General features: G+C 54.0%; 2 protein-coding genes across 3 annotated transcripts; one reads left to right on the top strand and one right to left on the bottom strand.

Moving 5' to 3' along the window:
* Window positions 1-16,279: 16,279 nt before the first annotated feature.
* Window positions 16,280-53,495, top strand: RMDN2 (regulator of microtubule dynamics 2). 2 transcript variants are annotated; one of them, XR_008791949.1, is made up of 12 exons: window positions 16,280-16,455; window positions 19,784-20,235; window positions 30,282-30,456; window positions 30,831-30,933; window positions 32,668-32,728; window positions 40,712-40,787; window positions 41,541-41,618; window positions 43,225-43,323; window positions 43,793-43,846; window positions 43,932-44,012; window positions 47,585-47,743; window positions 53,477-53,495. XR_008791949.1 is itself a non-coding variant. In XM_056110672.1 (11 exons), exons 2-11 carry the CDS (start codon window positions 19,799-19,801, stop codon window positions 47,639-47,641), a joined length of 1,221 nt encoding a protein of 406 aa, XP_055966647.1. In that variant the 5' UTR covers window positions 16,280-16,455; window positions 19,784-19,798; the 3' UTR covers window positions 47,642-48,202. The 2 variants fall into 2 exon arrangements, 1 of the variants encoding a protein (XP_055966647.1); XM_056110672.1 differs by lacking the exon at window positions 53,477-53,495 and having other exon boundaries at window positions 47,585-48,202.
* A 626-nt stretch (window positions 53,496-54,121) lies between these two features.
* On the bottom strand, window positions 54,122-59,882 carry LOC130020117 (cytochrome P450 1B1). Its single transcript, XM_056110764.1, has 3 exons — window positions 59,777-59,882; window positions 58,407-59,432; window positions 54,122-54,773 (listed from the first exon to the last, which is right to left on the bottom strand). Exons 1-3 carry the CDS (start codon window positions 59,785-59,787, stop codon window positions 54,173-54,175), a joined length of 1,638 nt encoding a protein of 545 aa, XP_055966739.1. The 5' UTR covers window positions 59,788-59,882; the 3' UTR covers window positions 54,122-54,172.
* Between the last annotated feature and the right edge of the window lie 10,331 nt (window positions 59,883-70,213).

Genomic DNA, 70,213 nt, shown 5'->3' with positions numbered 1-70,213 from the left:
CTCTCCCTCTGCCACATCTTTGTTCTACACCCTCCTATGTGGTGGTCCCGACACATTCTTAGGTCAAAAATTTTTTAGGTTCAAGCCTTGGATTTCCTCTTCCCTGTCATCAGCCTCATGGTGTCTTCTGATATCTTTTGGGTCCAGGGTCTTCAGGTCTCCAGGGTAGCACATAAGCACCTTTGTCTCAATATTCCCTTTGTCGGTGACTGTCTGGTCACAGGCGCATAGTCTCCCATCCGGGTCAGTGCCCTTACTTCTACCCAGGTGCTCCCAGCCCGGGGACTGCAGCAAGAGGACCCAGACTGCCAGCCCCTTGGTGGGTCCTAAACCCGCGTCAGGGGAATTGGTCCCAGTGAATCCTCTCAGACCGGAGCTGCCCAGAGCAGATGGCCACTGATGAGGACTTAATCTAGAGTCCATGAGAGTCTCTGATGACCACAGAAAGCTGGGTCCGATTGGGAGGAGATCAGAGGCACCCAAAGCTGCTACAGTCAAGGTCACAGGCTGTGCTTAGTGTTGGGGCAAGGACAGGTAGGGGAGAAGGAAGCTATCTCTGGAACGTTCTACAGCTGCCCACTGGGAGAGTGAGATAATGGACCAAGGAGAAGCTCAGCAAGGTGAGGGCAAGTGGGAAGACCCGCAGCCCGTCCCAAACCCGAAGCCCAGGGACCAGCATGTGAAATGTGGTGCGGAGGGGGGTGCTGGGGCCGGGGGAGGCAGACCCTCGTGATCCCAAGGAGACCCCCACGCTTTCCCAGAGCCCAGGCGCTGCCTCTGCTTCCTTCTTTAGAGATTCTGCTTCTGAGGAGACAGCCCTCGTTCCTGAGGGGGACGTGCTTCCCGGGTAAAAATAGCAGCGAGCACATGAGTGTGGCATTGTTGTTCGCAGATCGCAGGAGAAAGCCTCTCATCAAGGCGTGTCTGTGCCTTCGCACAACCCGGGCCTCCCTGCCGCCTCGGTCCTTAACCAGCTCCTGTTTACTTCCCAGCTTCTCTGCATCTGTTCATGCGCCCGGCACGCAAGGCCAGTTTCACTCACACCTGCATGAAGGCTGCAGGCAGGATCAAATCGCAAAGGAAGACCCTAGCACAGCCTCTGTGTGCCCTCAGCCTGAAGCCAAGACAAACTGGTGTCAGCCCCGCAGAAGGCCCGTAGTTGCTCAAGCTGACCTGCCCGACAGATAGGGTTAGTGCCACCCTCCTGGTTATCCATCCTGCCCTCAGTGGCCAAACCGAAAGCCTTGGCTGCAACAAAATCAGTTTCGTGCCGTGCTGCTGTGAAGCCTGTGTGTGACAGACCAGGCTGGGAGAACAGAGGAGGAGAACCCAGCCTGGGTGCGGCACAGAGGGATGGGGTGGGGGGTCTGTGAGCCAGGGACAGGCCGTGCGCGAGTGTCCGACACTCCTCGACTCGCTGCTTCTCCGATCTCCGCAGCCATTCCTGTCCGTGGGCTTGCACGATCCTCCTCACCAGCTTGCTTCCTCCTTCCTCCTGCCGCGGGCCCACCCCCACGCAGCTCAGACCTGAATTTCTGCCAACGGTCCCTGCCCACTGGTCCTGCCTGGGCACCGTTTCCCCTGGTCCTCTGAGGGAAATGTAGGGCAAAGCCCCGCAATCAAGATTCTTTTGAGTCAAACGCACCTGGTCAACCGAGGCCAGTGCGGTCCAGTTGTGAGCATATGAGAAAGTCAAACGCATCACAGGGCTCTGAGGAGGGCACATTCCTTGCAGAGCGGAGCTGAGGGCATGGGGCAGAGGGCAGGGGCAGGGGCATGGGGCAGAGGGCACGGGGCAGAGGGCAGAGCTCAGACCCACCTCCCAGTCCCTGGGCTTCTGGAGCAGAATCCAGGAGGGAGGAGCTTGCCCAGTTCTTGTCTGTCTGGAAATGGAGAGGCAGGGATGGACTTCCAGACATAGGACCCCGGGAAGTCTCTGGGAAACTGAGTCTCGTGTTTCCTGAGCATTCCCTCCTAAGGCACAGGAAACAACCCTTGCATTCTTCTGATTCAAGACAAGCCGGAACAGGAGCGTGTGTACGAAGACAAATGCCTTGTCAGTGCTTTCCCTTGCGATCGGGAGCTCTCGGGCAGGACTTGGCAGCCGGTCTCTGCCCTGGAGTGACTGACACGCTTCTCTCTTTGGGAAAGAGCGTTCCTGCTCATCTGAGGCCAGGGGAAGGCCCAAAGCTGCAGGAGAGTCCCGGCAAACTCACAGGCAAGAGGTGGGTAATCCCTCGGAACCGCCGCCCTTCTTCTCGGTGTGCGTCCCTCTCCTTGTACCCTCAGCCCCACCCTCCATGGCCTTAGTATGACTTTCAGACCGGCAGGTGCTTCGGACTGGCCAAGCCAAGGAGGAGGGCCGCAGGGAGAAGCTGGCCCAGCCTGAGACCAGGAAGGAAAGTGTCGCGCAGTGCCCGGAGCTCACATCCTGCCAACAGGTCAGGACTGTCCTCCCAGCAGAAACGTGCGTTGGCTGCGTTTAGTGAGTGAGAAGAGGAGCTTCTGAGTGCCCATTGCTGACCAGCACTGCCCACGCGTCAGCTGGCTTCCGTCCATTCACAGTCGGACCAGGAAGGTCCTTCCCATGCAGCCGAGGCCGAGCGCAGCTGTGGCCTCTTCGTCCTGACAGAGGGGCCTGCTCACTCCCCACGACCACTTGGAAGTTCTCATCTTTGGAAGCCCAGAACGGGTCTCGCAGGATCAAACTCTGAGTGGACCGAGCTGCGTTCCTTTCTGGAAGCTCCAGGAACCTTCCAGACTCTGCAGAGCCACCCGCACCTCTGCATTCAGAGGGGCTCTGCTCCTTTCTGGAAGTTTCCAAACTCCGTGGTTCTGCTCTTCCTTTCCCCTTCAGAGGCAGCGTGAGGACTTCTGCCCTCTCCTGGCGCCCCAAAGCATCGCGGTCCAGCTGCCCCAGCCAGCCCCAACCTCGGCCCTCTGGCTCCCTCAGACCCCCCATGCCCCACACTCCACCCCTGAGCAGCTCTGGGCGATTTGTCCTGATTCGGGCCATGCCCAGGAAACCTTGAAGGCAGTTCACCATTCAGCTCCCTCAAATTCTGGGTGCGGGAAGCGCTCCAGCACCCCCATGGCCTGACAGCTCTGAGTCCTGACCCCCAGAGGGTGTCCCTGCACCCCGTCCGGCCGTCTCCATGCCCTGTCTCGTGTGCTCGTATGCATGTAGTCACCCGGGACATCGTGCTCTCGTCTTGTCTTGTCAGACGGGGGTCCTGGGAGCAGGCAGGGGCTGCTGTCTGCTGAGCCTCTCAGCCACAGCTCGTGGCTTCTGCGAAGTAGGGCCAGGACAGCGGAGATGGCGGGCCACCAGACTCAGGTGTGGGCTGGGGTGGACACGGCTAAAAGGCACAGACTGAAGGGGTCAGTAGCCCCCAGCCCAGCCTGTGGCCCCAGCCTTCATGAGATCACAGTATTCCAGTTCCATCGGTGCAAGGGTCTGCCTCTTGGTGCAAACAGCGCTTTGTTTGATCCGTTCCCACCAATCTTTCCCAAGACAGCTCGGCATTGGTGCAGGCTGCTCCGGGCACGTGCTTGCTTGTCTCTCTTCTCGGAGCATTTGTTCCGGGGGCAGCGGAGTCTGTGCAGGCAGCACAGCACCCCGGAAGCCCGTCAGCACCGGCACCCCCGGGAGCAGCGGCAGGTGCGGCACTTGGAACAGCAAGCCCCACGAAGGGTTGGTCATCTTCCCTGGGTTTCTAGAGGCACGGGTGGCCACCGCGTCCCCTGTGCCCGTGCTCCCATTGACCCTTCTTGTCCTCCTCCCTCTTAAGTCTTTTCTCTCGCTTTCAAAGAGGAGCATATGCAGGAACACGGTGTGCTGGGGCGGTGGGAGAATGTTGGGGTGACAGGGGAAGGGACCCTGTGGGCCAGGGTTCGAATAAGGCCCCAGGGCCCAGGGACAGAGAGGGCGGCCAGGGCCCAAGCACCCAGCCTGAGCAGAGACACACGTGTGACTCAGCGCGAGGCCAGAAGCAGGGTCTGGCTCCGGGCCCGGAGCACCCAGGGCTCGAGGGTCCCTGAGGGACCAGCCCAGGGCCAGGGGAGCCAGCAGGATGGGCACAGGAAGGGACCCACCACCCTCCCAGGGCCCTGCTTCAGTGCCCACCGCTGCCCCCCGGGGGAGACGGCGCCAACCCTGCCAGTTCTGTGGCTCCTGGGGGAGTTCTGAAACCTCAGCCCCTCACGTCCCTCCCCTTCCCCGCAGAGAAGCCCAAGTGTCATGTGGGTCGAGTCCGTTGAACATCCTGTGGCCAGGTTTGGCGGGGGAGGGGGGGGGCGGCCTGCTGGTGGCATCTACGGCTCTGCTGAGGATCAGCAGCACCACCTGCTGTCCACAGTGAAATGCCACACTACGACAAAAGGGAACTGGGGAGTGGTCACACACTCACACTCACACATATACACACTCATACACACATACACACTCACACTCTCACATATCCACACACTCACACCCACACACTCATACTCATGTACACTCACTCTCATACACATCCATACATTCACACACACTCTCTCTCACAAACTATCACACATATCCACACACTCACATCCATACTCACACTCACACACATTCACACACACACACCCGCACACATTCACAGTCACACTCACACGCACTACGACAAGGGCACTACGACAAGGCGGGAACTAGGGCATGGTCACACACACTCAACACACATTCATCACGGTCACGGTCACGGTCCTCCCGTTGTTCATCGATTTGCTCGAGCGGGCCCAGTACCGTCTCCATCATGAGACTTGTTACTGTGTTTGGCATATCGAATATGTCACGGGGAGCTTGCCAGGCTCGGCCGTGCGGGCGAGATACTCTCGGTAGCTTGCCGGGCTCTCCGAGAGGGGTGGAGGAATCAAACTCGGGTCGGCCATATTGTCCACTTGTAAGGCAAATGCCCTACCGCTGTGCTATCGCTCCAGCCCTATCAAGTACGTCACGGGGAGCTTGCCAGGCTCTGCCGTGCGGGTGAGATACTCTCGGTAGCTTGCTGGGCTCTCCGAGAAAGGCGGAGGAATCAAACTCGGGTCGGCCATGTTGGCTGCGTGCAAGGCAAACGCCCTACCGCTGTGCTTTCACTCCAGCCCACACACATTCATACTCTCACACATATCCACACTCATACACACAACATATACACACTCATACTCTCACACATATCCACACACCCACACACTCACTCACACACACTCACACTCACATCCACATTTACTCTCACACACATCCATACACTCACACACACTCTCGCAAACTATCACACATATCCACACACTCACATCCACACTCATGCTCACACACATCCACACACTCACTCACACACACTCACACCCCCACACCCCCACACACTCACACTCACACACACTACAAGGCGGGAACTAGGACATGGTCACACACACTCAACACACATTCACACTCACACATATCCACACTCATGCACACAACATATACACACTCACACTCACACATATCCACATACACCCACACACTCACACACACGTACACATTTACTCTCACACACATCCATACACACACACACTCTCACAAACTGTCACACATATCCACACACTCACATCTACACTCACACTCACACACATCCACACACTCACACCCACACACACTCACACACCCACACCCCCACACACTCACACTCACATGCACTATGGCAAGGCGGGAACTAGGGCGTGGTCACACACACTCAACACACATTCACACTCTCACACATATCCACACTCATCCACACAACATATACACACTCACACTCTCACACATATCCACACACACCCACACACTCACACTCACATACACTCACACTCACGTACACATTTATTCTCACACACATCCATACACTCATACACACTCTCACAAACTGTCACACATATGCACACACTCACATTCACACTCACGCTCACACACATCCACACACACACTCACACCCCCACACATTCACACTCACACACACTCACACTCTCACACACTCCATACACTCACATCCACATACTCACATTCTCACAAACTCTCACACATATCCACACACACCCACACACACTCTAACACACTCACACACACTCATACACATTCACACATACACTCACACACAACAGACTCTCACACACTCACACTCACACACACTCACACAAATGATGACGTTTCGAATCCCGCAGTGCCTGCTTTAGATTCGTGTGCAGTTTTCGTTCAGGCTCTGACGTCCTGAAGTGCCTGATCTGACCCGATGAAGGTAAAACACCATCACTCAAGTCAGACTTAAAGGACGAGTTCGCAGTAGGAGGACGGTGGGGTGCGTCTGCCAGGAGCACCCGCAGGCGGTTAACCATGCGGCTTCCTTGGTGCCTTACATCTGTAAAGTATGAAAGGTCGTGAGGTGGTTCCGTTGGTTCGACGGCCTGGAGCCGCTGTTTTCAGCCGTGGCTGTGGCTGTATTGTGCCCGCCCCGCTGTGCTGGAAAGGGAGGAATCTGAGATTGGGGTCTCACCGCCTGCTCCTCAGTCAGGTGAGGGGGTGTGTGAGGGGTGGAGGGAAGATGTTGTAGACAGGGGAAGGACTGTGGGTGACCCTGCCCCTGGGGGAAGGATAAGCTCCAAGGGAGGAGCTGCTGACGGGGCCACCGAAGCCTGCGCTGTAGATATGGGGCCCGCATGGGACCCCAGGAAGTTCCTGGCTCCCCAGGGGCGAGGACTCAGGGCATAGCTGGCTGGGGCTCGGGGGCGGGGAGGGGGGTGTGTGGAAGGAGACCGGCTAGGAAGTCCTTCCTGGAAGCGCTCTTGAGGTCTGATCAGCCCTCACCTCTAAGCCGGACTCAGTCTGTCCAGGCATCCCAGGCCGCTCTGCGCATGGGCACGGCGGCCGGCAGAGAGTGGGGCAGGGGCGCAGCCGCTCACTCAGCTCCAAGCCAGAAGAACAGCACAGCGCTGAGGAGGAAGCACGGTGGGCCTTGCGTGAGACTGACCCAGCCCCACCAGGACTGAGCCCTGAGCTGCACTGCCAATGGCCCCCAAACAGAACAAAACCAAACATTTTTTTCCTAAAAACTACGCCCCAGATTGTGAAGGGGCCATATCACGGCCCCTGGGCTGGGGCCCGCTGCTCCCATTCCAACTGCGGCTCGTCTCTGGGCGACTCCCAATGGAAGGCGTTTCCCCCAGGATTCCTGCCACCTGGAGTGTGAGAGAATGTTCCAGAACACGGGCCAGCCACATGGCCACAGTCCTAGGTCACCAGTGAAACTCGGCCCTGTGAGCACCCTTGGGCACAGCCTGCCACATCCGAGAAAGACCTGCCCGTGGAGAAGTGGGGCCCGTGTTGCCAGCTGGGGTGTGTCACCCCAAACGTGCCATCCCTGAAAGCTGCAGATACAGCAGCTTGTGGGGCCACAGGGGCTCAGCAGGGTGACTGAGGGTCTGGATGTGGGGTGGGGGTCCCCTGGACCCCCCATCTAACACAGGGTGCTAACAGGAGAGCGATGATTGTGCCATCCGGGAGCTGGGGCAGCAGGAGGGGCCTTCACACATACCTCAGGGCCTTTAAAACTCAAACATTCCCAGCAGGTAGGGCATTTGCCTTGCTTGTACCCAGCCCAGTTCAAACCCCGGCACCCCATATGGTCCCCCAAGCCTGCCAGGAGTGACCCCTGAGTACAGAGGCAGGAGTCAGCCCTGAGCACTGCCAAGTGTGGCCCCAACAGTAAAATAAATAAAAATCCCAATGTTGAATTACTATATTAAAGTTAAAGGCCCTCCCGTTGATCGTCGATTTGTTCGAGTGGGCCCAGTAACGTCTCCATTGGAGACTTTGTTGTTACTGTGTCTGGTATATTGAATACTCTCCGTAGCTTGCCGGGCTCTCCGAGAGGGGCGGAGGAATCGAACTCGGGTCGGCCATGTTGGCCGCTTGTAAGGCGAACGCCCTACCACTGTGCTATCACTCCAGCCCTAATAGAATACATTTGGGGGCTCCCAAGCATTGCTCCATCGGTCTCCTGGGGGCCCCTGGCAACTCTCGGCCAAGCCTGCTGTGGGTTCAGAGCCAGGGCCTGAGCGAGCGGCGCTGGCCAGACTGGGCCGGGCACTGGGGATCTCCGCCACCCCAAGTGTCCAGCAGTGCTTGAGGCCAGGGTCACGTGGTGTCAGAACAGAACCTGATCAGCCCTGCCGGCACACACCCTAATCACTGCACTACCTCTGCCTCGTAATGACAATATTTCTAAGTGTGACAAACAAACGAGGCTTGTTAAAACCCAGCCGCACTGTCATCTGTGCTGGACACTCTAGTGACTCTCAGCCTGGTCACTGGGAAATCCCTAATTGCATTTGCAGCTCCCCTGGGAACCCGTTTGCCTCAGTGTCATCCCCAGAGCAAGGTTCGAGAATCCTTCCTGCAGCGTCCCCGAGCGGAAGCTCGAGACAGGGTGGGGTGGGTCCTTCCAGGAAATCCAGGGACCTCCAAGACATGCAGGTCCCATGGAACCCTGGGGGGAGTTTCCCGTCTGTGGGGCAGCTTTGCCGGCATCAGGGCCCCCAGAGCTGTGGGAAGGACGATCTCTCCATGCAGTGCCCCCCACTGCGTGACCCCACACACCCCTTTCACTGCCCACCGGGCCCTTTTGTTACTGGGGGGCTCCGAGGCAGTGTTCGGGAGGACGGGATCCCTCTGTGACTCTCAGCTGAGCAGGTCTTAGTCCAGGGGTCACTCAGCCTGAGGATACCCTGGAGATAGGCACCGTGGGGCGCTCAGGGGTCCCGCGTGCAAGCACATATCTTAACCCCCCGCACTACCTCTTGGTCCCTCTCATTTTGAGGAAACGAAACTTCTTTCCCTCAAATATTAAATTGTTTTTATTCAGTATATCTGTTGTGTTGAAAAAAGTGAAACTGCGCGTCTCATATTCACATAGGGGGTCTCCAGCACAAAACGGTCCCTTCCCGTCATGATGGGCCCCTGACCACATAAAGGGCTTTAATCAGCCCTGGAGGTCTTACCCGCTCTGTAGCCTCACCAAACATGGAACAGTCTGGAACAGAAAGGCAGCGCTGATCCTTCACCAGGGCAGACAGTCCTCCACGTCCTCTCTTCCTCCTCCACCTCTTCCTCCTCCCCTCTCCCTCTTCCACCTCCCTCTTTCTCTCCCTCCTCCCCCTCCTCCCCCTCCTCCCCCTTATCCTCCCTCCCTCTGCCCTCCCTCCCCTCCAGGTGGCCAGGTGGAGGCAGGACCCACGGGGATCCGATTCCAGGTCACTCTTTGAGTTCTGACCACGAGCCAAGCACACCTGTGTGGAGAATGTGAGAGGCGGGGGCTTTGGCATCTGGCGCAGGGCTGGGCTGAGTCGGGCTGATCTCCCCAGCAAGGGGACGGAGTTCACCACCCCCCAGCCCAGAGCTGCCTCACGTGGCCCTCTTTGCACAAAACACAAGACAGTACTGGATGCACCGTCTCTAAGAGGGCCTGGGCAGGGGGGCAAAGTCTCTGAATGGGGGATGCTCCTGGATGGAGATGAAAATTCCCCCTCTCCACCTCAGAACCCAGAGTCTGAAGGTTTGGGGTGGCTGAACCCTGGAGGCGACGAACCAGCCAGATGACTGCCTGCCCGGCAACGCGGCATCTTTCCTGTCCCATGTAGCCCTCCGCCCCAGAAAGCAAGGACACACGCTTTCTAGATACTCCAGCCACTGCCAGTGGTCTCAGGCTAGGAAAGTTGGAAGGGCAGAGGCAGCTACAAGCCGGAGTGAGGGCTCCGAAGGTTTAAAATGCCGGAAACTTCCCTTCTCCTCTCTCAGCTTTGCTACGTTTCACGGGTGGTGCCAGTCCCTCCTCTGTAGGCTGACCTGCCAGGCATTAGCCAATTCAGGGTGATTTTCGTCACGTAACGTAGAAGGCAACTGAGCTCGGTTAACAGCATATCAACTCAGGAGGCTTAACCTGTAACAGCATCTTAGTAATCTCTTCTACAAGGGCTCAATGGCTCCACGGTGAGATACAACAATCTTCACTTTCTTCTAAGGAAACAATTTTTCATCGGTCTGTTAGCAAATTATAACAAGCAATGTAAAATAAATTATTGAGGACCTGCTGTGGGGGCAAGCTCAGGGGGTGGTCGGGAAATAATGGTGGTGGGAAGGTGTCATGGTGGTGGGATTGATGTTGGAATATCGAATGTCTGTAATAAACTAATGACTTAGTAATGTTATTATACAAAACATGGTGATTTTTGTTTTGGGCTTTATTTGGGGGGCCACGCTTGGTGGTCCTTAGGGTTTATTCCTGGCTCTGCACTCAAGGATCACTCTGGGAGCCATATGGGCTGCCAGGATCAAACCAGGATTGGCCATGAACAAGGCAAGAGTCCCACCCATCTCACTGTCTCTCCAGCCCCCACCTGCCTCGCTGTCTCTCCGGCCCCCACCCACCTCACCGTCTCTCCAGCTACCACCTGCCTCACTGTCTCTCCAGCCCCAATGAAAGGCTTTTAGGCCTTACACAGGCATGTCACATATGGACCCCCCCAGGAGGTTGCTGGCGTTGGTTCAGGTCAGAACTGGGGGGCCACCATACTGGGGGCCACATTAGTCCGTAGAGACCCCAGACCACTTCAACACTATGAGTCAACAATAATTTCTGGCTTCCCAGCACTTGTGAATGATACTTAACACTATTCTGTGTCTGTTAAATATGAAAGAACATTTTCTAACTTTCTGAAAGCTGGGCAGAGAGCACTCAGGGGCTGGCGGATGCCCGACGTGCCGAGAACCCAGTCAATTCCCCAGTCCCAGAATCTCTTGATCCCCCTGAGCACAGAGATTGGAACAGTCCTGGCACTGCCAGAAGTGGCCAGAAAAAAAAAAAAAACAAGAAATTCTAGAAATCTCAGTCACTAGATAGTCTCATTCTGATAAGAAAGTCGTTTGAGAAACAGAGTTGGCTATCAGCCAAACTTAGGGCTCCAGGTGACCTCCAAGCAGACAATGAGATAGAAAATGAGGGGCTGGAGTCATGGGACAGCAGGCAGGGCATGGGACGCGCACAGGGTGACCCTGCTTCTACCCCTGGCACTACACACTCTTCCCTGGGATCCACCAGGAGTGAGCCCTGAGCACAGAGCCAGGAGACAGTCCTGAGCACATACTGGTGTGACTCAAAAACAGGAAGAAAGAAAGAAAGAAAGAAAGAAAGAAAGAAAGAAAGAAAGAAAGAAAGAAAGAGGGAAGGAGGGAGGGAGGGAGGGAGGAAGGAAGGAAGGAAGGAAGGAAGGAAGGAAGGAAGGAAGGAGAAAAAAAGAAAGTGAGAAAGAGAAAGATCGAGGGAGGAAGGGAGGGAGAGAGTAAGATGGAGGGAGGGAGGGAGGGAGGGAGGGAGGGAGGGAGGGAGGGAGGGAGGGAGGGAGGGGAAAGGATGAGCAAGAATCCACCGACTGCAGCGCAGAGGTAGGGGGCAGCCAGGCATGGGGCGCATGGGAAGCCCCGTCTCCCACCACACCTTCCCTGGGCAAATGCCAGTATCTGTGGGGAGCAATAAAACGGGGTCACCAGCCTGTGCCAAAGGGCCACACTTTCTTGGGAGGAGCAAAGAAGTCAGCTGCACAGCTATTGGGGTTCATCCCTCAAGCCCTTTAGTGACTTGAGATTTCAAAATGGACAAAGGCCAGTGCTAAGGACCCGCGGGCCATTAAGAGCACTCACCTCAAAGATGACGGACCCTGGACCCTGGGTGATGGACCTGAGATGACCAGGCAGAGGCATGGGGGAGGGGCAGTGAAGAGGTGGGCTGGGAGGGAGCAAGCAACAGAGGGAAGGTCCTGGACACTGGAGGGAGGAGGGGGCGGGAGCTGCACCCCCGAGACCATCAGCCTTGATGCGATTGCGACCGTGGTACTTAACTGTGCACCCCAAACTTAGAAGCGAGAGTGTTCATCCCCTCAGAGTCGGGAGCGTGCAGAGTGGCGGGGCTGCTATGGGGGTTAATTTAGCTCATGTGCAGGGAGAGCCATGGGGGAGGGGGGTTCCTGGTGAGGCCAAAATTCTCCTAAAAGTGTCACGGACTGGCTCTCAGCTTCCCCAAGCGTCCCCCTCTGAATGTGAGTCCACGTGTATCTGGAGCTGAAATACTAGAAAGTCCTGTTGGGGCCTCAGAGCAAGTGACCGGAACCAGGAAGTAGCGGAGGGGGAGCACAGGCGGTGTCTCTGTCCTGGCGCCAGTGCAAATCCGGAGACTGTGCCCAGGGAACAGAGTCTGGAGAGCCGCAAACCCATGGATAAAGAACTGAGCCCAGCACTCACTCACCACTGAGTCCCAAATCAACTGCTTTAGCCTCGAGTCCACAGACTTAACCCCCCTCTGTGATGTTTACTGCTCGGCCTGGGTGGATGGTGTGAGTTTTATCTGCCCAGGAACATCCAGCTTGCAGAACTCTCGCAAGCAACTGTGGCCTTGGCAGCGCAGGGCCAGGCCTGCCATCAGGGTGGCCCTGAGTGGGAGGAGGGAGTGCTCTTTGTTCACTAACTGAGTTTCACTTTACAGCAAGGCCAGGCAAGAGGCAGCGGAGCAGGAACACGCTTGCACCAGCCTCCCTTCATCCCCCAGGAAACCTCTTTGCTGCCTGGCCAGAACTGCGAAAAGCCCCAGGAATCACCCAGCAGGTTGGTACCCACTGGAATCTCTGAGCACTCCCACCTTCCCAGGCATGCTTCTTGGGGAATGAAATGGGATGTTTCCACCCAAACTGAAAGTCTCAGCCAAGACTAGGGCGTTGGCAGGAGGGGGTTCTCATCCCTCTGATCACCCCCTCTGATGTCACGTCCAACTGCGGGGTTGTGTGGCCTCCGTTTTGCGGCTCACTTTTTTGAGCCTTCTTGGGGTGTGTGGGGGGTCATTCTTTCTGATTCATTCAGTGCAAGGGTATTGGGTTAACTGTTTTAGTATATTTAAGTGATTTGTGACTTGCTACAAGAATCGGCCTTTAAGAGACAGTTTATATGTTGATCCTTAAGACCCTTTTCAAAGAAAGAGTTTTTCCTTTGGAAAGTAATAGTGGGGAGTTAATTTTCTGTGCTCTGGGGAACAGTTTAAAAAGAAAGCCAGGGGCTGGAGTGATAGCACAGTGGGTAGGGCATTTGCCTTGCACGCGGCTAACCCAGGTTCGATTCCCAGCATCCCATATGGTCCCCTGAGCACCGCCAGGAGTAATTCCTGAGTGCAGAACCAGGAGTAACCCCTGAGCATCGCCGGGTGTGACCCAAAAAGCAAAAAATAAAATAAAATAAAAATAAAATTTTAAAAAAATGAAAGACAGTTTAAAAAGAAAAGAAAGAGAGTGAGTTGGCTCCAGAACCCTCTTCTCCCTCCTTGCCCCAGCAGTCCCTCACCTAATCTGATGGTGCTCAATCTACCAGGGCTTAGAGAGAGCCAGGCCTTCCCACACTCAGAGCTCCGTCTGAGAGAGGAACGGTGAAGGCAGAACCCCAAAGAGCCAGGCTGGGTGCGGACAGAGACAGCATGGGAGCCAGCCCGACCGGTCATGGGGAGACGGTGGAGGAGAATCCCCAAGAGGGGTTCCTGGCCAGGGATGAGTCTGTCCTCTCCCAGCCTCTGTTTCCCTCCTATGCCGGTATCGGCCTCACTGGCCTGCGGGAGAGAGACATCTCTCCTAAGGAGCAGAGCGCCTGCCCACATGGGCCGTGGGGCCTTCCGGGCTGCTCTTGTGTTGGCTCTTTTTTATTTATCTTGGGGCCACATCCGGCGATGCTCAGGGCTTATTCCTGGCTCTGCAGTCAGGAATCACACCTGGCGGTACCTTAGGGACCATCTGGGGTGCCAGGATCGAACGCAGGTCAGCCACGTGCCAAGCAAGAGCCCTTTCCATTGGACTAGGGCTCCAGCCCCTGTGACTGCTCAGGTTGCCGCCACAGCCCTGGGACTCTTTGTCCCGCCTGTCTCCAGATCTCTGCTTGCGCTGACTCCTCCTCTGTCCTTGTTGTTCGCCCAGTGGCCTCGGTCTGTCCTTGCCCTCTTTCTTTTAGGGGTGTCCTTGGTGTGAAGGCAGCTACGCAGCCTGGAAAAGTAGGCGGGATCTCTGAGGCAGGAGCTGGGTGCTCAGGGTGGGTGGCAACATTCAGAACTTGCCTGCACAAATGAAGGACTTCAGGTTGCAAATGAGAGAGTCTGGCAAGCAAAAAGGGAACAGAATGGGAGCTGGGGGAGAGAAAGTACAGCAGGGAGGGCTCTTGCCTTACACAAGGCTGGCCTAGGTTAGATCCCTGGCATCCCCAGGGGTTCCCCCGAACTTTGCCAGAAGTGATCCCCAAGTACAGAGCCAAGCATAAGTCCTGAGCACTGCCAGGTATGGCCCCCAAGCCAAAAATATTAAAGGAGGTGATAATGGAATGTATGAATAATGCCAGACCATTCCCAAATCCAAACTTTGAAACCCAGGTCAAATTTCTAGAATAGAAAGTACGTCCCCTTTCAAGTATGAAAAAGACTCTGGCCTGCCTAATAAGTAAGTTCCTCACCAAGCAAGTTGACAGGGGATGGAAGGAAGAGTCTGGAAATCATTTCACAGGGAGTTGTGAGAATGAGATCAAAGAGTATTGCTAAAGAGGGCTGACACTCTGTTCCATTTCCTCTCAGACATATGACCGCTTAGCCTAGACCCAAGGCAGAGCATGCGAAGTACAAACCCTTGATGCTTCTCAGAAGACAACTATGTCAGGGACCGGCAAGTCTCCAGAGCCTTTCTCTCTAGTGCACATGCCTTCCACTTGTCTTGTCACCCTTCGCCCCAAGGGAACACTGCTGAGACATGGCAAAAGCCACTTTGCCACTAGGCCACTAACCACTGACCCAGCAGGAACAATACTCTCAAAGAAAATGAAAACAGGAATATGCAGAGAACTCCTTCAGGGAAGCAGAAATTGGCATGAGTTGGGGGTGACGGTTTTCCAGACAAAGAAAAGCAGAGCCAAGAAGGACCCCAAAATGTGTGGCTTATGGAAAGGTGACAGGCATCTGGGGCTGTAGCAAAGGCTGGAGGGGCAAAGTGGGGAGTGGACCCAGTCTTCGAGCGCAGATATGGTGGACTGGGCACTGTGATGGGCAGGAGACCTGGTGGGTGGTGTCACATTCTGTCCCTCAAATTCCATAGGCTGCTTCCCCATCAGAGAGAAAATTCTGTATACTCACTCTCCCCCAAAGTCACTTTGTCTGCCCTCAAGATCTAGCTGCCTGCAAAAGGGATTTAAGAATTTGCCTTATATTGGCACCTAGGGGTCAATCCCCAGCACCTCGGAGTTCTGTCAATATAATCCCTGAGTGGGAAACTTGAGATTTGCCCTGATTTCCCCCAGATGTTCCTTTTACAGGAGCAGGCTTTGGGCATGGAGAGGGGAAGACTTTGGTTACAGTCACCGCCTCCTCCCGCCACCCCAACACACACACACACACACACACACACACACACACACACACACACACACACACACACACACCACACACCCCTGGTGTAATGGCACCTAGGTATGGTTTGGTTTTTGAACCCACCAACTCATAAGGGCTCCCACTGTCTGGGAGGGTGGGGCCAACCATGCCGGTATAACCCACCAGAGGACAGATCTGGGGCCAGGGAGGGAAGAAAGAAGCATCTGTGTCTGACGGTGCTCCCTGACTCATTAAAAAAATTTCTCAGGGTGCTGGGGTGCGGCAGGAAGGACCCAGGGGGCTCTGAATCTCCCCACGCCAGAAAATCCAGCAAGTTCTGCAGGACCGGACAGTTTGTCCCATTAGCAAAGCACTGCTTGACCAAAGCTGGTGTCCAAGCACAGTGCCTGGGTCAACAAAGCCACAGTGTACGAGTGTCAAGTCTCTGCAAGGTGTCACACCTGCAGAGCATCATGTCTCTGCAAAGCACTGTGTCGTGGGGGGAAGGGGCGACCCTCAAAGGCTACTGAGCGCGTGCGGAACCGGGTGGGTAATGGCCAGTGGCCCTGGAGGCCCGGGAACGGCGGCGTCCCCGGCGCAGGGGGGTGATGGGCAGGGGGCTGGGCCTCGGGTCACAGGTTCCCGACTTCGCTGCGGAAAGGGCCTGGGGTCTTCGTAAGGGCGAGGGTCGCGGGGGTGAAGTGGGAGGGCGAGGGTGGGGGCGCCCGAGCTTCACCCCGCGCCGCGGCGACCTGCCCGGAAGTCCCGTACGCTGGCCTGGGGGGGGAGCACTTCCGGAGGCGATGTGCTTCCGGGTCAGCGCCCGCCTAGCGTCGCCCGCCCCCCGCGCGACACTCAGGGCCCCGCCGGGTGACAGCGAGGAGGGGCTGATGCCCGGGTCCCTCGGGAACGCCTGCGACCCCCGCCGCGCGCGCCTCCTGGGTCCGGGCTGCGGCGGTGCCGGACGGGCGCGGAGCTGTGCGCGACCCCGATCGCCGTGAGTCCCCGCGGGAGCGACCGGGCGGCGCCGGGACCGCGGCTCAGGGGGACCGAGTCACCTGAGGCGGAGCGGGGGACAGCGGCTCTTGGGGAACCGAGTCACCCGAGGGAGTCACCTGAGGCGGAGCTGGGACAGCGGCTCTTGGGGAACCGAGTCACCTGAGGGAGTCACCTGACAGCGGCTCTGGGGAACTGAGTCACCTGAGGGAATCGCCTGAGGCGGAGCCGGGGACAGACAGTGGCTCGGGGGACCGAGTCACTTGAGGCAGAGCCGGGGACAGTGGCTCAGGGACACAGAGTCTCCTGAGGCGGCGCCGAGGACAGCGGCTCAGGGGAACCGAGTCACCTGAGGCGGCAGCTTCTCACAGGCAGTCACCTGAGGCGGCGCCTGGGATTGCAGCTCACAGGCATGAAGTCACCTGAGGCGGCGCGACCGTGTGTCACAGGCATTTTGAGGGTTTCTCCTTCCCCTGGATTCTTGGTTCTTATCTTCAGCCCGAACCTTTGGTCCCGTTTTGCACCTTGATTTTTCATTGTCCTTCAGCCGAAGCCGCCTGTCTAGTTTCCCTCCCAAGACTTGTTTTTATTCGTTTATTCAGGTAGATATCTGGGCCCACCCTGCAGGGGCTCAGGACTTTCCCCCAGCTGGGTACCCAAAGGGGTCTGGGATCAAACTGTCTGGAAGGCAGGTGCCCTGCCTCCTGTATTGTCACTGGGGACCCACAAACTGCAACTTGGACCAAAGGGACACGAGCCCTTGGTCATCATGTTATGTGCACCATTAACTTGAGAATTGTGTTTAATAGACACATCTTTAAAAAAACTACACAGCAGGAGACCCAGATTTGATACCCGGTACCCCTTTATAGTCCCCTGATTCCCACCAGGAGTGATCCCTGAACACAGAGCCAGGAGTAATCCCAGTGCACAGCCAGATATGGCTCAAACACCAAAAACAAACAAAAATTATCTTTGCATGGGTCAACAAAAGGGTCATTTCTCTGTCTTTCAGTACCATTTCCCCCTACAGATCTTTCTTGATGCCACCCATGTGGTGGTGCTTCTGGCAGTGCCATGGGGGCAGGGGGTTGTGGTGCTAGGGATTGAACCCAGGGCCTCGTGGGTGTGTCCAGCCACATGAATGACCTCCCTGGCCACCTGGCCCCTTTGTCTTTTATTCCCCCTTTTCGGATTTCTCTCAGCCTCAATGGCACTCTTAAGTGACCCATGTCTATCTCCTCCACTTCTTTGTGCCTTTTGGCAGCTGGTGTGGTAACTCCCAGTTTAGTGACCTCACTGGGGTCCATGGCAGCATCTTGGCTGTGTCACTGAACTCATCATCATCTGAGACCTCCCCAGCCTTTCTTCTGCCCCTTATCCTGGGGGCTGTGCTTGCTGGCAGTTTGTTCTGCATGTTTCCCATTTTGCCTGGCTGAGGTGTTTTACAAAGAGCCCTGGAGATGGGGACAAGACACTTCCTGTCCCCACACATGTCTGCCTGCATCCCTAATTCCATGTATAGCTCTCCACTGGCTACTGATGACTCCTGAGCCTCTCTATCTTCCAGCCTGTCTTATTTCAGTTTGTAGCCATTTCCCTAGAAGCCTCAGCAGGCGTTTCCTGGCACTCTTTAAAGCTCTCACTTTCTCATTCTCCTGCAAGAATGGTTTTTCCGGTGCGACTGAGTCATCCTGCCCGTGTGCCCTCCCTGCACCCCTCTCCTGTTCACTGGCATCTCTGAGATTCCTTCTTCCACCCTGCTTATACCCATCAACACTGTCCCTGCTTTAGCTCGTCATATACATGTTCAGCCCACTGCCCAGCTGCCCTGTGACTGGGACATTCATGTCTGTACCCTGAGACTGCTGGGGGTGCAGGGCTGCCCCCGCAGGCTTGCACATTTCATCTGTGGGCTTCATCCAGATGGTGCTTAGTCTCATGCTATATCTAGTGTTGAGAACCCCAAGATCATGGATATCAGAGCTGTGACTAATGAGGTCTCAGCCATAGTTCCCAGCACAGGGGAAGGGAGAAGATACCTTCCGCAGTCTTACAAGGCTCTGCCTCCAAAATGCTCAGCCCCCTAAGGGTCCCGCTCCCAAGATTATAAGCTCCAGAGTTAGGGTCCCCATGAGAGTTGGGGGGCAGGGGGTAGAGAGAAGAGGGTCTGTGTCACATCTCTGGGTTGGCTGCCCCCACCCCGGGCATTTTTCCTTCCTTATTCCCACGCAGTCATTCTTTCAGCTATTTCATTTTCTCAGCTCTGTTAGAAGGCACTGTCTCCCACATCTTGTGTTGTCTTACATACTTCCAGGCCTTCCAGTGACAAGCATGTTTCTGGCCAGTTCTGTGGCCTTGCCTCGAGTGCACCCCTCCCCGTTCTGCATCTGGCTGTGTGTTATTGGTGGTCCGCAGTGGGGACAGCATGTTGGGGGTCTGGATTTCTTTCCCTGGTTGTTGTACTGACAGGGCTAGGTTACTTCAGGGTTTCTTTGACCCTCTGGAGGCCTCAGGGGGGAGGGCGAACAAATCAATATTCTCTCCCTTTGGGGTCCATTGAGCCCCATTGCCCCACTGAGGCTTCCACTCATAGCCCCTGGTCCTCACTCACCCAAAGTTCTACTCTGGTTCTCAGCATCTTTAGAGACAGTCCCCTGTGACCCCAGTCATCGTCCTTTGCTGGGAAATGGCCTTTTGGGGCTACCAGCAGGCTTTCTCCACCCCACCCCCCAGCCCCTGCTCCACTCCAGTATTTGGCCATGCTTAGGGCTGGGTCTGGATTCTCAGCTCCAGGCTCCCAACTCCACCCCACCCAGCCCAGACACAGCAAGGACTGATGTAAAGTTGTAGATGGCCCTTCTGCCTCTGTCATGCCCTTAAAGCTAAGTGGCCAAACTGCTAAAGCCCCTTTGAGCTCCGTCCTGTGGACAGTGAATCTAATTCAAGCTGATTATTTACATGAGGCATGGGTAAGAAGTAACAATGACCACTGTGCCCTGCACACTAGTGATCACCAGCCAGCCAACTGACATCCTTATTTGTCATCAACAGGATGATGAGACTCTGCCCAGGACCACCTGACCCAAAGCCTCCCAGGTTGTTTTTTTTTTTTTCCCAAAAGTAGGGGTTCTGGTGCTCAGGGCTTACTCTTGGTTCTCTGCTCAGGGGACACTCGAGGGTGCCAGGGTTCCAACTGGGGTCTGCCACTTAGCCTTAGCCTTAGATTCTCTTTCTGGTCCTAAGTATTGATTTTAAAAAGTCGCTATTATTATTTTGATTTTGGGTAAAGACAGCAACAACATTGCTCTGTATTCTTTGAATTTTAGGAGTAACCCCAAGAAATGCCACGTTCCACGAGCAATGAACTGATCCTTGGGCTCTTGGTGGGGACAGCCGGCATCAGCCTCTTCTTGTGGTACTACCGGGGCCGCAGACCTCGGGCCTCAGCCGAGCCACCTGTTTGTCTTCCTCCGGGTCCCACACTCTGGCACCACAAACTTCGCGGAGACCCCGAAGGCATGGGCATCTTTCAAGGCCAGCAACTAAACATACTGGACAAACTGGATGAACTGGTGACCCATCTGGAGGCCCTCCGAGAGGAGGTCCGGGCCTTGAAGGAGACCCTCCCAAAACTGGAGGATTACATACAAGGGGAACTGGGTGGGAAGACAGCACTACCCAGGGCCAGCCCCCAGCACAGAGCCCGGAAAAGGCGGCCAGTCCCTGGGCAGCGTCCAGCCACCAGCAACAGCTCAGAGGATGCAGAAAGTGAAGGAGGGTAAGTGTTTGCCAACTTCATCTGCTGGTTGACTCATCGTGTACTGTGTTGGTGCTGGTGTATGGACCAGCCAGTCCTGTACCAGGTTGGATCTTGGTGGACCAGGGTTCCAATCCACTTATCTGTACACTTGATTCCTGATGGCAGGAGGGATGCTAGCTGCAGGGGTGGGGAGGTTGAAGGACACCACTTCCTAGGGCTTCGCTCTGCATTTCTGCAGTTCTACCACTAACCAGATGAGACCTGGCATGACCTTTTCAGCTCATGTGACAGTCAGAGCTGGGGTCTGGTAGTGGACAGTACGTGAGGCAACACAGTCTGTGTTGATGATGGGCATCTAAGTGACCCCAGTGAAAGGTAGCACTGCATGTGTGCTGAGGGAGAGAGTGGCTGCCAGAATGAGTCTCCGTTGACCAACAGAGACCAGTCTACTTGGACTCTGGCAGGTGATACTCAGCAGAGCTGTATTGGTGTGGACGTGTGACGCTGGTCACCCAGCCCTGTGGCCCATGCCCATATGTGTGAGAGGTAGCCCATGCGATTAAGGAAGTGTGTTTCCCATTTCTTTTCACTGTGACGCATTTGAATTATCAGGGGGCTCCCGAGCCGGGCAGCACAGGCCTGAGATTTGAAGATGTGTCCATGACTCAGAGTTATCCTCACGTGCATGGCCCCTGAGCGGCACAAGTATTTCTCTTTTAGGGGAGTAATAACAAAATTGTGCCTTACTGTTTTTGAGAGGAACTGGCTTCTGGAAGTCTCACAGTGCCTCAGCCAACCCCGGGTCTGTTTATGTACAGAGAGGTCTTCGGTCTTGTCTAAGCAGGTGATTCTGCAATCTGAAACCTGCCATGTCTCCCGCCTGCAGTGGTCTCCTCCCTCCTGAATCTTCTCAGATCAGCATGAATTTCTAGAACCTTCTCTTGATGCTAGCTTCCTTCATCCAATAGTTTTTATACCCAGTGTTCAGGATTGACTTGCCCAGGGCCCTGGCATGTGTGGCCAGAACCTGCCTGACCCTTTCAGCTCATTTCTTTTGTGCAGCTCTTACTGTCTTCGGCCACTTTTAAAATCAGATCATTCCTCTGCATCGTGTTGAGGTTCGAGGGCTCTTTGTGCTGTTTCTGCTCACAGTCCTTTCTCAGCTATATCTTTGGCAAATACTTCCTCGCAGTGTGTGGCTTCTTACTATCCCCAGAGTATCTTCCATGGTACAGGTACTTCATTCTTTCCTGCACGGGTTTTTGCTCAAACCTTTGTAGTAAAGGAAAGTCATGGCCATACCCAGGCCTAGCTCCGTTTCTGTCACTCTGCATCCTAGGACAAGGCTTTCAAGGGCCACATTTTGCCTTTGCATCTGATCTCTGAGTTTATATGGGGCCCAGGGCTGGTACAGGGGCTATTTCTCTGTGTGCTGCAGAAAAGCTGAGGAGGGGGCATACACCTTAGAGCAGATCTCACAGCTCTATGTGTGTCTTGCTGTAAAGGCAGAGGCTCCCCCACCCTCCTGTGAGCAGCACCATGGACTCCTGGTCTCTGAAATCAGGGTCGAGGACACAAACATCCCCATCATCAATTGCCTGTGTGCCAGTGAGTGATCCCATCTTACCTCTGACCGAAAAGTCTGGGTCTTCTGTCATATCCACAGACCAGTGTAGGCCAGTCACTTATAAGCCAGTCTGCAGGGTAGACTGAAATTACAAACAACAGCCATATGATGAGTCAAGAGCTCATCCTCTGCAGCAAAACAGAAGGGCTTCCTCCAGGGGCCAGAGCAGGAGCAGAGAAGCTGGTGATGCAGAGCTTTGGGGGTTTCATGCCTTCAGTATTTCCCCACCCGGCTCACACACACTCACCATACAGACAGTGAGCCACTGTGTTCTGGAGTGGGAGAAGACAGTTCCTTTCCCAATAATTATGTTGGTCTTGCCTTTGATAAACAGTGGCAGGGCCAGTCCCCATATTCTGGGCACGTGATCACACATGAAAACATTTCAGGCCCAGAGATAGTACAGGGTTTAGGCATTTACCTTCCATGTGGCAGACCCATGCTCCATCCCATCATTGCATGTGTGTCCCGAGTACCAGCAGAAGTGACCCCTGAGTTTAGAGCGAGTAATACGCCCTGAGCACCACCAGGTGTGGTTCCCAAACCAAAAACTACAACCAAAGAAGGCATTCCTCTCTGCCCAGGTAGAAGAGGTTGGTTTCATTTGGGGGAGAAAAGACGCTTGCTACTTGGGCTTTTGGATTTTTTTCTTCAGAATTATTTCAGTTTATTTCTTTCAAAGAATGCAGGGAAGTGGTCTTCTTTACTATTTCATTGACCTGAGCCAGTCACATGAAGGGCCCAACCTCACAATTGGTCAGTGTAGTCTTCCAGCTGTCTATAAGGAGGTAAACCAGAATTTTGTTACAGATGAATATTTACTTTTCATTCCTCTTCTGAATTAGGATTAGGCTGAATTAAGATTGGAGCCTATTATTTTAGCAATTATGAATTCTGACATAATAATCATTACTGATTAAATATCTTTACTTCTGTAGGGGCATTCAGGAATGCTCCGTGGCTATTTTTGATGATTCTCTGTGGACCATGCAGTACAAAGCATTAAGCCTGGAGTGCTCACATGCAAAACATTCAAACATTTACTCCAGCCTTTTGATCCATCTCCATATATCCCTAAAAGTATGCCTTATATAAACAAAATAATGTATCTCAAAACGATATAATATAAACTGACAGTTCCAAATACCAAGATGATTATAGTAGAAACATACATAATCCTAAAATGTTTCAAATACTCTTTCAGATATGACTTTATAAACACTGATATGTGCTACATTTTCTTTTGATAGAATTTGAAGCAAAGAATGATTAATTTGGTCAAAATCACATTTGTTAAGAAACTTTGGTATTTGGAGCTACTTGGGTGTTACAGAAATCGTTATACTGTATCTTCAGTGCTTAGGGGTTACTCCTGGCTCTGCACTCAGGAATTACTCCTGGCTATGTTTGGGGGACCATATGGGATGCCAAGGATCGAACCCAGGTTGTCCTCCCTTCCTTTGAACATACAGCCCACAGCCCCAGGAATCACAGCTCTTCTGACAGCCTTGCCATTCACAGTCACTGGATTCTAGAATCTTCTTTCATTCTGGTGTGTTACTGCACTGTGAGCATTCAGTCTTCTGGGCTGTTCACCAGCACAGGGCTACAAGACTTAAGGGCAATGACTTAGGAAGAGAAAGATTTGCTTTTGATTAAACTCAAGATGGGAAAATGCTTAAGGTAAGCTTTTAAAAGAGTAAATAAATCACATTTCCATCTGCCTCTTGTGCTCAGAACATTAAACTCTGTGTGAACCAAGTATTAATGCTGCTCCTGCCCCGCCCCCCCCCCCCAAGAGTGGAGTATTTGGACTATCTGGATACTAAGCTGAAATGTTCTTTCAGGAGGGCCCCTGTTGTATCTGTGTTGATATTTTCTATCTTTGGCATCATTGGGTCTGAATTTGTTCTTCTAGACTCCTCTCAAGACCATGGTTTTGAAAGCTGGATTCCACACAGATACTAACCAGGAAGTTCTGTCTCTTCCTCCAGAGGACCCCAGAGTTCTCATGCCCTCATGTGAATCTTTCTTTCCCCACAAGTCAGAGAGAATCTTTCAGACCCAGGCATCTGCCTGGCTGCTTCCACACATCCCATCCCCATGTCCACCACTGTCTATGATCATGCTCTCAACTTATAGTTGAGTATTGTGGCACTTTGGCCTGGCCCATTTCAATGCCAGGGCAGCTCATAGCTTGCCCTGGATCCATTCAGTCCCTCGTTGGGCCCCTGCTTTTGGGGTGCTAGGAACTAAGGGCAACTGGGTTAAGAAAGCAGATGCCCAGGAGTAAATATTATTTGTAGTCAACCAACTCCCAAGTTACAAGAACATAATATTAACTGTCTTCCTGTGTCCCTACAGAAGGACATTGCTTTAAGGCAATCTAAGTTCCCTGTAGCAAGGCTAAAAGGACAAACCCAATGTTATCCTACACGCCATCACTGTCTCCTTCCCAGCCGTGTCCAGACTGGTCTGGTAGTGCTGGTCTCAGGGCCCTACAGAGCCACACCTCTGCCACCCACCTTCTCCCCTGACTTGACATTTTTGTCACCCTAGCTGCAACAAAGAGAAGCAGTACTTGGAGGCAGCGATTCAGGCCTCCTCACATAAGGGACCCACTGCCACCGCACATGCAGCTCACCCTCCTGTTCCTGAAGCTTGGCCGCTGCCACACTTCGCCAACTCGTCTACCAGGAATAGGGAGGCCTCATCTTACCATCAGCACTGTCCTTCCACCAAGAGCCAAAGCCACCTTCGCCTGACGTGTCAGAGAAGCAGTGCCTCCCTGCCCCATCAGCAAAGCAGAGCTAACTTTGATCCCGAAAAAAAGAGAAAATCCAGTGTCAATGAGTCCTCATCCCCCAGGCTCACCGTGGTCAATTGTACTGAGAGCGCCAGCCTCTCTTCTCTCAAGTCAAGTGTGCAGAGCTTACCATGTCCTCCCAAAGCCAGCAGTCTGCAGGCTTTGGAGCCCAACACAGCCCTGGTTTCTGCTGAGCTCGACAGCACCACACAGCTCAGTAGCCAGGCAGGCCCAGCCCCGTGCCCAGCCGCTGCAGGCAGCCAGCTAGGCACAGTTTCCTTCCTGTCTTTCCTGAGCGTGGACTCATTCTTCCTGAGGAACTGTTGTATCACACACAGGGCCACAGCAAATCAAGGGCCTCAAAGTGGCTCCGAAGTCGGATGCTCTGGCCAGCCCTGGACCACAAGGGTGTCAGAAGGCATGGAAGAGGCTGTCCTCAAGCTCTCCTGTCAAGCTGAAGGAAGAACATCACCCAGCAGACTTGCTCCTATAAGGTCACTCCAGATTTCACCTTCTCTCTCAAGGCCGCCCCCTCAGTCCCCTGTCCAGCAGCCTAGAGTATGGCCCAGTTCTCGTAGAGGATCCACCCAAGCCCCCACCCACCTCCTCCCCCACCCCACGTGACCGTCTCCACTGAACTCCGGGCACTGTTTGTTTTGGAGACCAGTTGGTCGGTTGTGTTGGAATATGATGTCTGGATGATTGCCTCCCTCTGTGAAGCCTTTGGCAGGTTTCTCTCAGCTTATGACCACACCAGGCCAGCCCGGCTAGGTGCCTGTCACCATGCTCTGCTCTGCTTTGGCAGATGGTGTTCTGAGTGCGCTGTGTTCCTTGAGCACCCATGTCTTATACACCTCTACTGGGGACACTCCTAGCTAATGGGTGGAGCCAGCCCCCTGTCACAGCATGTCCTGGGTATCTGCTCAGCTATCTTCCTGGTGTCAGAAGACGCTTTTCCTAATAGAAGGCTCAGGTGATAAGCAAACATATACTGTAGTAGAAATATATAGACTGTAACAAAGACAGATCTTTAAGAATTTTCTTTTTTAAAAAAACAAGGCAAAGGTAAAGGCCCTCCCATTGTTTGTCGATTTGCTCGAGCGGGCCCAGTAACGTCTCCATTGGAGACTTTGTTGTTACTGTGTTTGGCATATTGAATATGTCACGGGGAGCTTGCCAGGCTTTGCCGTGCGGGCGAGATACTCTCGGTAGCTTGCCGGGCTCTCCGAGAGGGGCGGAGGAATCGAACTCGGGTCGGCCATGTTGACTGCGTGCAAGGCAAACGCCCTACCGCTGTGCTATCGCTCCAGCCCTAAAAAAATACTTTATTTAACAGTGCTTTACAAAGTCGTTCATAATACAGTTGTTTTGGGCAGTCAGTATTTCGGCACCAGTCCCACCACCAGTGTGACCTTCCCTACACCATTGTCCCCAATTTCCCACTCTACCCCCACCCCCAAGCCTACCACCTTGACAGGCACAAAATAAATTATATTGCTTGCGACGATCAACGGGAGGGCCTTTACCTTTTACAATGAAATGGTATTTGAATCACAAAAAAATAGTTCAGTGAAAGAATGAAATGGTATATGAATTACAAAAAAATAGTTCAGTGAAAGAAAATTTGTGAAAAAAGTAACAGCTCACATTGGTGTTACTAAAGCCAATGTCTAAGCGTTTACTGGGCTTTTTGTTGGTAGTTGAGCTTCTGTGTTAACGCAGTTGGTCTCTGCGTTACTTTCCCACCTTGTGTGCTGTGCTCCACTGGACTGTGAGGACTGTGGGGTTTGGAGATGTGGAGCTGGAATGACAGTGGCCTGCCCCCTCCTGAGGGTTCCCAGGGTTTTCATCCTCTGTTTGGCATTTCTTCCAAGATTAGTCTAGTCGTGAGGCTGTGAAACTAGCCAGTGTTTAGGGGGCGGCGACTGTGGACTGTGGGTGTGGCTGCTGGGGCTTCTCAAAATATGGGGCTACTGGGGGAGGCCACCCACCCCTACACCAAGAAGACCCCAGAGTTTTCAGCCCAAAGACCCGACCTGGAGTTTTACCTGCCTGGCATCTGCAAGATCAGTCGTGAAGCAGTGGAGCTGGGCTGTTTGCATGATGGCGGCTGTGGGCTGTCGGTGCAGCTGCAGGGCGGGGACTCGGCCCACCCCTCTCCTGAGGGTGCCCAAGACTAGTGCACCCGTGACTTTCATCTGCATGGCTTAGTGTCTCTTCCAAGATTAGTCATGAGATTGTTAAGCCAGGCCATTGACATGGTGAAGGCTCTTAACTTAGCATTTTCAGTACAGAACGTATCTGGGAATTCAGAAAATTCTGAAGTAGAGTCAGATTTAATAATATATAGGATACAAACATTATTATTATTATTATTATTATTATTAAAGGTAAATCTTGGGGTTAGAGTGATAATATAGGGGTTAAGGCGCTTGCATTGAATGCAGTTGACGCTGGTTCAATTCTTGGCATCACATACGGTCCCCGAACCCTGCCAGGAGTGATCCCTGAGTGCAGAGCACAAAGTGAATCTTTTTATATTTTTTCAAAATTTTTTATTTAAAAAATATTTTGTTTATTATTTTGGTTTTATATTTTGAAGTAAGATAGTTTTATTTAGTAAGATACAAGAAGGAAGAGAAAGAGGTATATACTTCTCCAGAGAGCCAAAGGGGCCTCAAAAAGTCAAAAAAAATCACACTTCTCAAGTTGGAATGAGGGGGACCCCAAAATCGGCAACGTGCACAGAAATTTCATCTACATGACCCTCATCACGTTGACTCTGTTCCTGTTCATTGCTCACTTGTCACCATTCTTGGCATGAGAGGGGAATCAGTTCTGTCCCATGCTTTTCCTCTATGACAGTTGAGATGGCGTGTCCAGGTGGCCTGTGATAGGAGCCTCACTTGGTGAACTGGCCTTGCCTTCTCAGGGCAAACCACTCAGTTGTGGCATGTTGTCATTTTCATGTGTTTTCAAGTTGTCTATTTTGTTGAGGTGTTTGGCTTCACTGTTTATCAAGGACATCAGTCTCATTTTCTGTCCCGGTAGTTTTGTGTGCATTTGGAGGCCGACCCGTGAAAGGAATCATTCAGGAAGTGTGCCTTTCCCTCTACTGTTCTGATGGGGCTGGGCACAGCTATCAACTGTCCAAGTGTTCAGTGGACTTCAGCCATGTCTCTGACAGCCCTGAATTCTCACTGATTTGATCTCCTTGAGACTTAGAGAGTCAGTCATATTTTCCAAATCTTCCCAATTCTATCTTAGTAGGTTCTTGTTCTAGGAATTTATGTTTTATCTGGGTTATTCTTCGACATATCAGCATGCTATTATTTGTGTCCTTGCTTCTAGTCCTCTTTATTCTGTCAAGTTGGTCTTTCATTTCTGATTTTTGTTATTTGTGTCTTCTCTCCTTTTTTCTTAGTCTTGCAGAAATATTGCTAATTAAAAAAAAAATAGTACAGTGTTAAGATACTTGCCTTGCACACAGCCAATCCAATTTAATTCCCAGCACTCTATATGGTCCCCTGACCCTGCCAGGAATGATCCCTGTGTGCAAATCCAGAAGTAACCCCTGAGCACAGCCTGGTGCTGTGGTGTGGCCCAGAAAAACTATCATTTTTCACAGGTATAAGAATTAAACATATTAATAGTATGAATAACTCTAGGCCAATGCCATTTTAAATTTACATAAAGTAGTTAAATTTTATAAATAAACAATTCAGTAAGGAGAGAAGAATTAAGAAAATTTTAAGGGAAAATCTGAACAGGTCTATAAAAGTATAAAAGTGTATTTTATTCTAAAAAGAGAATATGACTTTATGTTAGAAAGTATTATATTATAGATAATGCTTAAGTATCTACATTAATTAGTTTTTAAAAATACAATAAAAATCTCTATAAGTATTTTTTAAAGTCAACTTACCAGACATAGCCATTAAATTTAACCGTTAATTCATTATGAGAAAGCATAAAATCCATTAACAGCCTAGGAATAAATAGACCTACGTTTGTGTGAAATTGGACTATAATTTTTTTTCTTTTTGAGTCACATCCGGTGATGTACAGGGGTTACTCCTGGCTCATGTACTCAGGAATTACTCCTGGCAATGCTTGGAGGATCATATGCTGGAAATCAATCCCGGGTCGACCTCATGCAAGGCAAAGTCCTACCTGCTGTGCTATCGCTCCAGCCCCCGGACTGTAATTTTTATTTCTTGTACTGTCCTCTTTTGCTTTTTATTTCAATTTAGGTTTATGAAGTTAGCAAAGACTCTCCTTTTATTTGTAATTAGCAAAATAGTAGATTTTCAGTAAAATTCCATTCTTTGACTGTTTGCTAGAATTTTCTGTAATATTTCTTTCTTGAGTTTGTGAGTGAATACTTAAGTTCTGATTTGATTTGTTTAATGGCTACAGGATATTCAACATTCTGCTCCTTTTCCTTTTAAACAGTGTCATCTTTATTGAGATATTTTTCACATACCATAAAATTCACCCTTTTGCGAAGTATGCAAGCAGGTAGGTTTCACAGTGTAGAACCACCACCCCTAATTTTGAAACATCTTCACCACCGAAAGGACCTCTGGACTCTCTTGTTCTCTCTCATCCCTTGTCTGTGGCACAGCAGTCAGTGAATGAGTTTGATTTTAGGGTGCCTTTAATCCTGCATTTTTGAAGGTGGCATCAGGGCCTGGCTCCTACCACTCAGCAGACTGGATGTCTTTGTCTTAAGAGTCTCATTCCTCCGTTTCCTCGCCAGGCTGCCCACTCATAAGATAATGAGCATTTGGGTCACATTTCCATTTTTACACTGTTAGAAAGAAGGTATTTGCGGTGTCCCCGCAGGGCTTCTGTGTGAACATCGATTTTGACTGCTTGCAGACGTGCTTAGGAGGGTCACCGTTGAGTAGTGATGACTTCGTCTGAGGCCCTCAGCATCTGCCAGAGGGTTTTCCAAACAGCCTTTCACAGTCCCGTTGTGGACAGAGTTCCAGTCCCTCTATATCCACTCAGCACTTGTTGCAGTCTCTTATTTCAGTGGACTCGGACAGCTCAGTGATATTCCACTGTAGTGTGGATTTGCATGTCCTCAATGACTGATGAGTACTGAACATTTTTCCGTGTGTTCATTAGCTAATCACTTTTCTGGAGCAGTAGCTAGTCCGCCAGCACTTGGCGGTTCTGATCCGTCAGTAAAGTGGACATTCATGGTTGAAGGAAGCTTCTGCTGCAGTGTGATGAAGCTAAGCATGGTGAGGAGATGGGGGTCAAGGGTATGCATTGGTGGGGTTGTGAGAGCTGCCATGCTTCAGACTGACCTGGGTGGCGGGTGGTGGGCAGTGCCCGAGGTGAGACCAGGAGTTCTGTGCTCTTCTGGGGGATAGCATGGAACAGCGAACAGGCCCCAAGGCAGGAGCATGTGGATGGCATCAGAGGCCGCAGTATGGGTGAGGAATGGGGTTAGTAGGCAGGTCGGGGCGGGCCGAGGTGGCGCCAGAGCCTCCTCCTTCTTCCCAGTGGGATGGGCCAAGAGGGCAGCATGGACAGCAGCAGAGAGGAGTGAGCACAGCCGTCTGGCTCAGGCTCAGAAACCTTCAAGGGACTTGATCATTCTCTCTGCGATTTTAGATACAACACCGCCAATACAGACACAGAAGAGCAGAACTTTCCTGTCATGAAGCAACTCAACACCCACATAGAAGAATTAAGCTTAGATGACCTCCTTCAGAAGGCCGATCGTTTACGGACGAATGATTCTAGCAAGAAGGAAAGTTTTGAACTACTTTATGACCACAGAGAGAAGGTAAGCGATGCATGGCAGTCACCTACTTGGGAGTCTGAGCCCTTCGTGTGAGTGCTGCTCCACGTGCACCATGCCACGGCCACATAAGCTGAATAGTGGGTGCCACACGCTTCGGGCTACGACTTCTGAGAAGTAAATAAAGGAGAATTTGGGGGCCCATAAGGTCACAAAATATGATCTCTGCAGCTGGATTTTGATTCTCTTTATTAATCTGATATATTTAATGTAACAGATAAAAAGAAATAAGACCTCCTGCTTCCCTGTGGGGGAAGAAAAGACTGATTTTTAAGTTTCCTTTCTCATAAGGGCTCATATAACTGCAATCAGTATTTATCCCAACTGAGTTCACCCAAAGTGCAATTTCTTCTTTTCAGTTTAGAGATGAAATCGAGTTTATTTGGCGGTTGGCTCGGGCTTATGGAGACATGTGTGAGCTATCTACGAATGTAGGTGAGAAGAAGCATTATGCTAATGTCGGTGAGTATTTTATAAAGCCTGATTATTCAATTCAGTGATCATCTACTATGAACCACTAATGAATTTTATGTTATCTTAGAAATGATGAAGCTTAGCGTGAGGAGATGGGGCCAAAGGGGATGCAGTGATTAGCTCTGTTTAATTAGTTTAATGGTGTTTAATTACCAGATGTTAATAGTAAGTCATTATGTTTAACCCATATCATTATGTCTTGATACTGAAGAATATACAAAATCTACAGACAGGAAGACTTTTTTCTTTCTTTTTTTTTTAGTAAAATCATTTTGGAGCTGGAGAGATAGTACAGTGAACAGCGTGTTCACCTTGCATGCAGCTGACCTGGGTTTGATTCCCAGCATCCCATAGGGTCCCCTGAGCACAGCCAGGAGGACTAACCCCTGAGCATCAATGGGTGTGGCCCAAAACCAAAGCCCACAAAACAGCCGTGTGCCATCTCTAGGAGCATGTAGTCCTGTGAAATCAGAACCCCTTGAATTCCACGGTCATCCCAGTCTTCTCCTGCCCTGGCTGTCTCTCCTCTGAGAACCCGGGAAGAACTGCCCCACTTCCATGCTGGTGTCACCTCTGTTTTATAGGAGCCTTGGGGCGCCCAAGGCTGCTGCTGGCTTGCAGCTCAGGAAAAGGTGCCTTTGTTTCTAACGCATGGATTGAAAGTGCTGTGTCTTTTCACAGTTAGCCTGTTGTTCTGCACACCCACGATTAGTCCAGTTGGTATTAAAACTCTTCATGTGTGGGTTTTCTTCCAGTTTATGTCAATTTATACACAGGCTCTCTTAATGGATAGGACTATAAATTAACACTTGGCATGTCATTGGATTGTCTTCTAAAGGCAAAATGTAAATAAAATGAAAAGGCAGGGCCCCAGGGAGACATGTGAAACAAAACAGCCACTTTGGATGAAAGCTCTTCAGAGTGATTTCATTGGTTTTTTTTTGTTTTGTTTTGTTTTGTTTTGGGCTACACAAAGAATATTATTTGTTAATTTGAATGATGTAACTATCTGTGTAAGAACATTGAATAAAGTGATAACCCTTCTGGAATATTTATGTTTCTTTGCTAACTGCTTTATTTCTGGCACAAATCACTAGCAGTAGTCATTGCAGTGGTGCTCAAGGGTCTTCTCTGGCTCTGCACTCAGGGTACCCTATGGGATGTGGGAGATCAAACCTGGGTTGGCCTTGTGCAAGGCAAATGCTGTACTATTGCTCTGGCTCAGAGTGGTTTCACTTTTGTTGTATGTATTTTGATTCTTCAAGCAAGAGATAAAACCTCAGCCCACAGTGTTCATTATAGACCTGGAAGTTCTGTGAACTACAGGAAGAAGAGGACATTATCCACTCTGGAGCCTGTGCTGACCTGCAGACACACACACACACACACACACACACACACACACACACACACACACACACACCGTGCCAGCCTCCCCTGCAGGCACCTGCTCCGTCTCCAGTTCACTCCCCACGGCTTCCTGTGCCCTGCATCTGACTGGGGCTCAGTGGCCCCTGACTTCCCAAGGTTCTCATATAGGGGCACTCAGTAGTCTCAGGCAAAGCTGATGCTTTGAGCATTAGGAAAGCACTGACAGAGCCCAGCGACCCCCACCCATAGGCTCCCGGGAAGATGCTGGTGGCAGGTATGGTGTGGGACCGTGTTGTATGAAACCCTCCCATTAACGGCGTTGTACTAAGCCTAAGCATGTTTACCTTTCAGGGAAGACGCTAGGTGAGAAAGCGATTTCCCAGGCGCCTACGAACGGACACTGTCACCTGTGGTGAGTGTACTGCTTGTCATGGCTCTGAATGGCAGCTCTGCCTCCTAAGATCATGGAGATCTTAACATGCTTGCTTATTTGGTTGGTTTTGGGGGGAGCCACGCCCAGCAATGCTCAGGGCTGACTCCTGGATTTGCACTCAGGGATCACTCCTGGTGTGGCTCAGGGGAACATATGGGATACCAGGGACAGAACCTGCCTGGGTGAGCAGCATGCCAGGCAAGCATCCTACCCACTGTACTATGTCTCTGGCCCCAGTTGCTAAAATATTCTTGACCCAGGTCACGTGCCTTTCTCATTCATCAAATCCTAGCAGAGATTATCTTCTTCCTGTTGATTCTCACGTGTTCTTAGTATGCATAGTTTAAACATACTTGAGCTAAACTTTTTTTTAAATTTTTTTATTTCATAAAGTCGTTCACAATATTTCATTAAATTTAATATTCAAACACTAATTCCACCACCATTACACCTTCCCAACCACCATATTTTGGATGTTTCCATCCTGTACCCCAATCCCTGTCCCAAAGCAAAACTGAAATAATGTATTTTGTATTGTTTGTTATGAAAAACCACTGAAAATGCTACAAAAAAGTATCCTTACAGGAAAGAGTATGGAGGTTGTTGTATTTTACCCAGGAGCCAGTAAGCCCTTCTATAAGAGATCACTAACGTGTTGTTAAAGGTTGAGCCTTATGTGCTTTATATATATATATGTATATATATGTATATTTCCCTCTAAGATTGTTTGCCTCCGATTTTGAACCCCATCAAATGTGGTGTGGTACTCTTGGATAGGGTGTGTGGTATGAAGTGTCAAGGCCGCAAGGTCCAGGAATAGGTTCATTCGTGGGTGAGGCTCAGTCTGAGCGTGTGGAGAGCAGCCCTGAGCATGGCCTTGAGCATGGTGGCAGTTGAGTTCTGGAAGTTTTCAGCTGCTGGGGCTCGGTCCCTTGGGGCAGGGAGGGGGTCTCACCCCTCCCCCCGGGCACCCCATTAAGCTAAATTTTCAATGACTTTTTCATAAGCAAAACTACTACTGAGTCCACTGGCTTTCGGTACAGTGAATGCTAATAAAATCTGACTTAATCTAAAACTCTGCTTAAAAGCAAATACTGAAAGGACTTCATATACTTTAACCACAGTCCACGGTCCTCCCGTTGTTCATTGATTTGCTCGAGCAGGCCCAGTAACATCTCCATCATGAGACTTGTTGTTACTGTGTTTGGCATATCGAATATGTCATGGGTAGCTTGCCAGGCTTTGCCGTGCAGGCAAGATACTCTTGGTAGCTTGCCGGGCTCTCCGAGAGGGGCAGAGGAATTGAACTCGGGTCAGCCATGTTGGCCGCTTGTAAGGCAAACGCCCTACCGCTTAGAACTCTTAAAATGACCATGTATCAGCCATCCTGTGTACCTTGCTGAGTTATACAAATTCCAGAGCAGAGTTAAACTATTCTAAATAGAAAATCACCAAGGAAGAAAAGCTGGATGCATTTTCATATCTTTGGGGCATGTTCATATCTTTGGAGGGAAAATAAAGTATTCGTGAATATGTTTTGATGTGTCATTTTAGTGGATGCTTCATTTCACTGAGACTTTTATTTTTATAACCTGTTTTACTTTTCCCCCATTTTATTTAAACACCACAGTTCGTTGCAGGCACTCAATATTCCAACACCAATCCCACCACTACTGTCCCCTTCCCTCCACAATTGTCCCCATTTTCCCAACCTCCTCTAAAGCCCCCATAGCAGGCCCACAATAATTTATTTTATGTTGCTTATAACCTCTAAATGGCTAATGGAATTATTAAAAAAAAAACTTAGGTAAAAGAAAATTTGTGAAAATTGTTGTATCTCACCATGAGGACATTAGTCTTTGTTTGAGAGTTTAAGCTATTGTTGCTGCTAGCTGAGCCTTCTGTGTTAATGTTTCTGTTAGTTGAGCCTAGTTGGTTACATTACATCCCCATCCAATCTGATGTGCTCCTTCTGGGATGTGAGTATTGTAGAGTTTGTAGATGTTGCGCGGCCACAGTCACAGCTACACTTTTGAGAACATCCAGAATGCTTAAGCTGGCGATGAGCTTAATGGCGGCAGTGACTATAACCATTTCTGTGTCTTGATTTCCATGCACGGTACCAATGCATGGAAACTGCAGGAACTAAGAGTATGAGAGAGGCCAGAGTGAGAGCACAGCATGGACATTCACCCTGCACACAGCTGACCTGGGGTCGACCACCAGCACCCCATAAGGTTCCATGAGCCCACCAGGAGTGATTTGAGTGCAGAGCCAGGAGTAACCCCTGAGCACCAGCGGGTGTGGCCTCAAAACAAACAAAACAAGAGAAATGGATTAATGTGTGACACTTCTCTCAGCCCTCGGTTTCCAGGAGCCACCTACTTTGGGGTGATTTTCTTTCTCTCTCAGCGGGCTTCCCTCCTGCAGGGAAGGGGTCTCTACTTCCACTAGCTCCACTAACCCCTTTCCCACCCAGGCCTGTTGCTCTACACTGCCACCAGCAGGGGGAGCTCCACTCGCAAGCTAAAATCCCGCCCGGCCACCTGGTAACATTTGTTAGTTTGTCCCTTCCCCCCACAGGACTTCAGGGGACCCCAGGACATAATCAGAATCTTCTGAAGCCACAGGAAAGCCTGATAAAGAAGGCAAGGAAGCTGCTGCTCAGGGTGGGGGGTGGGAGGCTTCAGCTGGGCACCGACATCTAGCACAGGCTGAGCACTGAGCACGGGACGGGCCCTGGGACCCTCACACGTGATCCGCTGCCAGTGCTTGTCTCTCACTTCCTGGCTTCTACTCTGGCTCCCAGGTAGGGCTGTTGTGTCGTTGCCCATCTTTGCCCAGTTTTTTGATATGAACTAATCGCCTGGTTTTTAACCCTGAGATGACAAGTTAATTCATGCATACATGTGCGTGTGCACAAAATAATGGAATGATTGTGTTTTACTTGGTTTCTTAGTATCAGCTTTTAATGATAATTTTTAAAAAGTCTAATCAGGAAGTGATCATCGATGTCAAGAGAGGGTTTGGGCAGGGTGATACCATTTCACCAAAACTCTTCAGTGCCACCCTCGAGAACGTCATGTGATGACTGGAATGGGAAGGAATGGGAATGAAGATAGACAGTCAGCAACTACACCACCTCCACTTTGCTGATGACATCGTTCTAATAACACCAAACATTAGCCAAGCGGCACAAATGCTGGCCGACTTAGACCGTAAGTGTGAAAAGGACGGACTGCAGCTGAATCTCACAAAGACAACGTTTATGAGAAATGGACTGGTTCCTGACGTTCGTTTTGCTCTCCATGGAATGAACATCTCCGAATGCAACAGTTACATGTACCTAGGTCGAGAAGTCAACATGACAAATGACCTGGCACCTGAGTTGTGCAGGAGGAAGAGAACGACTTAGAATGCCTTAAGAGCATTGAAGAAATAACTAAGGATGAAGAACCTCTGTCTCCAAGCACATCTCTTCGATTCCACCGTTCTTCCTGTATTAACATACACCTCAGAGACCTGGGCCCTATGAAAACAGAATGAGAACACTATTCGGGTCTCCCAAAGAGGAATTGAAAGAGCTATGTTTGGAGTATCATGCTCCACTCAAGTGAGAGAAAGAATCCAGAGTTCCGACCTTCATCAATGATTGAGAATCAGTGATGCTGTCTCGTTTGCCAAGGCATCAAAATCAGATGGGCTGGACATGTACTGCAATTTGGAGACAACCGCTGGACTAGAGCCATTACTGACTGGATTCCACAGGACGTCAAAAGATCGCATGGCTACCCACCTATGAGATGGTCAGAGTTCTTCGTCAAGACCCTGAATGATTGGTTTGAGGCTCTTCGTGTTCCTGGAGTGAGCAGATGCCATTGGCCTATACTAGCACGCGACAGGAACAAATGGAGACGTTACCGGCGCCTGCTCAAGCAAATCGATAAGTAAAGGGATGTCAAGTGATCAAGTGAATCAGTTGGTAAAATTTAGTAGATTTAAATAGTAGTTAGGTCTTACTTCCTGGATTGTGGTCTCATGTATCTGCATATAGGAGTTCTCGTTCAACTAAATAGTAGTTGTAGCTTAATGGAAAAAAGATAAAGTGGAGTTAAGGCATCCTAAGTTGTCTTATTCTGTAATGGTAATAGACCATCTGGAAAAGATTTTATTCTTCTGGGATTGAGTATTTTATAATTCATTCAGTGCAAATGACTGTACAAATGAGGCTCCAGGCCAGGTCCGCCTCCTGCCTGGTTGAAGTTCCTGTTGCTTACAGCCATGGTGAGGGTTGCAGTTGCCACCCTGTCCCCAAAGCCCACCTTGGAGACGCTTGGGTTTTTAGCTTCATTGTTTCCAAACTGAAATTCTCATTTGAAGCCTCCAGAAGCCTCCAGTACCAAATAAAACAACATTTGCCCCTAGAATTAAGAGAACAGAATCAACAGCCAGGCCATAGCCTGCTGGCCTAATGGCCTGGTTTTCATTGTAACTAATGTCTGACACATTAGTTCTGGTCTGCCATTCACAAATTATAACCACATGCTTCTTACTGACTTGCAACTTGCAGAGCAACTGATTTCCATGGTAGAGATAGGGAAACTGGGGGGAGTGAAGTGTGTGTGTGTGTGTGTGTGTGTGTGTGTGCGCGCGCGCGCGCGCGCGCGTGCACATGCACATACACGGTGTCTTATGTTGAAAGTAACCATGAGGGGCTGGATCGATAGCACAGCGGGTAAGGCGTTTGCCTTGCACGCAGCCAACATGACCGACACAGGTTCGATTCCCAGCACCCCATATGGTCCCCTGAGCACTGCCAGAAGCAATTCCTGAGTGCATGAGCCAGGAGCAACCCCTGAGCATCGCCGGGTGTGACCCAAAAAGCAAAAAAAAAAAAGAAAGAAAAAAGAAAGTAACCATGAATTTGTTCAAATATTAAACCCAGATCTTATATTCTTAAATACTCAGATTCTTCCTCTGCTTCTCTGAATGCAACGGGCCCTGGTGCCAATTCTTACCACAGGGAACTGTTCTTACAGTCCCAAGGAGAATCTTGTCCATAATTGCCTTTACTTTCAATATTGACACAGAGAAATGAGAATTCTAGAAAGGACTTAGGTTGGAGGTTAGCAGCCGCTCTGTGACTGAACCTTCTGCAGTGATCTGGTTAGCCATGGACCAAAAGATAATGTTCTCTTTAAATGGATAATATATCTTTTTAAAGGATGCACAAAAATACTCAGGAATGTGCTCAGGAATGCATATGGGTTTCGGTAGGGGATGACAGAAAAGAAGTTCTGATTCTTTGGGGACAAAGTCATTGGGTGAATCTGGAATTTGTGAGATGTCAAAAGAAGATAAGTCAGTACCATGTCCACTGACCCAAAATGGGGTGTTTTTTGGCTGGAAGTTGCTTTGGCCATTGCTGCCCCGTAGTACTCTGAGCACTTCACAAGAGAGCCTCAGCAGCATCACAGCAAGTGGATCAGCCAGACAAACCAGGATGCGCAGCCAGTAGGTCACAGGGATCAACTTCTAGGTCACCGCACAGCAGCTGCAGACAGTGTGTCATGTTTCAGCTCATCTCTGATGGCTGCCGGAGAAGCCAAGTGCAGATCTCACTGTCCACCGCTGTCCATGGCACATGTGGTGACTTCTCCGGGAAACTCTAGTACTGTCCCAGCTACGATCGCCTGGTGTTTGTTCAACAAAGGCATCACACAGGTAAAATATGCCCCTGTAGTGGCGCCATCTTTCCCTCCATCTCCTCGCCTCTGAAAAATGTGACCTCCGAAGCCCACCAAGCAGCAGGAAGACAAAGGCAGGTGCTGCAGGGCACTCCTGTGTGAGAGAGAGGCAGTTCCCTCTGTGGCAAGCAATCCCCATGACAATCTTCACAGCATTGTTGGAAGCCATGGCCTGAAGGGCATTTGCTTTAATAACATTTGCTACTTGTATTACTACTTGGAGGGACTCTCGCACGTGCTCTACCCGTAATTGTGCAACCAAATACCAAAGGTGACCCATACAGTGAACATACAATACTCCTGGCAAAACACCCTTCAGGTGTGCAGTGACGCCTCGGTGTATGCCTGCAGCAGGGGGACAGCATCTGTGACACAGACCAGAATGTTCTCAAGAGGGACATGTGTCTATTTCCCTAAATACCTCTGTACTTCTCCCAAAGTGGCCTCCCCTGGAGTTTCTGCTTGGAGCTGGCATTTGGCATGTCTTCATTTCCATGGTGAAGAGCCCTTCTAGGCACCCGAGCAGCACTGCTGTGTTGTCTGGTGAACTTAGTGCATCACTCAGCTGGTGCAGTCTTCTGACCTCAGGTTAGTCGGCTTTCACCATCACTGCCATTTCATCGACACCCGATGCCCCACTCGAGGGGACAGAGTCCATCCTTTCACACCCACCTCACTTCCTGATGTGACAACAGAGACTGCTGCAAAAGTCATAAGATGGCCTATAAGATGTCACCTGACCTTTATCCTCTAGAAGTGATTTCTGAACAAACGTTTTCTTTGGTGTAGTCCTTGAAAAGCTCAAAAATATCCCGCCAGTTTGTATCCTTGTCTTTGCGAGATATTTCCAAACTCGGCGACTTATGTGGTCATGTGTGCTCATTGGCAATGCAGTTGTGTGCGTGGGCATGTGACGGGGTAAACCCACAATCCAGATATGCGGCTCGGGTATGGCCCATATTCCTTTTTTCAGGGGTGGCCGTGGTTGACTGAAAATGAAGCAGGTGCAGCCACATCCTCACTCGGACAGTGGGACAGGCTGTGGGTACAGCCACGCGCCTCACCCAGACAGCATGACAAACTGTGGGTACGGCCACGCGACGGACAGTGGCTGCAGCGTGATGCATGGCAGATCAGGATGTGGGAGGAGGAAGCGGAAGGATAGCTCCCAGACTGTGTGTGGCCACCTGGTCCTGATGTGTCTGTCACCTTGTTCTTTCTGCTTCTTCATTTTCTGTTTCCTTCAGAAATCTGTTTTCTTCATAATCTCATGCCAGGCCTCCTCCTTGCATGTTTTTCACTGCTGCCCTCCCCTCCCCGCAGTTCCCTGGGTCTGGGGTACAGGGCTGCTCTTGACTTTAAAAGAGCAGATTTCAGGCACTAGTTTGAGATGCTTACGACTGGGGCTGTGATCATTCACAAGGAGCTGGGCTTCTCTTTGAGAATAGTGCTCTTAAGTCATGGATTCCTCTTTCTTCGAGAACCAAGTGCTCTGCCAGGCCACGGTCCTGTCCAGGGCCAGGTAGGTCAGCAGGCAGCAGGTCTGCCCTGAATCCAGTCACAGAGTCAAGCGTTCTGTGAATCTCTGGGTGATGTCAGCATTTCAGGTCTATCCAATATGGTATTTTTGGTTTTAAGATCATATCCTGCAGTGCTCAGGGTTTCCTCCTGCTTCTATGCTCAGGGATCACTCCTAGAGGGCTCAGGGGACCAGATGGGGTGCCAGGAATGAAACCCAGGTCAGATGCATGAAGACAAACACACCCCACCCCAGACCCCATTGTACTCTTGCTCCAGCAGCCCCATCTTTGATTTTTATTTGTTTGGGGTCAGGGTTTTTATTTTCAGGTGACAAGAATAGAGGCCGTGGAAACTGGTCTTCATTGTCCTCATTCCGGAGGGTAGGGCTGCCTGGATGTCAATGTCTGAGGGATGAGACTTCTATGACCCTCCTATGACTTTGGTGGCGTTAGGGACATGGTGACCGTTCCTTGCCCAGCCAGAAATGCGTTGGCTCAGCCCCAGCACACAGCTGGACGGAGGGTGTGCCCCACCCCTGGAGTCGGAGACTGACATTGAATTCATGTCAAGTCTTTGCGGCTGCTGGGTCACTGCCTTAGTAAACACGAACGGATACCTAAAAGGTATTTTTCAGAGGCACCTTGTCGGTCTTTACATTCAAGACTACTGACACCCCATTTTCCATCCTTTGCAGGTACGCGGTTTTGTGTGGCCATGTGTCCGAGTTCGAGGGTTTGCAAAACAAAATCAACTATGGACACTGCTTCAAGGTATCTCTTGAGGGACCAGAGAGAGAGCACAGAGGGCTAAGGCACTTATCATTTGTGTGGCCAGCCTGGGTTTGATCCCCAGCAACACATAACAGTCCCTCGAGTCCCACCAGGAGTAACTCTTGAGCACAGAACCAGGAGGAGGCCCTGAGCACCGCCAGGTGTGGCCCAAAAAACAAATAATAATAATAATGTGACCAAAAAGTCTGTAAGTGGTTGAAGATTATTGTTCCTCCCCCCCCAAAAAAAAGAGGCTGCCTCATGAATGAGTCATATTCTTTCAAAGATTGAGGACCAGTCTGTTTTGTCCTGAGCTCCCCAAACTTGGCTTCGGGTGACAGTTCCCCCTGAGGGGCCACCAGGGACATGGCAAGTTCTTGGCTTTCCAGTGCTAGAACCATTTTGACAGTCTGGAAGAAACTGGCTCCAGCATCTGGTGCTCTCCTGTGCTCTGTGGGCCTCTGCCTCTGGGGTCTGTGAGCCTCAGGGCAAGGCCCCAGGGCTGCTCTGGTAGCATACTCATCTCAGATGTCTCCTCTTCCTGTGACCCTAGTCCTTCTCCTTCCACACGACACCCAGGGAAACGCGGCTCTTCTGGCTGTGAGTCCCCTCCACGGGCGGCTGACAGGTCGGTGCAGAGGATGGGGTGGAGCAGGGCAGCAGGGAGACACCGGCAGGACCCCAGGGTGTATCAGAGGCACCTCCGTGCCGCCCAGCTCCTAAAGCCCTGCTTTCTCTCTGATTGTCTTTCAGAAACATCTAGATAAAGCAATCGAGTTCTTACCTGAAGAGCCCTATTTGTATTACCTCAGAGGAAGGTACTGCTACGCTGTAAGTTGCGAACTGTTACCGGGAACTTTCTAGATGGTACACAGATCTGCTGCACCTGCCCATGGACTCACGCATGTGCGCTAGTACATAAAGTGACGCAGGGACATGGGTGCTCCTGGGTGGGCCCTGTCTGAGCCCAACATTCTCTCTCTGTGCCTTAGCTAGAGTGAGGCTCCGCTGTGGTGGTTTCTCTCTCACTGTGTTGGCTATTATATGATTCCCCTGTGGTGTTTCTCTCACTGTGTTGACTATTGTGAGGCTCCCCTGTGGTGTTTTGTCTCTCGATGTGTTGGCTATTGTGAGTTTCCCCTGGGGTGTTTCTCTTTCACTACTTGCTCTCTCTCTTCTGTGCTACAGACACCACGTGATCAAAGACACACACACATGTATATGCATACACCATGTGCATAATCACATGTGAGCAGGCATGTGTGCACACATATGAGCATAGATACACATATGTGGGCACCCACATGCACATGTGGACATGTGCAAACACATGCTCAGACTCACAGATGTGCAGGTTCACGTACACCAGCTCATGCACCAAGTGTGTGTGTGTGTGTGTGTGTGTGTGTGTGTATGTGTATTCTCAGACACTGGGCCCTGTACAAGGCAGGATATGCTGCTTTCCTCCTGTGGGACTTGTTTCCAGCATCTATGGCTGGACGTCAGCCATGTGCTCCTGTGTTCAAGGCCCATCGTTAGACGGGGCCGTGAGCTTGCAGTCAGGCAGCGGTTAGCTCCAGAGTCTGACAGGAATCGGTTTCTGAGAATGGCACAGGATGTGAGCACAGAGCTATGAGGGTCATGGATGAATCACCATGAAGAGAAAGGCTGTTGCTGGGTGACTCCACCGTGCTCCATGGAGCAGGCTTCTTCCTTGAGGCTTTAGAAGACGGTGAGGGGTGGAGATGGCTGTGTCCCTCAGACCCCACCGGGGCCTGGTGCATCTTGTCCTCAGACATCCTGCCCCACTGATCGCGCCAGTGCCTGTCCCGGCTTTGGGTCAGGCCTGAACAGGCACGATTTAGTCTGGGCGCAAAGCCCCAAGCAGGAAATGGTTGTTTCAGATGGAAACGATCTTCTGGCCCTTCTGCTCTTTCTTCCTGGAGGGCAAGAGCCAGGGACAGCAGGGTCTAGGCCTGCAGGCAGCAAACACACGGGAGAGAAGAGAAGGCCCCCACCTGGCACCTGCACAGAAGGCCGGGGAGGTGTCTGGGGCTGTGCTCTCGGAATGCAGCATGGGGGCCCGGATGCCACAGACACTGCACATGTAGTGTTGCACACACAAGGACACTCACACACAGATGCTCACTCAAATTCATGATCACATATACAAACACATATACTCACACTCATTCATACACTAAAACACACGTATGTACACTCACTCAAATACACACACATTCACTCACATACACTCTTGATTCACATATACATACTCACACATCTATACACTCAACCAAATACACAATCGCATACCCAAATCCACTCACGTTTACTCATACGTGTAAAGGGTATGAGGGTCATGGTACACACACAGACACCCACACCGAAGCGAGCAAGTGAGCGGCTTTCCACAGCGCCTGTGCCATCCCCGCAGGTGTCGAGTCTGAGCTGGATCGAGAAGAGAATGGCCGCCACTCTGTTCGGGATAGTGCCGACCTCAACCATCATGGAGGCGCTGCAAGATTTCCTGAAGGTACTGTTGTCTGTGCACTGCCTTGGTATCATCCTGTCCCTCCCACCTCTCTGGCCCAAGGACGCTCAGTCTCTGACCGAGTCCCCTTTTCAAGAAGTCCAGGCACCCTCTGTTGGAGTCATGTCTGAAAACCAAACTGTGACCTGGAACAGTAGTGCCACTGGGCCAACTCCCTACCGAGTGCTCCAGTGCTCTGGAGAGACAGTGTGATCTGAGGGTCAGTGGTGGGCAGGAGCGAAGGGAGGGTGCTGAGTCTGTGGAGTGGCCCAGAGCATCTCCCTGGTGGCCCAGGTCACACCAGATCACCCAGTCCTCACAGATCAGCTCACGTGCCCGAGGGAGCTGGCGCTGCTGCTGGTTGTACTGAGATCACAGCGCAGTACAGTCCAATCTGGTTCCTGGATTAGATGCCCTTTCCTGGCTATTGTGGTTTTAACCCTTCTCTCTTCTCTTTTTCTCATAAAATCAGGCTGAAGAACTAAAACCTGGTTTTTCTAAGTACAATTACGTGTTCTTGGCCAAGGTAACCGCACCACTGTTCCGAGGTCCCTTTGTGCCGATGACACGAGCCAGGCTGGCCTTTAACGTGGGGCCTGTTCCCTTCCTAGTGTTACATGGATCTCGAGAGCATACCTGAAGCTCTGAAGTTCTGTGAACAGGCGCTGTTGCTCCCTTGTGTGAGCAGAGAGGTGAGTTGAGGCTTCTGCACGTGCTACCCAGGTCTCAGTGGGAGCCACTGTCTTGACTGAATCTGGAACTTGGTTCTAGGAGAGTGTTTTTTAACTCAGCAGCACTGGCTGCTGCCAACCCGTAGGTCTTGTGTGTGTGTTATTCTCCACCCACATGGGTCTAAGCCACATCAAGCTTTCATCCTGTCTGCCATGCGACCTTTGACCCTGTGCCCCAGTTCCCACCCCCTCGCCCCTTTTCTTCATATAGCCTCAACTTTGGTCTTAGCGTGTGCCTGAAACTCTTTTTTTTAGTATGTTGTGTTCTTTGGTCTAATTTCTTTTGGGGGACTGGGGGGGGGGGGTGGAATTGGGCCACACCCATCAATGCTCAGGGCTTATCCCAGCTCTGCACCCGGGAATCACTCCTGGCAGTGCTCGAGAGACCTTATGGGCTGCGGGGGTTCCAGTCCTGGTCAGCCAAGTGCAAGACAGGTGCCCTCCCCGCTGCACTGTCCCTCCAGCCCTGCTCTCACTCCTTGGCATCCTTCATGAGGATGAAGTTCATCGCTCTCCGTCCAGCTCCTCTCACTGAGCAGGGCCTCGCCAGGTTCCGCCCAGGCTATGGCTGGTACGAGGGCACTTCCTTCCTTCAGCGAGCTCCCCCGGTATCTGTCGGCCACGTGTCCTTTGCCCACCATCACTGGACGCTCGGGTTTCCAAATCTTGGCTGTTGTCAGTAGCGCCATAGCGAATGTGCGTTTTTTTACATTCCCATTTTCCCATCTTCCAGATCACTACCTGGGGTAGAATTGCTGGGCCCTAGAGTAACCCTCCCTAAGTATTGAGACCTCTCCTCTCTGCCTCCCATCGAGGCCGCACCAGCTTGCATTACTCCTCTCCCCACAGCCACCCGGTCTCCCTCGGCTCAGGGGTAGCTTGTCCTTGTCATGTGTGTCTTCCCACTAGAGGGCCATGGGCATCTTTCCGTGCCCATCTCGGCTCTCAGGCATCCTGGAAGAAGTGTGTCTCGCTCCTCAGTTACTCGCGGTGGAGTTTTCTGGTTGGTTTCGTTGTTGAGCTGTGCAGTCATTTTAAATACAAGTGGCTGTATATCCTTTTAGAATATGAGATTGGAGCAGACCATGAGATCAAGTAGTTCCCTGCTGCGGACACAGGTGACAGGGGAGCTGGGCAACCTGTGGGTTAAACTAGAGTATGACGAGTTCTCACATCTGGCTTGACATGCAGATGTTCAGGCATGAAGATGGCTGCACATCAGGGACCCTCAGGGTGTGGTTCTAGCCCCTCAACCTCGGCTATCCCCAGCTCCACCCTGTCTCTCGCAGTGGCCCATCTGCCCACCCAGGTTCCTTCCATGTCCCGGTCAGTGCTCTGCCTGGCAGAGAGCCTTTCCCCAAAGGGCATCCTCTTCCGCCCCTGCCGTCCCCCAACCACCTGGATTCCATCCAGAATCCCTCTTCTGAAGCTGTTCATGCCCCTGCAGCCAACGCAGAGCTGCCCCCTTCCTTCCGTTCTGGCTCCGTAAGAGAGGCACATATGCACACATGCATACAGGTGTATATGGACGCAAATGGCGTGCTTGAACTCACACAAGGACAAATGCACATACATGTGTGCTTCATATAGACCAGTGTATACGTGTGGGTAAGAGATGTGCGCACATATCCACACGTGCACACTGTGTTCATACAGAAAGGTATACACGTGTACATAAGAGATGAGCACACATGCATTCGCATGAGTGCCACTTCGTACATAGACAGAGACATATGCGCATGTGCATACACCCATGGACCTATATGTGTATATGCATGCAGAGATGTGCATGACATAGGTGTACTTAGATGTACATGCATACACATAGGCACATGCACACAGATCATGTGTATACATGCAGACCGAGGGGCATATGCATGCATAGAGAGGCACTTGTGCACACATGCCTTGTGCGTAAATGTACAGAGATGTGTATGCATGAACGCACACACAGTTGCACACACAGGTAGGACTTGGGGAGGAGGCGGGGGTGGGAAGGTGGTGCTGGCTCTCAGATTGAGGCGGCCATGAAGAAATTCTTGGCAGTGCATGAGTACAGATACTGCTAAGCTGTGATCTTAAATTTAAATCTTTCATTACAGCTTGTACATACTGAAATCATTTCCTGTCTGTGCATTCTTCTGCGAGAGATGGATTTTAGATAAGGGAGCCTCACTGAGCCAGCCTGAGGCTGACAAAAAGAGACATAAATTTAGACTTTTATGTAAGAGCTTTCAAAAACCACATTAATATCAGAGATTCATTCATCTTCCTTTCTCACAGCCATCAACAGTTGGGTTGGTAGGCCAGGGAGCTAGTGGCGGGTCCCCTGGGCCCTGCTTAGCTCTACTGACATGGCTTCCTCAGCCCCAGCACTGAACTGCCAGCCCGGTTGCCACGGGCACTGTCTTCACTGCTTGGAAGTGCCGGGCAGCCCAGAGAGGTTGGCTTCTGGTGGCTGGGCACTGCCGTAGCAGCAGTGTGGCGATACTTAGGATTAAAACTGGAAAAAAGTTTCATTTGGGTTTTAGGCTGCATCTGACAGTGCTCACGGATGGCTCCTGGCAGTGCTCAGGGGAGCCTGTGGCCATGGGACGTAGCCCAGGCCTCCTGCGCCGAGCCCCGGGCAGCCCATCTGCCGAGCCTGCCATCAGTTCTGCCTTTCAAGCCCCCAGTTTTGTTTTTTAATCTAGCAAGCAACTACTTCCAAAAACATACTTTGTCCAGTTCCCCTCATCTGTTTATTTTTAATTTCTGAAATCCTTTCAGATGGACCCTAAGTAAATGTTCGCTAACCTTTGCGTAGGACTGCCTGTCCACTGGGTTTATTTCCACTCTTTCTAACCCCATCCTTGTTTAGAGGACATTAGCGTGAGAAGACCCGGGCCTCTCTCAGGTCTGTGCTGAGGCAAAGCCAGTGAGCGACAAACTGACAGGAGCCTGCAGAAACTCACAACAAATGAGCTTGTCGGGGTGGGGGTGCATGGGGCGGCTAGAGGGGGTGGTGTGGGGGGCTGGAGGGGTTGGGGCGGGGGCATCTGGGGAGCTGGAGAGCGGCTGCTGGAGGGGTAGGGGTGAGGACTTCGGGGGGGTGCAGTTGTTGGGGGTGAGGGGAGGGGGGTGGGTAGCACCAGTATCTGAGGGCTGATGTGATGAGCGTCTGTCTGTCCGGGGAGAAGCTGAAATGAAAATGAAAGGAAGAGCAGTGCGGGCAGCAGTGTCCCGGCCCAGACTGGCCCTCGGTCACTGGCCAGACACCTCTCCCCCCGCCCCCGCCGCAAAACCCTCGGAGGTGTCTGCTCCTGCTCAGGACCCCACAGTGCCGCACGTGCCAGACCCCCTGCCTGGTGCTCCCTGCACACCTGCTCACTGAGGAGGGGCGTGGGGTCCAGTAGTCAGCCCCCCTGCAAGAACCCCTCCTTCCTGCCCCCCGCTGCAGACCCAGTGGCGGCCTGCACCCCACCTCTCTGCAGTGCTCTTCCCATGGCCCAGGGCCTGGGGCTTGCTCACCTGTCCTCTCTGTCTCCGTGCAGGATGAAGAAGCAGGGTCGCAGGCACAAGCCATGCTACACTCTTTATTAAAGAGGTAAATACCAACTTGACTCTCCAGCCAGTCCGAGGTGGTCCTGCTGTGCCCAAGAAGTGGCCTCGGGGCCTGAGCCCAGGGTCCGCATGTGCGTGCGGGACCCCCGGTTCAAGCCCTGGCACCGCCCACTCTACCCCAGCACTGTCAGGTGCCACCCCTCAGCACTGAGCCCCACTGGGTGTGGCCCCAAAACCAAACTTACAAAATCAAAAACCAAAAAAAAGAACAGAAGCCAACAGCTGTTGTCGACCGACACTGGCCAGGGCCGTGATCTTCGTCGACCTTCCCCGTGCTCGCTCCAAGGGTGGCGGGCTCAGACCTGAAAGGAAAATGTTCCTCTGGGGTGCAACCCATTCGCACGGGTCACAGTGAATCACGGTCCCCGAAAGCTAGCTGCTACCATGTCAGTACAAAACGATCTTTAAGTATGTACGCTTTGTATTTTTCCTGTCAGTAACTAGCATTTGGACTATTTCTGAAAATAAATTATGAAACCAATGTCATACAATTCGCTCTGCTGCTTCAGTGAGAACTTTCCAGATCAAAGAATCCCCTCGATGTGAATGCAAAACGGGAAAAAGGCCATGAAGGAGTTGCTGGCAGGAGAACACCAGACATGACCGCCGTTGGGGGAGGAGTACTGTGCTAAAACACTGAATCACCAGAGCAGCCTCGGGTCGTTTTCTTGCCACTCGGTGCAGGGCGTTCTCAACACGGCTGCTGGGAAGGCTTTCCTGCACCAATATTCGCTCAGATTGCAGAATGCACTAGCTCTCTAACACGGGGTGCATTTAGCTGGACCCCACTTCATCTCCTTATTTGAGGGAGCAGCAGGGATGGTCACTCCCACCAACTAGGCACCTCGCCACCAGCCCCCATCCAGGGACAGCCCTTCCCCCACCCTCTGTGCACCCGGACCACTGGGAAACTGAGTAAGGTGCCCCGAGACCACCCCACAGGCCCTGCAGCCCCCACCGAACCACAGGGCAAACCCGACAGCCCTGGGCCAGCTCTGACTGAGGCAGAGCAGGCGCCCAGAGCCCCACAGGTTTGCACTCAGGAGGCCCCCACACAGAGGCAAGCGTTCTGCCCTGAGCCAGCACCCACCCCCGGGCTCCCTGGCAGGACTGGGGCACAGCGGGGCTCCCTGGCATGGCAGTTACAGGGTGGAACTGGAATTCTGTGTGGGGGCGTGTCGGTGCAGATGTGTTACAACCAGCAGGGGGCGCCCGCGTACTGCAGCGCCCTGAAGGGCACTGGCCCTCCCTGCCCTGTCCCCTTCCCCTGCATCCCTCACAGCGATGGCCCAAAGGGGCTGTCCTGTCAGCAGGGAGAGGGATGGACACAGAGGAGACAGCAGCCTCACAAGGGCCCCACAGGAGTCAGGGAGAGGTGACTCCGATGGGGACCTGTGGGGGGCCCTTGGCAGGGAGCCTTGGAGGCCCCTGGCATAGACCGTCAGGCCCCCTGCCCCCTGGGAAAGGACTGGGCCCCCCAGGTCTGAGCTTCCTAACCCGTGGGCTCCATCACACCCACGCCACGCCCATCTCGGGCTGCCCTCATCGGCGACCTCCCATCAGCACAGAACTGGACTCAGCGGAAGCATGGCCTGGGCATAACCTGGGCACCGCCCAGTCCTGCCATCTGTGAGAGCGGTCCCACCCCCGGAAGCAAGCATCTCACTAGCCAGGTTCCCTGACACGGGGTGGCAGCAGCAGCAATGACACCTCGGTACATGTCCCAACAGCACCCCAACGAATGCTGTGACCAACGCAGAAAGGGGCCTGTGTCCACACACACAAAGGAGTCCAAAGTTCTGGGCAGCGCTCTGCGGGGGTGCCCCATGGTTCCTGGTCGACACCCAATGGTGGAGTTCCTATCTTCAGGCCACCGACTGTGCAGACACGAGACGGCCCCACTCAGCTCCATCTCTCGTGCTGAATTTGATGCTGTTTACATTAATGCAGCAAAGACACCAGCAGTGTGGCAGGAAGCTGAGCACGAGGGTCAGCTGAGGACAGTGAGCAGCCTGGGGCACAGGCAGGGGAGCTTTTGTCCACGCAGCACCCGTCCACACAGCACCCATCCATGCAGCACCTGCCCATATGGCACCCATCCACACAGCACCCATCCACCCTTTACTGGCCCAAACAAAGCCCATCTCCACAGAGCCCATCTATGTGGCACAACATCCATCCAGGACTCCAGACACCCTCTGGACGGGACAGGCAGACGGCTAAGCTGCTACGGCACAAAGGAAAGCACCTCAACAAGAAAGACTGTGAACGTGATTTTGGTGTTGTGGTGACGGTGCCATGTGGTTGCTCCTTCCAGGACACCTGTGTTTGGTCTCGTAAGAGCCGCACACTGGTCACATCGGCGCCGTGTGCAACCACCGCAGCCATGTACTCAGGAGAAGCGCAAATGCCGGGAAAGGATTAAGGAAGCAGCTGTCCCAGCCAGTGGCATCCTGGAAGAATCCCTTCCCTCCCCCACCCACTCCAAGGGTGACAGAACCAGTGACCTGCAACACAGCACAGGCTGCGCCAACACTTCACAGAACAAAGCTCTGTCCTGAGACACGACACTGGGAAACACACAAACACACCTGAAGCAGCTCTTCTTTTGGCTTGGGGTGTGGAAAGTGGCTTATTTGAGAGCTTCACGGAATCAGAGCAACTTTGGTGACCCAGATGCCATCCCTAGAGGCCGTGGCCTTCACGCGGCCGGTGAATCCACTCACACGGGGAGAAACGGAGAGAGGTTTCCTGACAAAGCCTCCAACCTGTCTCCTACAGCCTCCAGTGGGGTTTCTATTTGGTTTGGGTCTTGTCTTCCTTTCAGGAGGCGATGGACACCAGACCCCCTCCCCAGAGCCCAGCTCTCTCCGCTCCACGAAAAGCGTCAGCACCACCTCCATTTGTCTGTACCTTAGACACAGCACATCTGGAGCTGGGGGACGCAGACCGAGCTCAACACATCTGGAGCTAGCTGACTTGGCGAGACGTCCAAATTGGAGCTGCCACACAGCTGCCAGCCAGCCAGCCAGCCAGCCACGGCGGGTGGCCTCCCACACAGCGGCCAGTCAGGCGGCCACGGAGGGCTGGGCAGCCTCCCCGCTACTGGGCAGGAGGGGCAGAGGTGGGCCGTAATGTCTGGAATAGCCACAACCAAAAAAAAAATAGAATCTGGGCTGCCTGGAGTCTGTGGTGGACTCAGAACCTTTCAAAACTACTGACCCAGATTTTCATTTTCAGAAGGGGCAGATATCTGTGGGCTGGAGCAATAGGACAGTGAGGATGGCACTTGCTTTGCACGCGGCTGACCTGGGTTCAATCCCCAGCATCCCATATAGTTCCCAGAGCACCACTAGCAGTGGTCCCTGAGTGTAGAGCCAGGAGTAGCCCCTGATCACTGCCGGGTGTGGCCCCAAAGCAAAAACAAAAATGGGGGTGGGTGGGGGAGAAATCAGGTTTAATTTATTAAAATTAAATGAAAAACATGCAAATTATTGTGGGGGCACACCCAGCCATGTTGTGGCAGGGGGTGGGCATGCTGGGAGAATCAAACCCCTTGTGTCCCATCCCCAGTCCTAAATGAAAGTATTATGAAGAAAGAGGTGGGGGGAATCCCAAATTTTAAAACATCTGCTGTGTTGCTGGGTTGTTTTTTAACATTTACTTGGAGTCAGCACAGGCATCTGAAGTGACTTTTCTTTGTATTGGTAATGCAGTTTTGTCTACAAATGAGTGAATGCAGAACACAGGAGGAACTATTTAACCATCTTCCTTCCCATGCGCTGTGTCGCTGCTTCCTGTCCCCACCCCACACATGGCCATCATCCACTCCCGTCTCACCCCCTGGACAAGGAGAGCCCCGGTGCTGAATAAGACGCCGCCAGCGGGGCTGGAGCGATTGCACAGCGGGTAGGGTGTCTGCCTTGCACACTGCTGAACGGGATTTGATTCCCAGCATCTCGTATGGTCCCGTGAGCACTGCCAGGAGTAATTCCTGAGTGAGTGAGTAATTCCAGGAGTGACCCGTGAGCATTGCTGGGTGTGATCCAAAAAGAAAAAAAAAAAAAGATTGCCAGCGCTCACAGCCCTGCCTGCAGGTTACATGCTCTGAAAATCAGAGCTGCACAGCGGCCTTCCGCCAGATGCCCAGCCCATCTTTAAGGTTTCCAGTTTCTTTACATCAGCTGCACAGACTGTGGCTCCTGTTCCCTGTCTTCAGTCCATCTGATCAACTCCAGGAACTTATCAGCCCTGAGTCCCAAAATCAGACATGCACGCTGCTTTAAAACAATCACACAGCTTGGAGACAAGCCGCAGTCGTTGCAAAGCCCGAGCCACGCTCTGAACCACCCTGGAGCCATAGCCTAGAGCGCACAGCCACATAACGGGCACTGGCAGCCCAGGACAAGCACAGCAAATTAGACGGGAAGTCGTGTAGAAGCCACTAAGCCCAGGGAGGGAGAGAAAACAATAGCACAGAAGGCTCAGCCAGGCAAACCTGCGGACAAAAGCTTCCATAACACCACTCTCAGCTAGATGTTGTAGCAAGCGATAGAGAATAAATTATTTTGTGCCCGCTAAGGAGGCGGGCCGGGGGCTGGGGTGGCTCATGGGGACGTCGGTGGCGGGAAGGTCGCGCTGGTGGTGGGATTGTGTTGGAAATCGAATCCCTGAAAGGACTCTATTAGGAATGACTTTGTCAGTCACAGTGTTTAAATAAAGTTTCAAATGAGAAAAAAATGTCTAGAATGATCTGAGAGAAGTAGGCCGGTCACAACTGCCCCCCCCCACCCGACCTCCTGCTTTCCTGACTAGCAGAACAACAAGCCAATTCTCAGTTTCCCCTGTCCTCACTGCCTGCGGTGAGAACTCCAGCTTCAAGATGGCTTTAAGATGAAATGCAAGCACCAGGAGGCCATGAATTTTCACACAGGAACCAGACCTGTTGCAAAAAGAGAGACTGTATTGTGATCTGACTTTAATAAAGATATTGGAGGTGACGAAAGGGCCTCTTACAAATGCAACTGGAGATTTTTCAGTCTCATGCAAGTTTTGGATGAAAACTTCATTTCCCATGATGTCAAAGAGGCAAACGGTTTCAACAAGTTCACTTCATGTATTTGACCCAAAATTGATTAAATTGATTCTACTTTTCTATTTGCTAGAATAATTACATTTTTAACTTGTTCTTGATCAACATAATGAATACTGATTAAAAAATTATTAACATGTGGTGCTTGTGAATAATTGTAAAATATATGCATACATATTGAATACTATTAGGTGATTTTTTCTAGCCTTATAAACTTACTTAAATCACTGCATTTTTATCACATAATTGAAAGCTTAGCTGGAAATTTTTTCTTTTTTTTTTTTTTTTTGCTCGTAACCAAAATTCTGTATTTGCCAACCAGGGGAGTTATGTTTCATCTTTCGAGACCTAATTCAACAATTCCAACCTTAAAAATCCACCAAAATCCAAGATATTCACTAAACTGACGACTCCTGGTTTGTTTTTTTGGTTTTTTTTTGGGTTTTTTTGGTTTTGTTTTTTTTTTTGCTTTTTTGGGTCACACCTGGTGATGCACAGGGGTTACTCCTGGCTCTGCACTCAGGAATTACTCCTGGCGGTGCTCAGGGGACCATATGGGATGCTGGGAATCGAACCCAGATCGGCCACGTGCAAGGCAAGCGCCCTACCGGCTGTGCTATTGCTCCAGCCCCTCCTGGTTTCTTTTTGAGCTAATGACTCCTCCAAAAAAGAAAAGGCACAGGGCTGGAGTGACAGTACACTACAGCAGCCTTGCACATGGCTGACCCAGATTCAATCCCCGGCACCACCTAAGGTCCCCCGAGGCGCAGAGCCAGGAGCACTGCTGGGTGTAACCCCAAATCAAAAACACATAGAAAAAGTACAACCCGGGGCAAAAAGGTGAGTCCATCGGGTACCTAAGCCTCATGAGTCCTTCTAGTAACAGGCGAGAAGAGTGCTTCTGGGCCTTTCCGGCATCTCATGTCCTGCAGGCACGAGCTCCTTGACCTCCAAGCTCGGAAACTCAGCTTCACCTGGTTCCCCGGGGCATGTCACCCTCGGTTCCCCCCACCACCACAGAGGCACAGGCTGGCGTGGGGGTAGGTGGGGGCGGCACCCAGGTGTCTTAACCTCCAGACAGTCCTCCCTCAAATCCTGGGGAGCAAAGATAGCTCAGGGTGGGGGCGCAAGCCTGGCACAGCACAAGGACCCAGCACCAAGTGGTCCCCCCATACCATGGTATGACCCCGGAAGTCCCCAGGGCTGAAGCACATCAGCATATTGAGCTGCACAGGAGTGTGGGTGGCCGAGAACTACCAGGAGTGGCCCTGGCCCCCGGGCACTGCCTCGGAGCCCCCCTAAAAAACAAACACAAGCAATGCTTCCAATCCCCCTACCGCTGATTGGGGCTCGCTCTGAGCGCAGGGTGGGGACCACTCAGGGGGCGGGGAGGAGGCACCTTAGTGCCCTGAGCACTGAGCCACAGCTAGAAAGCCCCGGAGCTGCTCCCCGGCACCCCGGCCGGTAGGCTCTGGGCGGCCTGGTCCAGCAGCTGCATGGAGCCCCGCAGCGACGCGTGCACCTGAAAGGCCTGCGGCTTGATGGTCAGGCCATAGTCGAAGTGGACCTCACGCTGCTGGGGGTGGCCGCAGAAGTGACACTGGTGCGCCAGGACGGCCGTGAAGAGGAACAACTGCAGCCTGGACAGCTCCTCCCCGATGCAGCGCCGCCGGCCCAGCGAGAAGGCCATCACGCGGCTGGCCAGGTCACTGTCCAGCTGGCCACTGGCATCCAGAAAGCGCGCGGGGTCAAAGTGCTTGGGATCGCGCCACTGGGTGGGGTCGTGATTCACCGACCACTGGTTGATGAAGACCACCGTGTCCTTGGGGATGTGGTAGCCCAGGACGGAGGTGCTGGCCCGGGTGGCATGAGGGATGGTCACGGGCATGAAGCTGGAGAAGCGCATGGCCTCGTAGACAAAAGCCATCACGTAGGGCAGGCGGGGCTGGTCGGCCAGGCAGGGCAGGCGCCCTCTGCCCACCACGCTGTCCACCTCGGCCTGGACCCGAGCCTGCTCTGCAGGGTACCTGTGTGGGGGAACAGAGAGAGGCAATGAGTGCGGCAAACCCGCCCCCTTCTATGGCAAATTTCCACGATCACGATCATCCTGTTGTTCGTCGATTGCCTCGAGCAGGCCCCAGTAATGTCTATTCGTCCTAGCCCTGAGATTTCAAAAAATGCCATATTCAAGGCTCTTTCAGGATTAGGAGAATGAGACCCATCATTGTTACTGGTATTTGGCATATTGGATACGCCACGGGAAGTTTGCCAGACTCTGACGTGTGGGCAGGTTACATTCAGTAGCCTGCCAGTTTGTCCAAAGTAAGAATGAGATAATAAGATGTCCTGCGGCCGCGAATGTGGCTGCGAGCTTCTGGGAGCTGGGTTTTATAGTCTCTGGGTCTTGGCCATTGATGGGATTACACGGCGCCAGGGGGCCAGTTGGTGGGTGTGACCCCCACCTACTGGAATTTGGAGGATCTGGGTGGAGGATGCTCAGCCCCAATCTGAGCAGGCTTGGAAATCTCAGCCCCAGGACCCGCATCCCTTTGTTCCTCTGCCGGTACCTTCATGCGTGTGGAGAGTGGTCTCAGCATGGTGGTGGCTGGTTCTGGAGGTCTTCGGCTGCCAGAGCTCTGATCGAGGCAGGGAGGGAAACTCAACCCGCCCCCCTCCAAGGGGCCCTGGTGAGGACAGCCAGGCGTGGGGGCAGGAGATTCTGCGCTGATCTCCAAGCCTGCTCGGATCGAGGCTGAGCATCCTCCACCCAGATCCTCCATCTTCCAGTAGGCTGGGGTCACACCCACCAACTGCTGCCTTCCCCCCCCCCCCCCCCCGCGTCCCTCTGTGCCATGTAATCCCATCAACGGCCAAGACCCAGAGACTATAAAACCCAGCTCCCTGAAGAGAACAGCGAATTTCCATCTTTCTAGAAAACTCTCTTGAGGGCCGAAGCCATAGGCCACCTGAGTCCCACCTGGGGCTGATCCCCAGCACCCCAAGGGTCCCCCAGCATGGCGGGGAATAAGACCCAAGCACCACCAGGAGTGACCCAAAACCAAATAAAATAGGAAACCCTTCGTTGGCCCTAGTTCCCAAGACAAAACCAGTGTTGGATTTTTTTCTTGATGATTTTGTATTGTCGCACATTCGTTTATTTTCTCTCGAGGCCACCCGGGTGAAACTGAACCTCTTTGTCTCTGTAGCTGTCCCATTTCACCCCGAATGCTGCCCTCTCGGATGTTCCATTTGCCGCAAACGCAGGATTTATCTTCCTTCATACCCCGTGGCCTCCCGTTGCTGACAGATATCTTTCAGTCTGTTTAAGCTCTGGATTCCATTAGCATCTCACCCCAGGTCTTGCCCAAAATGAAGCCGAGCTTCCTGAGTATCGGCCTGTAAGGAAGGCTACATGCTTCAAGTTTTCTTCTGCTCCGAAGTCGATACAGTCCAATTTTCTCAGCAGAAACAGCAGAGGAGGGAAGGACAACTGCCCCATGTCAACAGCCCCCAAGCACCAGGGCTGGACCCACAAAACATGTTTTCCTTTCTCCAAAGTCAAAAGCTAAAAGGGAACTTTCATGCCAAATAAATGTTTTAGTCTAATTTTAATACATTCGCTTTTTATAGCAGTGTTGTCACAGAATGTACTTACAATGTTTTCTTTGAAGTCAAGTTTCTGGAAGGAGGCTTCCCCCAGCCCCTGGACACTCGGTGCTACAGAGAGAACCAGTGTCTGGTCATCAAAGCCACCTACATCCTGACACGTAGGAGGTAAGGTAAAGGTAAAGGCCCTCCCGTTGTTTGTCGATTTGCTCGAGCGGGCCCAGTAACGTCTCCATTGGAGACTTTGTTGTTACTGTGTCTGGCATATCGAATACGTCATGGGGAACTTGCCAGGCTCCGCCGTGTGGGCGAGATACTCTCGGTAGCTTGCCAGGCTCTCCGAGAGGGGCGGAGGAATCGAACTCGGGTCGGCCATGTTGGCTGCGTGCAAGGCAAACGCCCTACCGCTGTGCTATCGCTCCAGCCCGACACACGTAGGGACATGTAGGAGACTACCATAAATGGCAGATCAATTCCTTTTGCTGCATTGTAAGCTCACACATTTGTTTGAAAAGACAAAAATTAAAATCTTTACACAAAGCAAGATCCATCTATCCTTGCAAGGTCTAGAAGTATATTTTCAAGAAAAAATGGTTCAAATCAACGGTGTTAAAATTTAAAAAACATATATCATGGATCAGAAGACACATTCCTGGAGAAATAGTCTGTGAGCCAGCCAAAATCACTAAGACAAAGTTGAAAACACGGTGAATGCACACTGCAGTGTGCTAAAATGTCAAAGGTAAAATAAAATACATATATGATTATTATAATTCAGGGTGGCGGAGGGCTAGGGATCTCAAGCATGTATGCGATGGCGTTTGGGGTGGTTCTGAACATTGCTTATCGTCACACTGCAAGGACCTGCAAACTTCCCAAAAAGGCTCAGATGGTCAAAACGTTCAGGTCTTTGGAATCAAACCTTTTCCTTTGCCACCATTCCATTCATGCCGCACTCAAAAAGCCCAAGAGATGCAGGCGTGGACTTTTCCCGCCTCCCCCGAATTCCCGGCCCCCACGCTACCCTTCGGATTTCTGGCTCTGGAAGAAGACAAGTTTGCCTATCAGCTGCAGCGCTCAGAGCTGCCCTCTTTCACCCTTCCCTTTAGTTTGACTCTGACCATCTGCTGCCCAGCTGTACTATTCCTCCCCAACTTCTTACTGAAGGAGAAGAGCTGGCCCCAAGGACAGCTGGGGCAGGGACCTTGGCAGTCCCCCTGTACTCAGTTTCCCCAGACTCCCCATAATAGTGCTGTGGGGAGCAGCTGTTTACGGAGCTGAGGAAACGCACAGGACAAGGCGGTCTCACCGGTAAGCACCAAGGTTTCTGGTCTCTCCCAAACGAACAAATTTGCTCCCAACAGTTGCCAGATAAAACTCGGGCAAAATTCAAATGTGAGTTTTCAGACCAGCAAATGTCTGATCTCCAGGAAAAGTATGTCCTACCTAAAATTTACTACTTGACTTGCTAAATCTAGTCGCCCCCTCTTGGGGGCCCAGAATAGGACCTCCCCGGGGTCCCCACCTCCATCCTGCCGCTGACCCACTAGGTCCCAGCGTGCCTTTCTAGAAACCGCTCAGTGCTCTAGGCCGGTGGCTGTCGGCGCCTCCTTTCCCTGGCTCCTGCCCTTCCCCAGTGACCGCTGGACCCTGGAACCTCAGCCCGGCGGCAGGTTTCGGCTCTGGGCGGCCCATCCTGAGAGCGAGGCCGGCCGGGGTCCAAAGGCAGCGCAGGGGCTCAGGACGCGGCGGGCTGCTGCTCACGGGCGCGTTAACGACAGCGCCAGCCCCGCTCCAACACGCAGGGACCAGGCTTGCTCTGCGAACACTGTCGCCAAAACCCCGGTTTCCCAGCGAGTCGGGGAAGGTCTCACGGACGTGTAGCACCTCTAAGCTGGTGGCTACAGGGCGGCGACGAGGCGGGTCTGGGCAGCGCGGAGGCTCCCCGAAGCCGCCTTTCGGGCGCTGGGGCGCTGGTGGGGGTGCCAGGAGCCAGCGGGATCGGACCTGGGCGCCTTCCACGGGGGAGAGACGGGGCGTGGGGGAGCACCTACCTGATGAAGAGAAGGACCAGCCAGTGCAGCGCGCTGGACAGCGTGTCCTGGCTGGCGCCGAAGACGTCGGTGACGGTGCCCGGCACGTCCTGCAGGTCGAGCGGTGGGGCGCCGTCGCGCGCGGGGAGCAGGAGCGCGTCCAGGAGGTCGCGCGGGGGCGCCCCGGGCCGCAGGCTCTCTCGGTGCTGCAGGAACTTGCGGTGCACGAAGAGGCTGAAGTCGCGGTTGAGGCGCTGGAACTTGCGGAAAGCGGAGCGCACGGGGTTGGGGAAGCGCCGCAGCCAGGGCAGCACGTCCACCAGGCTGCCGGCCCGCACGGCGCGCCCGAACTCCGCGTTGTGGCTGAGCAGCTCCAGGAACTCGGCGTCGTCGTGCCGGTAGCGGCAGCCGAAGCACACGGCGCTCATGACGTTGGCCACGGCCACCTGCAGCGGCTCTCGCGGGTCCACGAAGGCGCCGCCCGCGCTGCGTCGCACCAGCAGCGCCACCAGCTCGCGCGTCTCGCCCAGCACGTGGCCCTCGAGGGAGCGGCGGCCGCCCGGGCTGCGCGTGGAGAAGGCGCGCAGGGTGCGGTGGGCCGCGCGTCGCCGCTGCGCCCAGCGCTCCGAGTAGCGGCCGAAGGCCAGGCTGCGGCCGCCGGACACCTCGCCGTAGGACGCGAAGGGCGGCCGGTCGGCGAAGGCGGCGCCCTGGTGCACCAGCGCCTGGCGGATGGCGCGCTCGCCGTTCAGCACCACCACGGGGCAGCGGCCCAGGCGCAGCTGGAACACGTCGCCGTAGCGCCGCGCCAGCCGCGCGAAGGCCAGGTGCGGGACCCCGCCCAGCTGCGCCGCGTTGCCCAGCAGCGGCCACGGGAACGGGCCGGGGGGCGAGCCGGGCGCCCGGCGCCGCGCCCGCAGCAGCCAGCGGCCGGCGTGCAGGGCGGCGAGCGCCGACAGCAGCAGCAGCAGCAGCAGCAACAGCGACCGCGGCGCGGCCAGCGCGCTCGGCTGCCGGGGGTCGGCGGGGGCCGCGCCGGGGCGCGCGCTGCGGAGAGAAGGCGTCGGGGAGACGCTCGCTCGGGTGCGGGAAAGGCGCGTCCCGGCTCCGCCCGCCCTGAGTGGACAGCGGGGCGCCCGTCGGTCGAGGCGGAGAAGCGGGGCAGAAGCTCCTCGACGGCCCCAGCACTCCCCAACAGGGGAAGGGAAGGGGCACGTTTGTTTCGGCGTCCCCGGGCCACGCGCTCCCCCACGCCCCGTCGCGGGGCGACGGCGGCTGCAGTTCAGAAACCGCCGGGTAGGCTCCAGGGGGGTGGCGCCCAGCACCGCGGCCATGCGCCCCCGACCCCCACCCCAGAACCCGGAGGGTGCCCGGGACGCTCCTAGACCAACCTGGGGTCCATGGCGGGAGGGCCGGGGGCCTGGTGGGGTCTGGAAGCAGGTCCTGCGTGTGTCCGCGGGCGCGGGGGTGACGGGCACCTGGGCACGGGCTGGAGGAGACTCTTGGGGCCGCGAGACCTGGAGAGGACTAGAGCCTGATGAGACGCCCCCCAGCTCCTCGGCGGAGCCCCACAAACCTGCGTCCTGGCCACGTCCTGGACTCCCGGGCCCCGCGCCCCCGCTCCGCCCCCACCGCCGGCGCAGCGCAGGGTCCCCCGGCGAGTCCGAGGGCGCTGTCCCCCTTCTGCGCTTTTAAGGTCTGCCTGGAGGGAGGAGGCGGCGGGACCTGGCGGGGGGAGGGGCGGGGCGCGAGGGGGGCGGGGCGGGGCGCGCGGGGAGGGTCCCGGGCCGGCCGCTTTCGGGGGTCGCGAGCGCGGGGGCGACGTTTTCGGGCGCCCGACCCCACTCCCAGGCCCGGCCCCCGCCACGGAGGCGGCGCGCGCGGGGTCCGAGGCTGCGGATCCCGCCGCGCTCTCCACGGCCCTGCGCGCGCCCACCGTCCTGTCCGCCCGGTGACCGCACAGACACGCGCCCGCGTCCCTCCCGGGCCAGTGGGCGGTGGCGCGGGGCCGTGCGGCCCCCGGCAGGGTTCTAATACGAACAGCCGGGCCCGGCGCGGGGCAGTGGGGGCCGCGCCCCGCGCCCGTCGGGTGAGCCCGGACGCTGCTCCCGCGCCTCGGGCCGGGCGTCCCTGGCACAAAGGCCCGCGCTGGGCGGGCGCCGCGGGGCCCCCAGGTTTGCCCGCCGAGAGACTCCCCCGGCGGCGCCGCCCACGGGCCCGGGCACCGGGCCGAGCCGGGCCGGGACCGGCCCCGGGCGGGGAGGGCGGCCGCGTGCTCCGCGGATTCCAGGCCGCGCCGACTTCTCGGCCGGGAGCGCTTCTCGCGCTGTCGCCTCCCCCTTGCGTGCGGAGCCGGGGCTCGCGTGCGCCCGGTCTGGAAAGTCGGCTCCTGAGCCCGGGGCGCTTGTCACGGCACCTGACGGGCCCGGGCGGCGGCCGAGGGCGGAGCGCCCGCGCCACCCTCCCCGGCGCACGCACACACCCCGCGCCCCGTCCTCCCCGGCAGAAACTGTGCCTCCCGGGTCCGCCCGCGCCAACCGAGCTCTGCGTGTCCCACGCGTCCCTGCGCTTGGCGCTTTCCCGGCGCTGCGGGGCTCTCAGCGTTCCCGGTTGGGAGGAGGAAATGGGTTCAGAGAGGTGGCGTGGCTTTCCCGGGAGCACACAGCAATCTAGCAGAGGAGTCCGGATTTGAGCCCCTGAGGCCCCCTCGAGTGCACCACTTGACTTGAAATCTGGCAGGAACCCCTGTAAAAGCCCAAGTGCCTTTTACTCCAGCTGGGGGGAGGGGGGGATGGAGAAAAGAGGAGGAGAGAAGAGAGGAGAGGAGAAGAGAGGGGGGGGAGGGGAGAGGAGGCAAGGGGAGGAAGGGAGAGAGAAAGAGTGAGAAAGGGAGAGGGAGGGGAAGAGGGAGAGAGGGAGAGGAAGAGAGGGAGAGAGAAAGAAGGGAGCTGAGAGACTGGCAGTTGTTTTGGTTTATGGCTGGGGCTCTGTTGGGTGATAATTGCGCTGAATGAGACCACAGAGGGAGCCTCCTCACAATTCTTCAAATAACAAGTGATGTGTTTTGTTTGTTTTAATTTGGGGGCCACACCCAGCAGTGCTCAGGGCTTACTCCTGGCTCTGTGCACTGGGGTCACTCCTGGATGCCTGGGGGACCATAGGAGGTGCTGGGGATCCAACCCGGGTCAGCCCTGCCCCCCTCCTCCCCCCTGCTATTGTCCCTCCTTGCCTTTGTTTCTGAGGGACCTTCCAAGCAGGGGATCTGGGGCCACTTGACTCAGGGCCCAGGGCGGCTTGGGAGGGGGTGAGAGGCCGGGTGAGGTGTGTGGGTCCATCTGAATCCAGGTGCAAGCAGAGCACCTGGTCCTGAGTGCTGAGCTGTCTCCCAGGCCAATGGTTTGGGGGTCACCCCAGGGCTGGGAGATCACATGCAGTGTCAGGGGTGGACCCTGTTCAGCACCGTACCCCCGAGGCCGAGCCCGGCCTGCAGGGCCTCTGCGTCTCAGCCCCGACCCAGTGCCTGCCTCCTCCACTTTGCGCTTGGCTGTCGCAGCGGACCCGCCAGCCAGTCTGAGCCAGCAACATTCCAGAAGGCCTTTGTGCCCGTGCAGACGGCAATCTTCACGGCTCCCAGCGGGGGAGGCCATGCTGGGTCGTGAGAACCCAGGAGGTGGCCGCCCATCTGCCCTCCCGGGCACCTGTGGGTGCCTTCCTGCCCGGCAGAGAGTCCTAGAGCCGCGTGCAGGTGCTCGGCGAGTTCTAGGACGTGCCGCAGAAAGCTGCAGAACCAGTCCCGCCGATGCCCTGGGAAGAGAGATGGGCCGAATCAGAGAGGCTGACACTAGGAGGAGTGGGGAGCCCCAGGGTGGCCCAGTGAGTGGCCTTTGGCGGTCTGAGTGGAGACCTCGTGGGCCCCACTCCGACTCCAGGGGGCGCTCTCCTGCGCGTCCCCGCAGGTGTTCAGGCTGCAGCACCGGTGGGACTTGGGCATGTCCCAGCCCCAAATCTCAGCAGCTGGCCCTGCTGTGAACTGTCCAGTGGGGAGTGGGACGGAGAGGGATCCCGGGCCTGGTGCTGTGCGAATCCAAAGAGCGTTAACCAGATGCAGGACAGGCCTGTGCAGAGAGGCGGAGGGGAGAGCAGGATCCCGCCCGCCCGCCCCGCCTCTATGCAGCGCCTCTCCTCTGTGCCACCCCCACCCCCACTCCCCAGGCTGAGCCAGCCAGAGGTCGCCCCAGTGAGGCACCCAAAAGAAAGAGACCGAGCAGCCTGGGCCAGGGGAAAGGGTGGGGCACCCACTGGGCATCTCTGTCTACCTCCCCACACCCCAACATGGAGCTATTTCATTACTGCTTTATTTGGGGTTTGTTTGTTTGTTTGTTTTTTGCTTTTTGGCCCACATCCAGCGATGCTCAGGGGCTACTCCTGGCTCTGCACTCAGGAATTGCTCCTGGTGGTGTTCAGAGGACCCTATGGGATGCTGGGAATCGAACCCGGGCCGGCCACGTGCAAGGCAAACGCCCTCCCCTCTGTGGTATTTGCTCCAGCCCCCTCATTACTGCTTTAAACCGGCAATGGGAGTCAGCCCCGAGAGTCATGGCAGCTGGTTTCCTAGACAAGCCCCGGGCGCTCCCACCCTCCCTCCACATGTGCCCCCAGTGCAGTGGGTCACCCCACTACCCTGCTTCCTTCCCCCCATGACCCCCGCCTTGGCCTCCATCCTCTGCTCCCCAGAAAGCCTGGGGGAAACTGACATTTCCGGAACTTTCTTTTTGGCAGACATTGAGCCCGTCCTCCGTGGGACATGAAAAGGGAGATGGAAAGTCCGCCCAGTGACCAGGCTCGGACAGGCCTTCTGCGTGGGGGGCTGCGGCACCCCCCACTCTTCCCAGTCTGTGTTTCCGGGACAAGACCCTCCCCCGATCCCAGCGGGAGTTTTGGGTTACTTCCATGTTAATCTTGTTTTTAACCCTTTTATCTTTATCAGAATTTCTCTTCCTTTAGAGCAAACGGTCCGCCCAGCTCTCCCATGGGCTGAATCTCTTACGGGACAGGGAGGCGGATTCTCAAAATCCTCGAGCACACCAGCTTCTGAGCTGTAGACTTCCTCAAGACTGTAACCCTATAAATGTGTGTTTGCGGCCCCCAGTGTCCGGGTGAGGGGCCAGGGTGCGGGTGGGGTTGGGAGCGGCCTTCAGAGGGACACTTTCCTCTCTGAGCTGGACATAGGTGCCCAGGCTGGACACAAACCCGCAGGCTCTGGAAGAACACTCCTAGGCTCCTGCCGCCCAGGGTGACTGGACCCCTCTTGCTCTTGGGGAAGCGTCTACCACAGCCCCTCCAGAGGGACACGTTAGGGTCACCCTGCTGATGTCAGCCTCTGCAGCTGACTCCAAGGACCCTCCAGAGCCGCCTGCAACACTGGAATCACACAGGCACACTCAGCTCAGTGGACAGACGCGGGACAGAATCCCCTCTGCTCTGCCCAAGACCACCCATGTCTTCCAGCTTTCCCAGCCTGGGGGAAGAGGGTTTGGGGGAGACAAGAAGACCACTTTCGGGGCTGGAGCGATAGCCCAGCAGGGAGAGTGTTTGCATTGCACATGGCCGACCCAGGTTCGGTTCCCAGCATCCCATATGGTCCCCCGAGCACCACCAGGAGTAATTTCTGAGTGCAGAGCCAGGAGTAACCCCTGAGCATTGCCGGGTGTGAACCAAAAAGCAAAAAAAAAAATCACTTCCTTCTTGCATTTCTAGCACCTGAATAAACTCTTTTTGTCACTTGTCACTCTAAATTGGCCTCTTAGTGGCGAGTGCCCCTTTGGGTTCAGAGAGAGTGAGACACATTTGAGTCCAAAGACATGAGCGCACAAGGTTCCGAAGAGTATTCAGAGTTGACACGCCAGCATCCACACAGGCGGTTCCCTGAGTGTGTGGCTTCGAGGTACGCCATGATCAAATATACGTGAGCACCGGGACTGTGGTGGTCCCAGTGAACACACATGTGAGCCCCACCCTGGCCCCAGTGAGCTGCACACACAGAATGTGTGCAAGGCCACGTGTGCAAGGTCATGTGTGCAAGGTCGCGTGTGCAAGACCGGCCACTCGAGTGCGCAGCTGTAGGCAGGCACTGCAGCTGAGGGTGCAGTCCTGTCATCACAGCTACGGAGCCAGAAAGGAAGGGAAGGGACAGAGGGCCGGGGCTGTCCCTCGGCCCTCCTCAGGCTCCCACTTCCAGACCTGAGTCTGCTCTGGGCCTCGGCGATGGGGGTGAAGCCGGTGACACACAGACACACCCCAAGTGACAGCCCGCCTCCCCCCCCACCCAGTGCCGCCACTCCCCTCTGTGTTTCTGCCTGTGCAGAGCTTTCTGCGGCCCAGTCCTGGGCCTGCAAGAGGCTGGTGCTCTCTCGAGGCCTCCCTTCCCGTTCCTGGGCTCCACCCGCCTCCATAGCACTGGGCTCTAAAGTAACACTCGGCAGACGCCACCGGAGTCCCCAGCATCCCACACAGGACCCAGCCCAGGAGGAGACGTTTGTCCTCCCGCTGGCCTGGCAGAGAAAGCTCGTGCACAGGCCAATCCACCACACATACATACGCACATGCACACACACACACACACACACACACACACACTCACACACCATATTCACAGCATACACATGCGCACACTCAAATACTACTCAGTACACACACATGCACACACACACACACTACTCGCAATACACTCATACACATGCACACACATACACTCACGTATACACACATACACACATGCACACACACTACTCAACATGCACACACATACACACACTTTCACATGCACGCACAGTCTCACAGCACACGTATACACACACACACACACACACACACACACTTGAAGTCACAGCCACACACATGCACATCCACACACACCTATACACCTACACACACACACACACACACACACACAGCAGGCTGGCCCGCCGCCTGGCAGTGCTCCGTGCACACTTGGTAATCCTGCAGCCTGTCCCTTGCTTGTTCTGTCCAGGGGGTCTGCAACCCTGGAAGATGCGTTTCACAGGGTCTGTAGTCCACCTCCTGGTCTTGGAAAGGGGTGTCAGTTTGGGCCCCACTAACGAAGGCTCTGTCCCAAGAAGCAGGGCCACAATATTTCCCTTCCAGGAGGACGGTGGGGGGAGGGGGAGGTTGCTGAGTCTCCACCTACCCTTCAGGCTTGCCCCAGGTCAGTCGCTGGACAGAGGAAAGTGTGGTCAGTGAAGCCAGGATAGGCCAGGCCACATACACAGGGGCAGCACATGGGGGGCAGGACCCCAGTGGCCCCTGGCCCCTGGCCCTACCCCAGGGGTCACTCCTGGGGCAGCCCCAGCCCTTCCCAGTGAGCCTCCTGGGAAGGCAGCGCTTTGGCAGCTGCTGGGTCTGACTCTCTGGGGGGCGACCCCCCCCCCCCAGTTCTATCCTCAGTGGCCCTGGGCTAGCTATCTAACTCTTCCTCTCTCAGACAGGGGCAGAGAGGGAGGGGTGCCCTCTCCTATCCCAGCCTGGGGGCAGGGTCCCGTGAGAAGAAGGGCGTGACTAGGGGGTTAGGCGGGGCCAGTTCCTGATCAACAACTCCCAGAGACACCCCACCCGCCACCTCCCCACCCCTGGGGGCCACCCAGACAGGTGACCCTGAGCGGCTGCCGTTGCTCTTCTGGGACCCAGGGGAGCTGCAGGGGGACCAGGGAGCAAGTGCCAGGACACAGGAGGGCTTGGAACCCCGCAAGCAGCCCCGTCCCAAACACCTAATGCCCCCCCAGCTCTCCTGCCCCCCCTTCCCCCTCAGTCATCAGCTCCCACCTGGACTTGGAGGAGGGGGCTGGGGGGGGGGGCGGCGAGGGTCTCTAGCAGCCCTGGAGGCACTACAGAGGCTTCTGCCCTGCGGGGCTGTGAGTGGGGGCTCTGCGGGGTGCTGGCTGCCACTCAGGCTTCTGTTCCTAAAGGAATGCTCCTAAATATTCCAGAACATTCCTTGGGCAGCGAGTGCCACAGACAGGACCCTGCTGGTGAGGAAGCAGACTCCTCTGGGAGACAGGAGCTGAGTCAGCCCACCCACCGCTCCATGTGGGGAGTTGCATGCCGAGGACAAGCATGGGAATTGCAAAAGCAAGCGCCCCCCCCCCCCCCCGCCAGTGGGGATAGGGCCGCCGCGGACACCCACACGTCCCTGGGACTTCCAGAGCTCAGTGGGGTACCTGGGCCCCAGGTCCCAGTGGGCTGCTGCGATGTTCAAAAGTGGGCGGATTCGGGAGGGGACGGAGCTGAGGTTTCTGCCAGCAGTGGGGCAGGAGGCTTCAAGCTCAGCTGGGTGCCCCAAGTCGACTCCAACTGCTGTCTTTTAGTGACCACTTTGCATAAAAGGGGTGAAGGTCCCTAACGTGAACTCTCCCAGAGGTTGCCCAGTCTGGGAGTTTAGATTGGCCAAGTTCGGACTTCTTTGGGCCCTGCCCCTCCCCCAGACGCTCCCTCCCCATCAGGGGCAAGACCCCGGCTGGCTGGCAGAGGCATCCTGGTTCCAGTTCCCGCAACTCAACACCTCTCCCCGCCTCCTGGGGCACTCCCAGGCCGCCCCGCCCAGCCAGTCCGGGCGGGCTTGGACCTTCTCCTCTCAAAACAGTGGCTGGGCAGGCGGATGCTGGAACGGGGCCTCCATGCGGGTTCACGAGTCGCTCCATCCGCTCCTCAGCCATCCATGAAGTCGAAATTACTATAAAATTCACACTGGCCGCCCCCCACCGCCATGGCTTTATTTAGAAGGCAGCGAACAAAGCAATGATTTCATGGCGCCCCGTGCCAAAAGCTTAGCTCAGGGCTCCTGAGGCCCCTTTGAAAACAGTCTCAGAACCCAAGAGTTGCGGCTTGACCTAAGTTTCCTCTCACAATGCTTCACTCTTGCAGCTAAGCCAGCGGAACAAAGCTCTAAAGATCTACTCATTAAGAGAGAATAAAAAATGTACATTCGGGGTGGCAGGGAACCTGGGGCCATGGCAGAGGGAAACACACGCTGGTGTGAGCAGGTGAAGCCGGAGCAGGAACACTGCAGGCCGAAACGCAGAGGTGAAAACCGCTTTGACTTAGTGAGAAGCGGAGCACCTTCATGGGAAAGTGCCTTATGAGAAGATTAGCAGTATTTGAAAGAACTAAAATCAATGAAAACAACAAAAGCACACATCAACACAGTTACCATATTGTCCGAGAATATGGAGTTTCCAAAGTGCCAGGCACCACGGGTGTTTTTCCTGACCCCCAATGCTTTTCGTGTGTGTGTTCGTCCTTGCAGAAGACACAAGCAGTCTGTCCTGGGGTGGGGGGACCCACGTTCCCCCGACTCCCTGTTCCCTCTTGCCTCTATGTCCTGACTCTGGAGTTGGACCCTGGGGGTCCTGTCTAGGGGCAGATCTTGACCGGAGTGACAGGCCTTTGGGGAAGGACACTGATATGGGGGGCAGGATGAGGTGCTCTTAGAGGGAGACGGTGGGGCCCCTTCTTGATTTTAGGGAGACAACCCCGATGCATTAAAACTGGGAACAGGGACTGGAGAGATAGCACAGTGGGTAGGGTGTTTGCCTTGCACACGGTCAACCCAGGTTCGATTCCCAGCATCCCATATGGTCCCCCTCCTGCCCCCCACCCCAAGCACCACCAGGAGTAATTCCTGAGTGCATGAGCCAGGAGTAACCCCTGTGCATCGCAGGGTGTGACCCAAAAAGCAAAAAAAAAAAAAAAAACTGAGAACAGTTAGAGGCCAGGGATGGGCACCTGATGGTGACCTTAACCCGAGGCAGGAAGAAGGGACAGATGTTGGGGTGTGGGGAGCACCAAAGCTGTGCTCCCGAGCTCTGACTGGGGAAATGGGGGCTCTGCTCTGGGGTGGGACGGAGGATATCAGAGCGACTAGAAGGGTGGCGCTGGGTGTCAGCCTTGCCACCAAGGAGGAGGTGGCGTGGGCCGCCTTCTCTCCAGCACTGGGGCCAGGTGGCACGCCAGGCACTTGACAGAAATCATGTCATTAATCCTCACGAGCAATGCTCTGGGGTAACTAGTACCCTAATCCCTTACTGCAGGGGAAGGGCGCTGAGCAGCCCAGGTCACCCACCAACCTCTGCATTCCAGCCTCTAACTGTCCCCCTGCCAGACCACAGATCTTCCCAGCCAGACAGTGGCACAGCGGTGAGAAGGAGCTATGGGCTGCCGGGAGGCTGGACGTTCCCTCGCCCAATAAAGCTGCGACTTGCCCTGTCCCTGGACCCACCCCCACCCACTCCAAGCCTCCACCATGGCCACCCACCGCCAAAGGACTGTCCTTCCATCCCCACCCAGGCTCTGCACGAAGGCCCCCTTCAACCCCTGGCCAGCTCTGGCGTGGTCTGGCTGGTTCTGTGTCGGCCCCTCCTGCCTGGACTGAGCTCAGCCCCCCCAAGGCGCTGCCCCCCCTCACCCCCCCTCCGCCCCGCAGGCAGGAGGTGCTGGGCGCCTTCTCACCCCGGCTGCCTCCCGCCCAAGCCGGCCTCCCAGCAGCTCAGCACTGCACACGCTTTTCACTGTTTTTCATTTGTTCGTGGCCTGATCGGACCTACCAGTCGTCTGCCCGTGGCCCCCAGGGATTGGCCCGGCCCCCGCATGGTTGGCGCTGAGCTTGCACGCAGGACTCCGAAGGCCATTGGGAGTGACCTGTGGCAAGGACAGAGGAGAGATCTGAGGACCACACACAACCAGGTCCCCTGAGCCTCCCAGGCATGACGAACATGTCCTATCTGTCAGAGCTAACGGGAGCAGGCTCTTGACTCAGCCCTGAGCAGCCCGACTTCTTATTATTTTTGAACTTGGTGTTTGGGCCCCGCCCAGTGGTGCTTAGTGCTAACTCATGACTCTGTGCTCAGGGATCCCTCGTGGCCGAGCTTGGGTAGGGTGTTTGGCAATCAAACCCAGACTGGCCGCGTGCAAGGGAAGCCCTCACCCATCAGGCACCCACCCCTTGGCTGCTGGCTGCTGGCCACTGAGGCTCAGAGTCCTCTGGTTCCCCTTTCCTCACTCAGGGCACATCCCCGGCACTTCCCCTCAGGTCTTGTCTTCCGCTTCATCCCCTGAAGCCACTGAGATTTCCCAGGCTGTTTTCAGGAGACAGCTGTCCCAGGGGTCTCTACGCCCGAGCTTCTTCTCCACCGTTCCCTTGAACCCTCAAGTTTGGTAGCCTCTAAGCTTCCCTTTGGGCAATCCACTTCCACACGTCCCATTTTTCTCCCCTAAAGCATCACAGGGAAGGGCAGACTGAGACAGTCTAGTCAAGATCCAGCGGGTTTCGCCAGGAAGAGCTCTGGGCTAGAGCCCTTGGCATTGAGACAAGGGAGTTTTCTCTGGCCATTAATTTCTTCATCACTGAAACAAGTCACCCGGGTGAAGTGTTCTTTCAAGTACTTTCTGCTCTAAAATACTAGGTATTATCCCAAATCACTTTCAGTTCAAAATTATACCGAAAGCCATTATTGTTATTATCACTGTGCCATTGCGTTACCTGGGATTCTATTCTGGCATTCGGCACATTTCACTAGCCAGACAAGTCTTTCGAAATCACCCTTGTAGGGGCCAGCGCGATAGTACAGCAAGTAGGGAACTGCCTTGCACGCAGCTGACCTGGGATTGACCCCTGGCTCCCCATATGGTCCTTGAGCCCCGCCAGGAGTGACTCCTGAGTGCAGAGCCAGGAGTCAGCCCTGAGCACCACTGGGTAGGGCCAACAACAACAACATGCGCGCGCGCACACACACACACACACACACACACACACACAC

This window comes from Sorex fumeus, unplaced genomic scaffold, assembly GCF_029834395.1.
Source record: "Sorex fumeus unplaced genomic scaffold, SorFum_2.1 ptg000010l, whole genome shotgun sequence".
Taxonomy (NCBI): Eukaryota; Metazoa; Chordata; class Mammalia; order Eulipotyphla; family Soricidae; genus Sorex; species Sorex fumeus.
This window is presented reverse-complemented; position numbering and strand designations above follow the sequence as displayed.

Excerpts from the sequence above, each read along its gene's own strand:
- RMDN2 (XM_056110672.1), top strand. The coding sequence starts at position 19,799 with ATGCCACGTTCCACGAGCAATGAACTGATCCTTGGGCTCTTGGTGGGG. Across the intron at positions 20,236-30,281 it reads GATGCAGAAAGTGAAGGAGG|ATACAACACCGCCAATACAG; the intron begins GTAAGTGTTTGC and ends CTGCGATTTTAG. Across the intron at positions 30,934-32,667 it reads GAAGCATTATGCTAATGTCG|GGAAGACGCTAGGTGAGAAA; the intron begins GTGAGTATTTTA and ends TTTACCTTTCAG.
- LOC130020117 (XM_056110764.1), bottom strand. Across the intron at positions 54,774-58,406 it reads CTGGTCCTTCTCTTCATCAG|GTACCCTGCAGAGCAGGCTC; the intron begins GTAGGTGCTCCC and ends TCCCCCACACAG.